The sequence below is a fragment of the Dama dama genome, chromosome 9, assembly GCF_033118175.1.
Source record: "Dama dama isolate Ldn47 chromosome 9, ASM3311817v1, whole genome shotgun sequence".
NCBI lineage: Eukaryota > Metazoa > Chordata > Mammalia > Artiodactyla > Cervidae > Dama > Dama dama.
In genome coordinates this window covers 11892786-11963249 of record NC_083689.1, presented here as the reverse complement: position 1 = coordinate 11963249, position 70464 = coordinate 11892786, and the positions used below count along the sequence as shown (strand labels likewise).

General features: G+C 45.2%; 3 protein-coding genes across 10 annotated transcripts; 2 read left to right on the top strand and 1 right to left on the bottom strand.

The window, feature by feature from the left end:
- The first annotated feature begins 5488 nt into the window (after window positions 1-5488).
- LOC133061791 (cytochrome P450 4F11-like) lies at window positions 5489-19951 on the top strand. Of its 6 annotated transcripts, none has more exons than XM_061149982.1 (13): window positions 5489-5602; window positions 5958-6185; window positions 8030-8174; window positions 11204-11257; window positions 11352-11479; window positions 13229-13350; window positions 14151-14421; window positions 15387-15453; window positions 15625-15754; window positions 18306-18439; window positions 18535-18599; window positions 18789-18871; window positions 19281-19949. In XM_061149982.1, exons 2-13 carry the CDS (start codon window positions 5988-5990, stop codon window positions 19453-19455), a joined length of 1572 nt encoding a protein of 523 aa, XP_061005965.1. In that variant the 5' UTR covers window positions 5489-5602; window positions 5958-5987; the 3' UTR covers window positions 19456-19949. The 6 variants fall into 6 exon arrangements, with proteins under 6 accessions (XP_061005965.1, XP_061005967.1, XP_061005963.1 ...); XM_061149984.1 differs by having other exon boundaries at window positions 5597-5688; XM_061149980.1 differs by having other exon boundaries at window positions 5602-5733; window positions 19281-19948.
- An 11987-nt stretch (window positions 19952-31938) lies between these two features.
- Window positions 31939-34899, bottom strand: LOC133061792 (endogenous retrovirus group K member 7 Env polyprotein-like). Of its 2 annotated transcripts, none has more exons than XM_061149988.1 (2): window positions 33989-34899; window positions 31939-33800 (listed from the first exon to the last, which is right to left on the bottom strand). In XM_061149988.1, the coding sequence occupies exon 2, from the start codon at window positions 33604-33606 to the stop codon at window positions 32206-32208; it is 1401 nt and encodes a 466-aa protein (XP_061005971.1). In that variant the 5' UTR covers window positions 33607-33800; window positions 33989-34899; the 3' UTR covers window positions 31939-32205. The 2 variants fall into 2 exon arrangements, with proteins under 2 accessions (XP_061005971.1, XP_061005970.1); XM_061149987.1 differs by having other exon boundaries at window positions 31939-33575.
- Window positions 34900-43788: 8889 nt separating this feature from the next.
- LOC133061790 (prostaglandin E2 omega-hydroxylase CYP4F21-like) lies at window positions 43789-61405 on the top strand. Of its 2 annotated transcripts, XM_061149978.1 has the most exons (13): window positions 43795-43919; window positions 44282-44480; window positions 46428-46572; window positions 49331-49384; window positions 49477-49604; window positions 53436-53557; window positions 54340-54610; window positions 55464-55530; window positions 55918-56047; window positions 58485-58618; window positions 58714-58778; window positions 58959-59041; window positions 59454-61405. In XM_061149978.1, exons 1-13 carry the CDS (start codon window positions 43825-43827, stop codon window positions 59626-59628), a joined length of 1668 nt encoding a protein of 555 aa, XP_061005961.1. In that variant the 5' UTR covers window positions 43795-43824; the 3' UTR covers window positions 59629-61405. The 2 variants fall into 2 exon arrangements, with proteins under 2 accessions (XP_061005962.1, XP_061005961.1); XM_061149979.1 differs by lacking the exon at window positions 46428-46572 and having other exon boundaries at window positions 43789-43919.
- Window positions 61406-70464: the final 9059 nt, after the last annotated feature.

The following is a 70464-nucleotide window of genomic DNA, read 5'->3' as shown; positions in this document are numbered from 1 at the left end:
CCCTTCATTCTTGTTAGCATTTGCCTTACATATTGTGGTGCTCCTATGTTGGGTGCATATATATTTATAATTGTTATATCTTCTTCTTGGATTGATCCTTTGATCATTATGTAGTGTCCTTCTTTGTCTCTTTTCACAGCCTTTATTTTGAAGTCTATTTTATCTGATATAAGTACTGCAACTCCTGCTTTCTTTTGGTCTCCGTTTGCATGGAATATTTTTTTTCCAGCCCCTCACTTTCAGTCTGTATGTGTCCTTTGCTTTGAGGTGGGTCTCTTGTAGACAGCATATATAGGGGTCTTGCTTTTGTATCCATTCAGCCAGTCTTTGTCTTTTGGTTGGGGCATTCAACTTATTTACATTTAAGGTAATTATTGATAAGAATGGTCCTGTTGCCATTTGCTTTGTTGCTTTAGGTTCACGTTCATACAACCTTTCTGTGTTTCCTGTCTAGAGAAGATCCTTTAGCATTTGTTGAAGAGCTGGTTTGGTGATGCTGAATTCTCTCAGCTTTTGCTTGTCTGTAAAACTTTTAAATTCTCCTTCATATCTGAATGAGCTCCTTGCTGGGTACAGTAATCTGGGTTGTGGGTTACTCTCTTTCATCAATTTAAGTATGTCCTGCCATTCCCTTCTGGCCTGAAGAGTTTCTATTGAAAGATCAGCTGTTATCCTTACGGGAATCTCCTTGTGTGTTATTTGTTGTTTCTCCCTTGCTGCTTTTAATATTTGTTCTTTGTGTTTGATCTTTGTTAATTTGACTAATATGTGTCTTGGGGTGTTTCGCCTTGGGTTTATCCTGTTTGGGCTCTCTGTTTTTCTTGGACTTGGGTGGCTATTTCCTTCCCCATTTTTGGGAAGTTTTCAGCTATTATCTCCTTGAGTATTTTTCTCATGGTCTTTCTTTTTGTCTTCTTCTTCTGGGACCCCTATGATTTGAATGTTGGGGTGTTTGACATTGTCTCAGAGGTCCCTGAGGTTGTCCTCATTTCTTTTCATTCTTTTTTCTTTTTTTCCTCTCTGCTTCATTTATTTCCACCATTTTATCTTCTACCTCACTTATCCTTTCTTCTGCCTCCGTTATTCTACTGTGGGCTCCCTCCAGAGGTTTTTGATCTCATTTATCATATTATTCATTTTTAATTAACTCTTTTTTATTTCTTCTAGGTCCTTGTTAAACATTTCTTGCATCTTCTCAATCTTTGTCTCCAGGTTATTTATCTGTAACTCCATTTTGTTTTCAAGATTTTGGATCATTTTTATTATCATTATTCTAAATTCTTTTTCTGGTAGATTCCCTATTTCCTCCTCTTTTGTTTGGCTTGGTGGGCATTTTTCATGTTCCTTTACCTGCTGGGTATTTCTCTGCCTTTTCATCTTATTTAGATTACTGGGTTTGCGGTGGCCTTTTTGTATTCTGGTAGTCTGTGATTCCTTTTTATTGTGGAGGTTTCTCCCAGTGGGTGGGGCTGGGTGTTTGGCTTGTCGAGGTTTGCTGGTTAGAGAAGCTTGTGTCGGTGTTCTGGTGCGTGGAGCTGGATTTCTTCTCTCTGGAGTGCAATGGAGTGTCCAGTAGTGAGTTTTGCGATGGGTTTGATGTGACTTTGGGCAGCCTATATATTGATGCTCAGGGCTATGTTCCTGTGTTGCTGGAGAATTTTCGTAGTATGTCTTGCTCTGGAACTTATTGGCTCTTGGGTGGTGCTTGGTTTCAGTGTAGCTATGGAGGCTTTTGGGTGATCTCTTATTAATTAATGTTCCCTGTAGTCAGGAGTTCTCTGGTGTTCTCAGGTTTTGGGCTTAAGCCTCTTGCCTCTGGATTTCAGTCTTATTCTTTCAGTAGCCTCAAGACTTCTCCAACTAAACAGCACTGATGATAAAACTTCTAGGTTAATGGTGAAAAGATTCTCCACAGTGAGGGACACCCAGAGAGGTTCACAGAGTTACATGAAGAAGAGGAGAGGGAAGAAGGGGATAGAGGTGAGCAGGAGGAGAAAAAGGGCGATTTAAGAGAGGAGAGACAGCTCTAGGCAGTACTCTGTTCCCTAAGTGTTCTCTGCAGCCCAGAACACCCACAGAGATTCACAGAATTGGATTGAGAAGAGAAGGGGGAGGGAGGAAATAGAGGTGATCTGGGGGAGAAAAAGGAGAATCAAAAGGGGGAGAGAGTGATCAAGCCAGTAATCACACTCCTGAGTAAAAATGGGTACTGAAGGTTGGATTCTTAAATGTCCAAAATTGATATCAAATACTGAAAAACAAAGATTAAAAATCTAGAGTAGAGGTTAGACTTTTAAAAATACAATAGTAAAAAACCACAAAAACATAAAAAACTAAGAAATATATATGGAGTTTGCTTTAAAAATAGGGTCCTTTTTTTTTTTTTGCTAGGTTATAGTGGGTTATAAAAATGAAAATTAAGGAGTAAAAGAAAAAGTAAAAAAAGAAAGAGAAAAAATTTTTTAATTAAAAATAAAAAAATAGTAGTAAAAATATATCTAGGAATTTCTCTGGAGCTGTTGCGGGCAGTGTGGATTCGGTTCAGTTTCAGATAGTTCCTTGTTCGAGGTTACAGTTCTCGCTATCTATAGGCCTCTTCCAGTGTAGTCGGTGTTAGCTACAGGGATTTTAATCTGTTGCACCGGTCACTTCTGAAGTGGTTCCCTTTGTTTCTTTGGCTTCTGTTTGCAGGTCTCTTCAGTGTCTAATTTCCACCCTGACACATGCGGGCGGAGGTGGTCTCTTGTTTAGGTTCCCTTGTTCAGTCGTGCTGTGGGCAGGGAGGGGCACTACAGACAAATGTCACTGGCGTGTGTGGGGAGCACTCGCTGTGTTCAGGCCACACTGGGTTTGCCCCCGTTCAGGGCGGGTGTGTGTGCATCCCCCATCTACACTGCTCAGGCTCCAGGCTGCTCTCCAGGGAGCAGGCCCTGTGTTGCGTGGACTTCCCAGGCCTAAGCTGCTCAGATTCAGGTTTTCAGGTATTCCACAAAAGCACAGACTTGGTTGCACCTGCGTTTTGTGCCTTCCCTGGTCGGAGCAGCTCAGGCAGCCAGGAGTTGATGAGTGCACTCTCCCCGGGTGCAGGGCGGCTTCTCCCCTCCGCGGTCCCCACCTCAGTTTCCGTGCACGCCCGTCGGGTGTGCCTTGTGTCCCTTCTGGGAAGCTGATTTCTGGCTGCGACCCTCCCGGCGGATGTCGACCATCCAGAATCTCAGGAAGTATTTGGTTAGAAGCTGGAGGCGTGTTTGCAGTTTGGTAGGGGGTGCTGTCTCTGGGGCCACGTTTGCCCCTTTCCCCTCCCCCCTGCCTCCTGCCTCCAGTGGGGGATGGGCTGGTCCACTGCCAGCTAGCTCTTCTCTGGTATTTGCTCAGTCCTTCGTTCTGGGAACCGGCGGGTAGTGCCTAAGTTTAGGGCTTTTCCCAACTTAATTCTCTCTCTCTTGCTATCCCACAGTTTAAGTTGCTATCTCACGTTAGCTCCCTCCAATTGCCCTCAGGGCATTCAGGCCCGGTCCTCACCCCAAGCACTGCCGCCCACTCCTCTCCGTTCCACCCCCACTTGCTGGTGGCAGATGCGAGCGTCTGGGGTACTTTTCTGCTGAGAGTTGCTTTTAGGCATGTAATCTGTGGGCTTTATTTATTTTTCCTCCCAGTTAGGTTACTCTCTGAGATTTGAAAACTTCCCCCAGACCCACCAGTGAGAGGGTTTCCTGGTGTTTGGAAACTTCCTCTATTAAGACTCCCTTCCCAGGACGGGTCTCCATCCCTAACTCTATTGTCTCTCTTTTTGTCTTTTATCTTTTGTCCTACCTCCTTTCGAAGACAATGGGCTGCTTTTCTGGGTGTCTGATGTCCTCTGCTAGCGATCCGAAGTTGTTTTGTGGAGTTTGCTCAGCGTTCAAATGTTCTTTCGATGAATTTGTAGGGGAGAAAGTTGTCTCCCCATCCTTTTCCTCTTCCATCTTAGTTCCCTCTCCTGATGTGCAGATTCTTCTGGATTTTTTCAGTGCATATACAAACATGTTCCCCCCCACACACAAATTCACAAGGTGTATTTATAGATAGAACCTTTATTCACATACCATTTTGAAACATACTTTCCCCTGCTGTTTCTGCCTGTGTCTAATGGGATGCTTGCAACTCTCTGTGAGGTATTATCAGGTCCATTTTAGATGTGAAGAGTGAGGTTCAAATGGTTGATGTTCTGTGCCCAAGCTGGTGACTCACAGTGACTGCCCCCACTTGTCTGACACAGGCTTGCCTTCTGCCTGACTCTGGGTTGGGGTGGAAGGACCTGTGAAGATGGGACAGGAGGCAAGTGGGTCCTCTTTTTCCAACACTGGCTGAGGAATATTCCATAAGTCAAGCTTGTGTGATTTGGCAGCTGAGATACTTCTTGTTTGATGAAAGCCCTTTGACAATGACCCAGAACTTTCCTATTGATGAACAGAATGTCCCCACCTGTGGCTTCCTGCCACCTGTCCTGGCTGCTTTCCACTTGTACTGAAACCACACACTTCGTCTCAGGACTTAGTGAAGCTCAGTTTCTTTTATCTTGGTGCAGAAGAATTCCATGAGAGGCAAAGTAAAAGAAAAAGAGTGAATTTATTAGCATAGGATGCTTGTGAGAGATACAAGTGGGCAGGCAGAAGGGCCTTAGAAGTGAGTAGCTTTTAGTTTTACAAATGAAAGAAAAGTGGAGAAGATCCCCTTCTTACTCATTTTTTGAGTAAATGTCAAGTTTTCATCATTAGTTCCTCCTACAAGTCTTGTGGGGGAGTTTTTGACTCTATATGGCCCAACCGGGAGTGTCATGGTGCTCTGTAAAAGAGCAGAAGGCTGGCAACGTAAAAAGAGCAGAAGAACTTGAACTCCTGCCAGGCTGTGTGCCCCGGAGACCAGAGGCTTCATAGTTCTGAGCTTCCTGATTTTGTGCCTAGTATGTTAGTCGCTCAGTCGTGTCTGACTCTTTGTGACCCCATGGACTGTAGCCCACCAAGGCTCCTCTGTCCATGGAATTCTCCAAGCAAGAATACTGGAGTGGGTTGCCATTCCCTTTTCCAGGAGATCATCCTGATACAGGGCTTGAACCCAGGTCTCCCACATTGTGGGCAGATTCTTTACCATCTGAGCCACCAGGGAAGCCCACCTATGGATCATGTCCTTCTGGCCCACAAACAGTCCAGGAGATGTTTCCCCTGCTTACCTGGCACCTGAACATTTATGCTCCTTCCTGCTCTACCCTGAGCTTGGAAGGGCAGGGGCAGCTGTAAACTTGAGATTCAGAGTCACCCTTTCCCACCCCCCAACTTGTTATCATGGCAGGTACTGAGTCCTGCAGATCCAATTTTCACACCATGGTACTCTGAGCTGATTTGCAGACCTCTCTCAGTAACACTCTAGCCCCTCTTACTCCAGAGTCTATTTGGGCAGCTGCCAGGTGTGGGATAGGGGAGATAAAGAGGCTGTGGGGATTGGCTGACTGGGCTTCCAAGCCCAGCCTCCCCTAGATCAGAGGTCAGGCCAGGGAGAGAGACCTTCTAGGAGGAGGGGACAGGAAATCGTGTGATAGCAAGCCACTCCTGACAGAAAGTGCTAGGTTGGGAGACAAGAGCTGGGCAGGGGGTGGGTGGGGGTGGTGCCATAGCTAGGGGTGGGGAAGGCTGCCCTAGGCCGTGGTCCCAGGTAATAAAGTGGCCTGGGAAATGAATAGATACCAGTGGGTAATCTGTGCGTATGTCTTTCTGTCTCTCTCTCTTTGTCTCTCTGTCTTTCTCTCTGTCTCTCCTCTGAATTTCTCTGGTTCTCCCTCTCCCAGCGCCTGTCTGCCTGTCTCTGAGCCCTTCTTGCCCATCCCTAGCACTCCCCATCCCTGCCCCTCACTCCCTTGCTCCTCTCCCTCTATCTGTCTCTGCCTCACAGCTCACCATCGCTGCCTCTTCCTTCATCCTCAGGATTCACCCTCCACCCCATCTGACCACAGGATGCTGGAGCTGAGCCTGTCCTGGCTGGGACTTGGACCAGTGGCAGCCTCCCCGTGGCTGCTGCTGCTGCTGGTCGGGGCCTCCTGGCTCCTGGCCCGCATCCTGGCCTGGACCTACACCTTCTATAACAACTGTCGCCGCCTCCAATGTTTCCCGCAGCCCCCGAAACGCAACTGGCTCTTGGGTCACATGGGCCAGGTGAGTGTGAGCAGCAGGACAGGTCTGGGGGACCAGGGTGAATGGACTTCCTGAGGGTCATGAATAGGCCTCAGGGTTTGGGCTGGGGTCTAGGACAGCAGAGAAGCCAGGGAGCCCCATCTTCCCTCTCACTCATTCCTCTGCTCTGCCATTGAGACTGTCCCCACATTCTGTCTTTCCAGACCTAGCCTGCTTTGGGGTCTCTTTCCTGCCTGCCTTGCACACTTATGCACCTCTGAGGCCAGGCTGCACAGAACCTGGTCCCTTGGCCTCTCCAGTCTCCATGGTGACCTTGAGACCTCCTCAAATGTGCTCTGCAGGGTCTGCTCTGCATGTGGCCACTTTCCTGTGTCTTTTCATTCTGGGTTACAGCTTCCTCCCAGGAAACAGCTATCACCTCCCCATCCCCACCTATGGCGTAGAGTTACCCACCCCCTCCCCTTTCAGGGACCCCTTCCTCTTCTCTTACTCCCCCACTAACCAAGAGGTCCCACTGGTCCCCTCACCCCATCTGGATAAAGTTGGACAATCATTTCCTCTTTCAGAAGCCTTTTTAGCCCTTCCCTTCCTCCACGCCTGCCCACCTTGTGCCCCAGACCTTGAACTTTCATTGGCCCTTCTCATGATAATTGAACAGTGAATTGTCCAGTTACTTATTAACCATCTCCCAGTTTGATGATAGTTCTGGTGAGCAGATGCTACAGTGCCAAGTGCAGGGCTGGCATATACTGTAAGCATGCAAAACAAATTCTTAAGGACCTAGGTAATGAACTTTCCATCACCTCCCTCGGTCAAAGTCAAAATGAATGGGTATCCAGCACCTTCTGCCTAGCAGTCCAGCTAAGAGGTGAACGCAACTTTTCTTTCCTGCCTGGGATGAGAACTACAACTTGGGGGAGGACTTACTGCAATTTTACTGTTCATTATGGCAACATTCAGAAGGGAAATAGATTCTAAAGCCTGCAGGGAAGATTTCCTGAGATTCTGGGTCTTGAAATGGTCTCGGCAAAGCCTGGGGGAAGTAGGAATGTTACAAAGTCACCGCGGTTCTGCCGTCCCCTCTAGCGGCTTGGTGGTGGGGTCTGGTCTTGGTCACTCTTCCTTTCTCTAGCCCCTCTTGCTGTGTGACCTCAGATAAGTGACTCTTACTCTCTGGACCAATCTCAAGTGCAGTGACTTATGTTCACTTGCCAAGAGCTTCTGGGGGTATTTGTCAGACTTGAATGGGGTACCCGGATGGGGAAGACTCTGAGGGTTTCACCAGGAGACAGCCCTCCCTTCTTCCCTCTTTGGGGAAAATGGCCTCTGTTCCTGCTGTGTAAATGGTATGCCCATAGGTTAGACAGGATGCAGAGCCCGGCCAGCAGAGATTAGAGCCGCTCTCCTGATGGATAAGCAGAGTTCATGTAAGGACAGCCCTTGCCGTAGATCAGGACTGGAAGGCCCTAGGTCTGCAGACCCTTCAGCATGCAAGGGACTGGAGGCTATGTAGATGGAACAGAATATGAAATGGAGAACAAACCCAGGGAGGAGTCCTGAGGCCACCCTGCTATCCACAAACCTCCCCAGTGGGCATCTCCTTCTGTGGCCACCCCGTGGGGCTGAAATCACTCCCAGGACAAGAAAAACTTGCTTTCTCAAGCCAAGGTCAGCCTCCCTGTGGGCAGAGAGCCTGTCTTTTTCCTGTGCTCTGGGGTATATCCTTGGGACTTGGAGATGCTCCAGGACTCTCTCTCCCTCAGAGGGAAGGAGGAAGCAGAAGTTCCCTCCCTCTGTGCAGAATCCCGCACACTGTCCACTGCGGTGGCTTCTTTGGAGAGTGATGGCACTTACCTTGGTTGCAGTATCCGTCCACGGAGAAGGGCATGCAGGACTTCACCCAGCTGGTAGCCAACTATCCCCAGGGATTTAGGATCTGCCTTGGCCCTGCCATTCCCATCATCATTTTCTGCCACCCTGACATGATCTGGACTGTTGCCAATGCCTCAGGTACCCATGCAGAGCTTGTGCTGGTGGGTGCCGTGACACCCCTCTGGGCTTCCAGCTCCTCCCCGCCAAGCTTCCATGTGGCCCCTACCGACCCCACTCCACCTCCCCTCCTCTCTCTCAGCTGTCTTTCTCTTTCCTTCAAATATTCACCAATACCGTTCTCACTGCCTCTTCCCTCCTCCCAAGGCTGTCTCTACCCCACCCTGGTGTTCTGGGTGAAGGACACCCTTAGTCTTGAGGTCACATATCCGGTGTGGTAGGTCAGGACCTGGCCAGAGGAAGATGTTGGGCTGTGACAACCCAGAGAAGCAAGGCTGTCTGCTGGGGCATGCTGGAAGGCTTCCCGGAGAAGGAGTTTCTGGAACTGGGTCTGGAGTGATGAGCAGAAATTTTTTCAAGCAGAGAATAGAGGGATGTAGTAGGCATCCATGGCTTCCCAGACCCCTTTCCAGGTCTGGCCCCATCCCATCCATCCCCTGTCTGAGAGCAACAAAGGCTTCTAGCTGGTGTAGGATCTGGGTTGCTATTTCCATGACGTCTACCTCTCTGAAGTGTCGGTTTCTTTGATCCAATCCTGGGGCTTGACCACTTCCAGTCCAGTGACCTCCTTCTCCAGTCCCCAGGAATCTTCCTGAGGAGACTCTGCCACACCCTGGCTCCCTTCCTTTGTCCTCTGCCCCTCCCACCCTGAGACAGTCCAGGCAAACAAGGGGAACAGGCAGCATGTTGCAGAAGCCTTGGCGCTGACACCAGAATGCTGGGTGAACCTGGGAAGTTCCCTGGCTGTCTCTGGCTGCTGAAGTTATCTTTCATTGTTAGCAGTGGAAACAAAACCACCCTATCATGCACTTTGCCAAGAAATTAATGGACTTTGAAGTCATCCTCCTTGAGGGTGTATTCAGGCCTAGCTGGGCTCCAGATATTAAATAATGTCATCAGACATCTGTCTTCATCATTTAGTTCCGAGTTCATCTGTGATGGCTTCCCTCTCATCCTTCTTAAGATGAAGCCCAGAAGCTCAATCCCCACAGAAAAGTCAGCCCATTCACAACATTTGTAGGAAAATGATAGGATTTCCTTTAATTTCCCTTGCCAGATTCATAGGACAAATTCCTGCATCTGCAAGCCTCTGAGTGCCTAGTCTTGGAGGCAAAGGGTCCTCTGAGTTATTGTTTTGGCGTTCAGAGCAGTTTAATGGCTAAGAACTCAAGCTCTGTGTTTGGACAGACTTGGACTTCCACCTCAGGCTTACTGTCTGTGAGAATGTCAGCAAATTACTTTATTATGTAGAACCAGAGTTTCTTCATCTGGAATATGGGGATGGAAGAGAAGTTGCATGAAAATGGTGTTTGGGGTCCAAACAGGGAAGTCCCCATTCTATCATGTATCCTTGCATGCGTGCTGAGTCACTTCAGTCGTGTCCAACTCTGTGTGACCCCATGGACTGTAGCCCACCAGGCTGCTCTGTCTGTGGGATTCTCCAGGCAAGAGTACTGGAGTGGGGTGCCATGCCCTCCTCCAGGGGATCTTCCTGACCCAGGGATCGAACCCCTATCTCTTACATCTCCTGCATTGGCAGGCAGGTTCTTTACCATTAGCACCACCTGGGAAGCCTATTTTGTACCCAAGAGATCCCAGTTCATAAACGGTGCGGAAGGGACCCTGGAAAGAGACTGAGAACAGAGGAAAAGCTGCTAGAGGTGATCCATGGGTGCAGGTGTCAATCACTGCTTGCCACTCCTTGCCTCTGGCAGCCTAGAAGAGTGTGAATTGGGTCCTATTTTTTCCTCTCCAGATTCAGAGCTCAGAGGAAGGTCTCCTGTACACACAGGGCTTGACCAGCACCTATGGGGATGTGTACTGCTAGTGGGTTGGCTCCTGGAATGCCATCATCCACATCTTCCACCCCACCTCCATCAAACCTGTGCTCTTTGCTCCAGGTAGACGCCTCCCTGGCCACAGCTCGCTGGTTGCCATGGCCAGAGTGTTGCTTTCAGCTGTGTGGGTGACCAGGGTGCAGGCAGAGGGGGGCATGGCAGAGATACCAATGCCTCCCTCTCACCTGGACCCCTCATTGGCCCAGCCTCCAGACATGCCTACTCATGCCTAGGGCATGTCTGTGTGATGTGGGCTGCATGGCCACGTCTGGTCAGGTTTGTTTCTACCTGAACTCTGGTTACAGCTGGCATATGTTAACCTGGTGACACCTGATATATGCTTACACCTGAGCTCAGAGATTCATGTCTGAGGCTCAGCTGTGGCCAAAGATATCTGAGGCATGTTAGGGCCTGACTGGTTCTTCTCTGAGATTGTCTGATTCTCCTCCTGGTCATGTTTGGGCCACATTTGGGGTCTGTCTGAGGCCTGGGGTTCAGGGTCCCTCTGAGACATGCCTGAGACCTTATGTGAGTCTCGTCTGATGCAGGTTTTAGGGTACGCTTGGGTCACCTGGATCAGGTCTGGTTCAGGTCATCAGTGTGTTAAGTCCTGTCTGGAGCCTGCCTGGGGCACACTGAGGTCAGGTCAGATGGTCTTCAGGTCCACGGCAGAGCTGTTGTGTCATATCAGGCTGTGTCATTCATGTTGGGGCCATGTCAGGACATATTAACACATGGGGCCATGTCAGATGTCTCAGGGGAGGTCAGTGCTGGGGCAGATGTGGTGTCCTTGGTCCCCATAATGATGTTTTGTAGAGTGCTGGGCTATGCTTGTGTCTTCATAACATGTTGGACCATGTAGGAGCCATGTAAAGGAATGTTGGGGCATGTTGTATCATGTTGGAGTGTGTCTAATCACACAGAGTTGTGTCTATGGACTCTGCTTTGCTCTTCTCTGTACTGCAGCTTGGTCTGGTCCCTGCCTCCCGTCACCTCTCCACCTAGCTTCTGGCTTCCTATGCTCTGGATCCCATTCCTGCTATGCAGGGCTCAGAGCGGAATGCTGGGATTCCTGGCCGGGATCCTCTATCCGACACAAAAGACCCTCCCCTCTCCCTCTTCCTGGCCCCTGATGGTTCTTATTTATGGCAGCTGTCGCTGCACCCAAGGATGTGATCTTCTATGACTTCCTGAAGCCCTGGCTGGGTGAGTAACTGTTTGCAAAGGGGGTTGGGGATGACACTGGGGACCCAGGGGAAAGTTCTGCCCTTTGCTCACTCCCTGTGGCTGTCTCTGCTAGGGGATGGGCTCCTGCTGAGTGCTGGTGACAAGTGGAGCAGGCACCGTCGCATGCTGACACCCGCCTTCCACTTCAACATTCTGAAACCCTATATGAAGATTTTCACCAAAAGCACAGACATCATGCATGTGAGTCTCTTGAACCCAGGGTCCCAGCTGGAGTCTTGGGGACTCAGAGACATCGTTTTGGAGTTCTGGCTCTTCTGGCAGCTTGAGTCCATTGTTCTTTCTTTCTGAGCCTCAGTTTCTTCAGCTTTTAAAATGAGTATGTTGTGATCCCTGCTTTGCAGGGGGTTGAGATGACATATGGAGCCATGTCTCTGGCTCATAGTAAGTTTTAGTTTCTCTGCTTCCATTAGGGAAGCCTTGAAATCTTGAGACACCTTTGGTGATAATGATGCATACTGTGTAGTGGTTATTCCTGAGTAACACTTTGAAACAATAAGAGTTTAGTATTGACAACAGGACTGTGAGTCAGTTGGCTGGTCCTTATGGAGGTGGATGGGGCCGCCCATGTATCTGTGATCAGCTGTGGGTCAGATAGGAAGCTTTGCTGAGCTGAAGTTCTGTGCTCTGTCACATTGGGGACTTGGCTGACTGCAGTTTGATCTAGGATGACCTCATCTGGGGCAAATGAACTTCGTTTCATGTGACTGTCTTCCTTTAGAAGGTATCTGAGGCTTGTTCACATGACAGAAGCAGGGTTCCATCAGATTGAGGGGAACTGCAATGTCCCTTGGGATCGAGGTTTGGGATGAGCATCTCATCATTTTCAGCATGGTCTACTGGCCAAAGCAAGTCCAGGAGCAGGTCATAAATGAAAGATGGCTAAATAGGCTCCATCTCATAATAGAAGCTTCTGAAAATTTACATTGCAAAGGCTTGGGATATAATCATAGGGAAACGAAGGATCAGAAGGCAGGCTTCTGTGAAGCACCTGGGATTTTTCATACATACAAGCTTCAGGTGAGCTTGCCTCTGTTTCATGGGTTCTGTCAGAATACATGAGATCCTGGGTCAGAGACAAAGGACAGTTTCTTACTCTTGGCGCAGCAAACAGCATGCACTTCCAGTTGGTTGTGTTGTCCCTCCATGTCACCAAATCCCACGCAGAGGACACAAGTGGACTTCGATTGGTGCATGCCCATGTAGCATGTTGTATTACTGGGGGTAGGAGTATAAGTTTAGGGACTCTATGACTTTTATAGAATTAGAAGCAAGCTTGATATTTGTCCATGGGGAGACATAACCTCACCCCTCAAGGTTGTTGCCTATAAATACAACTCTGCAAAATGGTTAAGGTAAAGAATGTAGTGGTCTTACTCTTTTTTTTTTTTTTTGCATACCCAACAGTAAAGGGCAGGGGCACTCAGGGCTCATGTAAGACTACTTCTCTCAACATAGGGGACATTTTCCTAATCAATTTATAAAAATAAACAGGAAGAAAGCTAACATTTTTTGTGCACCTGCTGCTGCTGCTGCTAAGTTGCTTCAGTCGTGTCTGACTCTGTGTGACCCCATAGATGGCACCCCACCAGGCTTCTCGTCCCTGGGATTCTCCAGGCAAGAACACTGGAGTGGTTGCCATTTCCTTCTCCATGATGTGCACCTACTTTATGTATTAATGTTACCACTGGATACAAAGATGGAGGAAGCAGAGGCAGGATTTTAAAAACCCAGATCTCCTGACTCCTGGCCATGGGGACTTCATGTCCTAACAGTAACAACTTTCGCTCTCACCCAAGCCTGGTTCTTCCTGGAGAGGGGAGCCCAGGCCCAGGATGCAGGATCTAGGGGAGTCCATTCAAGTGGTTCAGACTGAGGAGAGGCTCAGAGGAACCAGTTTTCAGCCCTCATCCTGTCCCCTTCTCTGTCCAGGCCAAGTGGCAGCGTCTGATCAAAGAGGGCCACACCCATCTGGACATGTTTGAACACATCACTCTCATGACCCTGGACAGTCTGCAGAAATGCGTCTTCAGTTACAACAGCAATTGCCAAGAGTGAGTCTTGGCCAAGGGCCTGGGAACATGAGGCATAGACCCAAAGGAGTAGATGAGGGAGGAAAGACTGCCTTGGACAATCAGAAGGGACTTCCTGGAGAAGGTGGGTCAGAGCTGGACGCTGAACAACAGGAAGGGAAAAGAAAAGGAGGCATCCTTTTAGGTAAGTAGAATTGCTTGATAAAAACTAGCAGGCTAAAATGAGCAAAGTGTGTGCAATAGTGAGGAGACACCTTGGAAATAAGTTTGGAGGAGTGGGCAGGGTTATATCTTAAGACCTTTTGAAACCAAACAAAAAGGATACGAACTTTATTCTGAGGATTCCAGAGAGCCAAGGAAGATGTTTGAGCACAGGAGGGTCATGGTCAAAGTTGAGCTTGGAAGATGTCCAAGAGATAACTCATCAGATGACTCAAGACCAACTGTGATAGGCACAACACCATTCAACTGTGTTGATGCTGGAAGTAAGGAGAGTAGGGAAGATGTTATCCCCATTGTTCAGCTGGGAGAGGATAAGGTCTGAGCCGAGTGGACAGTATGGGGAAGGAAACTGGGTGAGAGAGAAAGGAGAGAAGCCTGATGTCTAAGCTGTGCTCTGGGTGCCTAGGGCATGGAGGCAGCTCACGGAGATGGGATGTGGGTTAAGAAGAGTCTGAAGAGTCACATCTCCTGGCTCATCCCCACACTGTATCTGTGAGCCATCTGTTCTTGGAGCCTCAGTTCCTGAAGGGAGGTAGCCCCTGGCTTCTGGGCTTCAAGTGCTTTAAGTGGTGGCTTCCCTTCATGCTCTCATCCTTCAGGAAGCCCAGTGAATACATCACCGCCATCTTGGAGCTCAGCGCGCTTGTGGCAAAGCGGAACCAGCAGCTCTTCCTACACATGGACTTCCTGTACTATCTCACCCCGGATGGGCGGCGCTTCCGCAGGGCCTGCCGCCTGGTGCACGACTTCACAGATGCAGTCGTTCAGGAGCGGCGCCGCACCCTTCCCAGTGAGGGTATTGATGACTTCCTCAAGGCCAAGGCGAAGACCAAGACTTTGGACTTCATCGATGTGCTTCTGTTGACCAAGGTGTGTTCCTCTGGGATCTGAGTTTAAGACGTAGAAGGGACTTTGATCTGATCAGAGAACTTAAAGGTGCTTGAGGACGGGAAGTATGGGTCAGAGAAAAGTTTTAGAGATGATTGTGTGGAATACTGTCTGCAGGGACTGCTAACTCTGAAACTGTCAAGGGCCTGAGATTTTAGTCTACTTGCAAGCTGATAAGTTAGTCTCTGTCTGTGTGTGTTGTATGTATGCAGAATCTTGGATCAGAACAGAGCATTAATTTCAGTAGTCAGAGTAGAACTTGGCTCTGCTTCTCCATTTGCAAATTCCTTTGAGAGCACAATGATGCTTTTACCTGTACACGCAGCCATGCTAGCATCACAGCAGAATTACCTCCAGATTTTAAAATTTGGAACCCATATAGGACAGGTAATACTTCTACCCCTTCTTCCCTAATGTGAGTAGGAAAAGGTATATGGATAGGCACAGGAAGACAGAGAGGGAGAGGGAGAGAGGAGAGAAGAAAAGAGAGAGATTGTTTGGAGCTTAAATAAATCATCGTTGGTGAGAAAGCAGTCTATGATTCTATAGGTTTGATACCCATTCCCTATCTCCAGGATAAAAAGATCTTTGTATTTACTCACCAAGCCTGTGAGCAGATGTCTTCGGGGACAATGCTGAATCTCTAGCTTCCAAAACAAGTTGCTAGTTGTTCATTCTGTAACCCAGGTGGACAATAACTTTTTTTTTTCCTCTAAAATCCCTCATCATGTCAAAACATAAAAATACTAATGGATCATTGATTCCTATCACCAGGCACAACATAGGAGGCAAAGAAATAGAGACCTCTGGAATGGGCATAAGATGTCTAGGAGTTCAGGGTGGGCTTGGGTTTCTGGATGGATGATGGAGATTCAGAGGTTGGTGCAGTCTCTGTTGCTCAGGGACTATAAGCTAGTGTGATTCTGTGGATCTTGCTTTCTCTCCAGGATGAAGATGGGAAGGGATTATCAGATGAAGATATCCGGGCTGAAGCTGACACCTTCATGTTTGAGGGTGAGGGTCCCAGTGTGGGACTACTTGGAAGGCTGGGCCTCTCTATCCCAGGATATTGCCAAGGGGACCTTGGACCACTCAACCCCTCCCCATCCTCCCCATGGGAGGGTACTGTCCACCCTCTGGTGCTGTAGTAGCCCAGAGATGCAAACCTTTCTGGGTACTCCTCAGGCCATGACACCACAGCTAGTGGCCTCTCCTGGGTCCTGTACAACCTTGCAAAACACCCAGAATACCAGGAGCGCTGCCGGCAGGAGGTGCAAGAGCTCTTGAGGGACCGAGAGCCTAAAGAGATTGAATGGTGAGTGCAAGTCCTCATGGTGTGCTCCTGAACCCCTCTCATTGACTCTGCTTCCTGGCTGGGGATAAGAGAAATTTTGTGTGGATTTTGTCATTATTACTTAGTGGGAATAGTAGCAAAGCTCAGAAGCTGGATCTGTTACTCAGCATGGACAGCAGGGCAAAGTTTTCTGGCTTTGGGGACAGAAACTTGGATTTCTGAGATAACTGGTGACAATGTGGGAGGGCAGATGCTGCTACTTAGCACACATTCAGTATGTGAACTTCCTCTCTACTCTGTGACCTTTCTCTCCAAAAGTCACATGTTTTCAAACATCTTCACTCCATGAGTGTTTGCTGATCTCCTGCCCCCTATATCCTCATATTATTTAGTCCAGGATTCACATGGAACTCTTAGGGACTAAAGTCATTCACCACCTGCCCAGGAATACCTGCATCTTCCTCCATCCAGTCCCCATTCAACAAACACTGGTACACTGCCTCCCTCTTCTCAGTTCTATGACATCTCCAATTCTTCTCAGTCCCATTCTGTGTCCTGGAGACTCAGGAGGGACCAGACCCAGTCTTGCCTTCCAGGAGCTCTCAGCCTGCTGAGGATAGTCCCAGGTCAGAACACTCCCAGTGCAGATGGTCAGGGTGGCCTTTAGATTTAGAGAGGAAAGTCAAGGTTGGACAAAATGGCCTCAACTTAGATCTTCCAAGATGAGCAGTAGATATTTTGAGGTGCATTTCAAGTGCTCTATGGTCAAGAAATAGCTGGGCGAAAATGAAGAGATGGAGAGTAAGAGGGTGTAAGGGAGAAGGGGAGTGAGAGGCAGGAGGGAGGGGTTCAATTTGTACATGTGACTGACTGTGTAAGGTAGATTAATTAATTCATAATATTAACATAACACACACTACTACAGAGTATGGAATGGATAACCAATTTTGGATATTAATATAGTTTAAATATAGTCTGACATTTTAGTGTGGAGATCATATGCACATTTGTTAAATTAACCCTTGAATACTGTCGTTGTTATGGTGAATCATATATTCTACCTGGATAGAGAAACATCTATATGTTCATGTGGCATACAGACACTAACATTTCTTGCTAAATTTAAACCAGGTAGTTGATATCATCATCATCATCATCTTTTTTCATCATCTTTTCTATTATTTCTCATAGGAAAGCTAATAATGTGTGGATATAAATTTCTTGCCCAGTGAACATGGTAACACTAAATATGGAGTGTCATATCAATAGGAAAAATAAAGCCTATTTAATAAAAGCTCTTGTAACAACTGGAGAGCTAGATGGAAAAAATGAATCCAACCTCTTTCTCAAGTCTTATATGAACATAACATCGACATGAATCAAAGACATAAAATATAAAATAAATGAATCTTAAAGGCTCTAGAGGGCTTCCCAGGTGGCACAGTGGTGAAGAATCCAGCTGCCAATGCAAGAGATGCAGAAGACCTGGGTTCTATCTCTGGGTTGGGAAGATCCCCTGGAGCAGAGAATGGCAACCTGCTCTAGTATTCCTGTCTGGAGAATGCCATGGACAGAGGAACCTGGCGGGCTACAGTCCATGGGGTCACAAAGAGTCAGACACAACTGAATGACTGAGCACTCACAGGCACAAAGGCTCCAGAGGAAGCCATGTGAAATTATTTGTAGTTCCACAGAAGAGAAGGCCCTATTCTTGACACAAGTCCAGGAGCTGTACAAAAAGACACTGATATACTGTTACATGAAAAAGATACAGACCAGGGTGTACATTATACAGCACGCTATTAACACTATATAACTTTTAAAATGCAATACAGTGTCCCTGGAAGGATACATACAGTTACCTAGGGAAACAGTGAGGAGGGGAAATGAGTGTTGGGCCATAGGAGTGTGTAGTTTTCTAATTTTGAACCAGTTAACTGTACCATTTATTAAGAATTTAAGTCACCACACAAAATGAAGAGGATTAGGAAAAAAACTCAGTTCCCTTACTGGATCTTATCTTCAAAGTTTAGAGAAGTTTTCTAGTGAATTCTCTTGTTTTCTAAGTATAAAATCACTATCTACCAAAAATGACACATTTACCCCCACATTCAAATGGTATTTCTCTCCTCCCCCCCTTCTAATTGCATTAACTAGTGTCTGTAGTGCAGTAATAAGAGTAAACATTGAATCTGTTTCTTGTTTCTTACTCATCTACCTTTTTATTTTGTTCTTGCTATAAAGAAAAATATATTTTTATACAAATTTTTGAATATGTTTATGGCTGGATTTTGGGTATGTTGCTCAGAAAAGCCTCTGAAAACATCAGACTATATTTTGTCTGGTTCTCCTGTGCTACCGCTTTTCTTTCTGTCTTTTTAAAGACCATTTAATTGAGGTACGAGGGATAAAGAAAAAGCCGTATCATTTATGTATATGACTCAATGAGTTTGGAGATATTTGATCCATCTGTGATTTTGTTCTAGGCAGAGAGGATCTTATGGGGCACCAGGAGGGCTGGTGATGTGTCTCTGTGTTTGCTCCCTGGACAATTGTCGTGGGGGTTCCTTAGGGACGACCTGGCCCAGTTGCCCTTCCTGACCATGTGCATCAAGGAGAGTCTGCGGCTGCACCCCCCGGTCACCGTCATCTCCCGCCGCTACACCCAGGACACTTTGCTTCCAGATGGCCGGGTCATCCCCAAAGGTGCCCACAGTGACTAGGGGAGGAGTTTCCTGCTGAGAAAGAGGGGCCAATAAGGTAGTGAGGACCTAGTCCTGCTGCCCTCTCTTGTTCCACAGGTGTGATCTGCCTCATTGATATTTTCGGGACCCACCACAACCCAACTGTGTGGCCAGACCCTGAGGTGATGCCTCCCCCACACCATGCCTCCATCACCCATGTCCATTCCCCTTAGGAGGCCCCGGGGAGACTACAGAATTCTGATTGGCAAATCAGACATCGCCTCCTTCCCATTATACACACATCTGCCTCTCCAATGATGGATGTCCTGGGAGATCCCACATCCAGTGACCCTGTCTTGTCTTGCCCCCAGGTCTATGACCCCTTCCGCTTCGAGCCAGAAAACATCAAGGGGAGGTCACCTCTGGCTTTTATTCCCTTCTCAGCGGGTCCCAGGTGAGGGTAGTGGGCATCTGAGGTAGGGCTGGGTGGTGTGTTGGGGGTTCTGGGACTGAGATTCCAGACATGAGTCTCTGGCAGGGGAGTGGGAAAAATGAAGATGGTCAGAGTTTGGGCTCTCCTTCCCTCCCCTCCCCTCCCCTGGAAGTTATAGGAAAGTGTTTGGGGAATGACAGTGGGTCCAAGCAGGGGTCTACATTGTGCTGGGGGTCCCGTCTCCCTGCCTGCTGCTTCCTGACTGGGTCTTTGGTCAGGCTCAGATATTCAAGCCTATCTGGGCGTCCCAGGCCAGGTTCGCGTTCTCTATCACTGTGGGTGGGGGTGGGAATTGTGAGCTAGATTCTAGGAGCGATGGGGCCTGGATGAAGGTTCCCAGCACAGTCAGAGACCTCACTCCGGCCCACAGAAACTGCATTGGGCAGACATTTGCCATGACGGAGATGAAGGTGGTCCTGGCGCTCACGCTACTGCGCTTCCGCGTCCTGCCGGGTGACGAGCCTCGCCGGAAGCCAGAGCTGATCCTGCGCGCCGAGGGCGGACTTTGGCTGCGGGTGGAGCCGCTGAGCGCAGGCCAGCAATGACCCAGCAGCCCCTTCTCTCCTGGAATCATCTAGCCACCTCCCTGAAAATTCCCAGGAATAAAAACTATGTGGTCTTACTTCACTCTGTATAATGGGCTCCAGTTTCACCCATCATTTTAGAACTGATTCAAATGTATTCTTTTTAATGGCTGATTCATGTCAATGTATGGCAAAACTCATAATATTGTAAAGTAATTCGCCTCCAACTAATAAAAACAAACAAAGAAAAAAAACTATGTGGTCACTCCTGCGCCAGTGTCATCAACAGCTGGCAAGGGGCGCTTGGTACTTTTTAGGTTCAACAGGACCGGAGTGGCTGTGAACTTGGGGGATAGGAGGAACGTGTGTGGGAGGGAACGCTGATGTGGTAGCTGGCGCTCCAATCTGAGTCATGAGGGCAAGACTATTCATTAGGGAAGGTTGACCAGAGAGCTTGATGTAGCCAGGGTCAGATTCACTCCCTGCTATTGTATTACCAATCCCAGTCTGCCATTTACTAGCTGTTTTGTTTGGGGAAATCGTTTCTCTCTCAAAGCCTCATTTTATATTGCATAATAGTAGCCACGTCATTGCGCTGTTGCGGTAACTGAATAAACAAGCATGTGTAAAGTGACTGACTCAATATTTGGTAAGCATCAGTACTCAATAAGTGTTTACTTCCTCCTTTCTTTATGCATCACTTTCTCAAATTTAAAATGTTTTAAAGTCATACAAGTTATATTTAAGTTTTGAGATGCGTGGAAACCTGCTGTTGAAGAAATCTTTCAGTAGAAGAGTCAGTAAATCAAAAAAATCCCCATAGTTACATCTATTACACAGTTGCCAAGGGCTTTAATGTGAAGCTAACCTGAATTTAGGTACTGAAATAAACAACTTTTTCCCTTCACAGAGGCATGACCCAGGATTTCATTTTTGTCTCGCTGTTCTAGGGAGTGGAGGTTAAGCAAGCTCACATTAGTCAGAGAAGATGAGGTGGCAGGAGTGGGCACCTATTTCAGCACCTGGGACAGTAGCTGCCCCAGGACTAGCCCCCCTCCCTGCCCCACGACTCAGGCCGCAGGGGCTCCTGGGGCAGTCCCAGTCTCAGACTCTTTCAGGAGTCTACAAGTTGGGGGGCAGAAGACTTAATGGCTGACTAATAAGAAAGATATCCTGTAACATAAAAAGAGGAAGTATTTAATATATGCTGAGCTGAAAATCACGTGTTTTTCTTTGCCTTCAGAGTTCTTATATAAAATGTTTATCTTGTACTCTAAATTATACCTTATAGAAGAAAATATGAATAAAAAAATAAGAAGTAAAAATCATGTCCATAGCCCAAACATGTCAAAGTAATCACTGTTCATATCCTTTCACACATATTGCCATATTTTAAATGTATCCTTATGCCAGTAAAAATTTGGCTTTACATCTGAATGCATTATAATTACATCATGCAATCTCCTTTAAAAATGCTGTTTCACTGACTACCAAGCACATGAAAGGATGCTCAACATCAGTAGAGTTTATTGAAATGCAAATCAGTGCCAGAATGTGATACCATTTCACACCCACTAGGATCACAAGAATATGAAACAATGGAAAATAAAAAGTTTTGGTGAGGATGTGAGATAATTGAAATCCTTATACACTGCTGTTGGGAATGTAAAATGGTGCAGCCGCTGTGGAAAATAGTCAATAAATGGAACCTCGGATTATTATATGATCCAGCCAACTCATGCTTAGATATGTACCCAAAAGAATTGAAAACAGATACTTGTACATGATTCTTTGTCCATAATTGCCAGAGGTTGAATATTTGCGAAACAATCCAAATATCTATTAACAGATGAATGGGTAAATAAAACGAGGTATCATAATAAGGAATATTATTGGGTCATAAAAACAAATGAAGCACTGATATATACTCCAACATGAATGAAGTTTGAAAACATGCTAGATGAAGGGAGCCGGACACAAAACATCCATATTATATATTTTCATTTATATGAAATGTGCAGAATATGTAAATTCATATAGAGATGACTCAAGAGATGGAGGGTGGAGTGGGAAATAGAGAGTGACGGCTACTGGGTACGTTACTCATTTCAGATGATGAAAATATCTTGAAACCAGACAGAGGAGATTTGGTGGCTGTACAATATTGTAAATGTACTAGATGCATGGAATTGAGCCTTTCATAATGGTCAACATAGTGAATTTTATCTTATGTGAATTTTGCATGAAGAAAAAAATGCTGTTTCTTCCTAATTTTTTTCTTGTTAATCTGGGGTTTTCATATAATATATTGTAAACATCCTCCCACAACATACAATCATCATGTGGGGGGGGGTCTTTAAAAATTTTTAAGTGTTAAGTATTCAAGTCACTCTTTATTTTTGTAAATGGCATTACGTTAGGAAAAAGTTTAGTTTGTCTCACTGTGTAAGGATTCTCTTTATGCATTTTGATGGCTTGATATATCACAAGTTACAAATTGAGTTACTCTTAACCACATAACTTTGGGTGTAGAAATTTCATTTATATGCAATAGATACACATACACAAAACACTTTTCATACAGCATGTAATACCTGGTGACTCCAGACACTGTTCATTTGGTCCTAGTAACAGAGGTAACTAAGACTCATGCAGGCTCACTCCTCCAGTCCCAAAGGGCCTGTGTTTATTACCTCTTTTACTGAGAAGGAATGGGAAGTTCAGAGAGGGCACATCAGTTGCCCAAGCTCACACAGCTGGAGAATGGCAAACCCAGCTTTGATCTAGAGCCCTCTAACCCCAAGCCCCGAGCTTGCTCTTCTCCTAGGAGCTTCTACCCTGCTAAGGTCAGAGGGGATGAACAGGGGATGTTCACGTCTGCAAAGTAACTGATGTCTGTGCAAGGGGAACCTATGGCTCATGGCTGGTGCCAAAATCATCATTCTGTTATGAAATCAGGAAACAATGGCAGTTATTCATGCTTGGGACTGTGAGCCTTGGAATGTTGTTGTAACCACTTAACTCATTTCAATTTATTTGAGAAGAGACATGCCCAAATTTACTCTGCTGGTCCTGATTTGAATTCTGGAACCTGGAGTCCTTGTTTGTTTGTTTTTTTTTAACCAGGATATTGGCTTTTCATAGTTTGTATATGTTGTATCCTGCTGCATGGCAGGCAGGGCATTAAGCATGCAATAAGCATATTACTACCATAAAACTCAGCATTTTTCTTTTTAATTTTAAAAATTTTGCAAGTTAAAAATTTTATTATTTTCAAATTATATTTTATAACTTATAACCACATAGATTAGCAACTACAATGAAAAACATTTTGCAAGATTCATCTAAGGAAAGGAAACAATTGGTTGCATGTAGACTACGCCAAAGCCTTTGACTGTGTGGATCACAACAAACTGTGGAAAATTCTTTTTTTTGTTGTTCAATTTTTTAAAATATTTATTTTCTTTAATTTATTGATGATGGCTTTACAGTATTGGTTTGATTTTTGTCATACATCAACATGAATTAACCATAGGTGTACATATATCCCTCACTCTTGAATCTCCCTCACACCACCTGCCAATCTCCCTCACACCCCTCTAGGTTATTCGCAGGTATGACATAATGAATTCTTTTTAACCTTTGAAATAATATGTTGAAATATGCATTAGAAAATCTTCTAAGGTGCTTATATTTTTGAGAGATTGTGTGTGTGTGTGTTTGTGTATTTATGTTCAGTGTCTGATTCTTTGCAACCTCCTGGACTGCAGTGGCTCCTCTATCCATGGAACTCTGCAGGCAAGAATACTGGAGTGGCTTGCCATCGCCCACTCTAGGGGATCTTTCCAACCCAGGAACTGAACCCAGGTCTGTTGCATGTGTCTCCCGCATTGGCAGGCAGATTCTTCATCACTGCACTACCTGGGAAGCCCAGGTTTTTAAAGACAAAGCTAGTCTTTAGATGCTGTCAATTGCAAGGCTGAGTTGAGATGGAATCCAAAGTTTTCATTTGGTTCTGAAGGTGGATGGCTGGCACCCTGCACTTCATATAAGTCTTGTTTACCAGGAGTCAGGCAAAGAGAGGCATACTGATCAACCCCTTCCCTCCCACTTCCCCCTCCACCCCTGGCTTAGGGGAAGGGTCTAAATTCCATCTGCCATAACAACACCACAAGGCATTTGATTATCTGCTGTCAATGGCTGAACCAAAACATGTTTAACAGAAAGGTAGTTTTGACTTTTCAGATCCAAGTTCTCAAAGGTAAGTGTTTACTTTCAATAATACAACCACCCAGGTATTAGTCAGCAGCAAAGCAAACACTTAGCAACAGTTAGAACTGGACATGGAACAACAGACTGGTTCCAAATTGGGAAAGGAGTACATCAAGGCTGTATATTGTCACCCTCCTTATTTAACTTATATGCAGAGTACATCATGAGAAATGCTGGGCTGGAAGAAGCACAAGCTGGAATAAAGATTGCCAGGAGAAATATCAATGACCTGACATATGCAGATGACACCACCCTTATGGCAGAAAGGGATGAAGAACTAAAGAAACTCTTGATGAAAGTGAAAGAGGAGAGTGGAAAAGTTGGCTTAAAACTCAACAGAAAACTTAAGATCATGGCATCCGGTCCCATCACTTCATGACAAATAGATGGGGAAGCAATGGAAACAGTAAGAGACTTTATTTTGGGGGGCTCCAAAACCACTGCAGATGCTGACTTCAGCCATGAAATTAAAAGATGCTTGCTCCTTGGAAGAAAAGTTATGATCAACCTAGACAGCATATTAAAAAGCAGAGACATTACTTTGCCAACAAAGGTCCATCTAGACAAAGCTATGGTTTTTCCAGTAGTCATGTATGGATGTGAGAGTTGGACTATAAAGAAAGCTGAGCACTGAAGAATTGATGCTTTTGTATTGTGATGTTGGAGAGGACTCTTGAGAGGCCCTTGGACTGCAAGGAGATCCATCCTAAAGGAAATCAGTCCTGAATGTTCGTTGGAAGGACTGATGCTGAAACTGAAACTCCAATACTTTGGCCATCTGATGCAAAGAACTGACTCATTTGAAAAGGCCCTGATGCTGGGAAAGATTGAAGGTGGGAGGAGAAGGGGACGACAGATGGTTGGATGGCATCACCGACTCGATGGACATGAATTTGAGTAGGCTCTGGGAGTTGGTGATGGACAGGGAAGCCTAGTGTGCTGCAGTCCATGGGATCACAAAGAGTTGGACACGACTGAGCAACTGAACTGAATTGAGCTGAACTGAACTGAGGCACTTAACAGAACCATTGTTCCTTCTACTCTGCTCTCCCATTCCAGGTGTTGGGTGAAATATTTCAATTTTTTTGTGCCTACACAATCAAGGACACTGTCATGACTGGATTGCTGAGGTGTCCCATCTCTTTGGGGAATGTAATAGTTGTGTCCTGATGAGGACCTCAGATGGGCTACTTTGGTTGGGTTTAAGTAGGGGCTGTTTACACAATAAGAGCTGTGTAAGCAAGAAATACTTCTTGCTATCTGATTCTATAAGGATTAAATCATTAGCCACTGCAGTCACTATTCAGCACAGAGAACAGGATGGGGTACTCTGTACATTGGGAAAAAAGGCAAAAAATGCCTTTAGATAGTTACACACACATATATATGTATTTCAGGAAAAAAATTTTATGAGCCTGAATTTTGCATCTTGCCATACTTAGAAAAGTACTTCAATGATTAACTGAGAAATTTGTTCCCTGTGACTGGCAATAACCTTCTCCCAAGGTGTATATTGGATTGTCTGTACCCCTTAGCCAAAATCACAAGTATGCTGACCTCCCCTCTTACCTCTTTGGAGCAGTTTCTCAGAGCTATGTGAGAGGCTGTATCCTGGGCTGTAGTCTTCAGTAGGGTCTCTGAATTAAACTGAAACTCACTGCTCTTACATTGTGTGTTTTTCATTTTACTTGACAACAGGACCAAGGGGAACCATCAAGTGTAGCACTCTGGGAGCTAGCATCAGCTGAGAGCTGACACCACCCCCAGGACAGGGAGTAGCTGGTCCTGGAACACAGAGAGATGAGCTGAAACTGCAAGCATCAGTGGCCATTGGAGAGGATGGATGTCAATCCTCTAACCCACTCTGGTTGCCTGAAGATGCCTTCCACTGGCCAAATGTCATCTCCTTTCTCTCTACCCAGAGAGGCTGCAGGTAGATGGCTAAAGACTCCTGTTGTAACAGGGAAGAATAAATGTGACTTCACATCAGATCTATTCCTTTATCTCTAATCTTTGTGCTGTGTTGCCAGTGCTTAGTCATGCTGACTCTGCACCTTTGTAAAATAATGTTGCCTATAGCTTGAAATATACATGATAGCCCTTTCTCAGGACTTTGCCTCCCAGGATTGACCTTTAAAGCCATAACACTTTTCGTTCACTGTTGTTGTTCAGTTCCTTAAGTCACCTCCGACTCTTTGCAACCCCATGGACTGCAGCACACCAGGCTCCTCTGGCCTCCACTATCTCCCAGAGTTTGCTCAAATTCAGGTCCATTGAGTTGGTGATGCTATTTAACCAGCTCACCCTCTGCCTCTCCCTTCTTTTTTCACCTTCAGTCTTTCCCGGCATCAGGGTCTTTTCCACTGAGTGGGCTGTTTGTATCAGTGGCCAAAGTATTGGAGCTTCAGCTTCAGCAACAGTCCTTCCAATGAATATTTAGGGTTGATTTCTTTAACTGATTACTTTTAGGATTAACTCCTTGCAGCCCAAGGGACTCTCAAGAGTCTTCTCCAGCACCAAAATTCAAAAGCATCAATTTCTTGGAGCTCAGCTTTCTTCGTGGCCCTTCTCTCACATCCACACATGACCACTGGGAAAACCATAGCTTTGACTATGTGGACCTTTGTCGGCAAAGTGGTGTCTCTGCTTTTTAATACACTGTCTAAGTTTGTCATAGCTTTCCTTCCAAGGAGCAAGCGTCTTTTACTTTCATGGCTACAAGCACCGTTTGCGGTGATTTCAGAACCTGAGAAAAGAAAATATGTCACTGATTCCACTTTTCTCTCTTCTATTTGCCATGAAGTGATGGGACTGGATGCCATGATCTCATTTTTTTTAAAATGTGTTTTAAGGCAGCCTTTTCACCCTTCTCTTTTGCCCTTTTCATTCATATACAGATAAAATACTGCAAAAACAGAAAATACTTGTCTTCTTGCAGGTTTACATAAATATCTTGATGACAGCTGCATGGATAGCTTCAAGAATAAGGGATTATCACAGCTCCTCCAGGGTCTGGCTGGACCCAAGAAGTCTACAACAACCAACCACATCACCTCCCTTCCTAGTGTAAAAGAAGCCTGACTTCTAAGTCCAGCTTCTTTGGGTCAGTAGCTGGCCATCTTCTCGGTCTGCTAGCTTCCCAAATAAAGTTACTATTCCTTGCCCCAGCACCTTGTTCTTTGCCTGTCTTATGGTGATTAGTAGAAATTTGTACTCAGTAACACTACTGTAGTCCATTTTCCCAACCTGGGTCAGTTTCAGCTCCACATGTCGCAACAGATCGGGGTTCCCTCCCCTCCTGTGTACCTGGCCAGTGTCTCTGCCCCTTGACTAAGCAGACACCTGAATGGGGAGCAAAATTCTTCCTCTCTCCCCATAGGCACTTTCCTCTCCTTTTGAGTGATGTTCTTGGGCCTCTCTCCATTGGTTTTTGGGTGAGAAACCCCTCTTTCCTCCTCCACAGGGATGTTCTCTATTGCCCTCCTACACACACCGAGTGCCCCCACTTCTGAGTGGTTGGAGTGGTCAGAACTAGCACGACCCAATAAACCCCAACCAAGGGAAGTCAATGCCATTTACAATGGGTCATTTGGACCTTCCTGAAGTTTTCCGTGTGCCTTACCTTTTCCAAAACCAGCTCATTTCTTCTCCAGATAAGTCTGCCAAGAAGTTGGCAGCCCCAGTTTACAGATCTGGTCAGCTCAGTTTCCGTGTGCCTTCAGGGGTTGGTTAGGTTTCCTGACCTTTATTATGGTAAGTGAGATGCAACAGTTGCTTTCTGCTTGAGCGTCTGGCCAGATTTCATCATCAGTGTGGATGTCCAGAACAGCTGTATGTATGTATTAGCTGTTCAGTCATGTCTGAATCTCTGTGTAGCCTTTCAGGCTCTTCTGTCCATGGAATTCTCCCCACAAGTATACTGGGGTGTAGCCATTCCCTTCTCCAGTGGATCTTCCTGACCTATGGGTTGAACCCAGGTCTCCTGCATTGTGGGCAGATTCCTTACCACTTGAGCCATCAGGTAAGGTTAATAGCCTGCTTTTCCCATAGAATGACACAGGGTGAAACTGCCTCCCTTTCTCTGTGTAATTCAGTGTATTTGAGGAAGCAAGCAATAATGACACCTTTTTTAATAGTCTATTTGATTACCCCAACTTGTGCTGGGTCTTTACAGTCCTAGCAAGGCTTTAAGGGGCATGGGTGGTGATCTTTATTCAAGGCCCACTCCTCCGTGTCTTCACAGGCTACCTCCTCATGGAGGACTTCCCTGATTGTCCGGTCTAGAGCAGCCCCCTTGGTCACTTTCTATCACATGTCACTCTGTTAATTTCACTCATTATTGCCACTATCTGATTAGTTCTTATCCCCTGTTGGCCTCCTCCATCAGATAAGAGTGCCATAATCCAGAGACCTTGTCTATCTTGTTTATTCCATGCCCTGAGTTCTAGCAGTGTGTGTGGTATGCAGTAGGTGGTCAAGCACAGCTTTGTTGTTGTTGAACAATGAGCTACCTGGGAAAATAAATCTATCTTTTGATTTACAGAGGAGGATATGAAACTCAGAGAAGGCAACTGAACTGCCCAAGACCACACAGTCAGTGAGAGGCAGAGCTGAGATTTTGAACTCAGAGATTTTGAACTCTGCCTTCTGTTGAAGGCAGAACTTGTACTCTCCCAAGAGATGAGTGTTGACTTAAAAGCAACAAAAACAACAACAAAAGATGCACAATGTGAGAGTTGTGTGTTAAGTTTTTTTTTTTTTGGCGGGGGGGGAGGGCAAATGAGAACTGCAGCCAGGGAGAGAGCATCTCAGATAGGTCTGAGGAATTGCTCCAAAGAGGTAGTGGGGGAACGAGAATATGTGTGATTTTGGTGAAGGGAGAGTTCATGCAATCAAGCGCTTATCTTACAAAAGGTCTGCTAGTCACAAGGAGCTGATGTCACCAGGGAGGGTTTAGTGCTTTTCTAGATAAGAAGAGATACAGGGATTAGGATTATGAAATCAGCTCCTGAGAATATCTAACTATCTAAAGAGCTGTTCCACCACTTTCCCTGGAGCACAAAGTGCCTGTTCTCCACCCTGAACTCCCTTCAGGGTGTGTTGAAGGTCAGCAGCTGCGGCAGCATAGGGTTCAGTCTCCACAGAGGCAGGACATTTGCCCTTGGCAAGCCCGTTTGCCTTTGACAGGAGGAAATGAAAAGCTGAGGGCCTGAGGAGAACAGGGCAACAGAGAATGAGATAGTTAGATGGTGTCACCGACTCAGTGGGATTGAATTTTAGCACTCTGGGAGATAATGAAGGACAGGGAAGCCTGGCGTGCCGCAGTCCATGGGGCCACAAAGAGTCAGACACGGTGACTGACTGAACAGCAACAACGAGAGGAAAGGAATGGTGAGATTTCAGGCAGCAGGCAGACTGCATGCTTGTTCTGATCCTGGATGGGTGGCAGCTGGTGGTCCTGAAGCAGGGTTTTAGGTTCACAGGAATTGCATGTGGATGGCCTGGGCAACTTCCCTGGTGGCTCAGATGGTAACGAATCTGCCTTCAATGCAGGAGACCTGGGTTCACTCTCTGAGTCAGGAAGGCCCCCTGGAGGAGGGAATGAATGGCTTCCCATGCCAGTATTCTTGCCTGGAGAATCCCAGGGACAGAGGAGTCTGGCAGGCTACAGTTATGGGGTCAGAAAGAGTCAAACACAAGTGAGCGACTAACACGCATGCAGCCTGGGCAAAACCCCCCACTGGGAATTCTAGCTTCTACACCATCAACGCTTAGGGACTAAGAAGGAAGATGCCCTGTTGTCTCTTGCCCCATTTGAAAAATGAATTTCTCTAAGGCAAGCCTGTAAAACACAGGTACAAAGTTTATTATCAGAGACACAGAATAACATGTGGAAAATCACACAGGGAAAGTTTATTTAGGTTAGAAGCAAGGCAGAAGTACACACGCAGAGAGAAATGGTGTGGGTGTCTCCCCCAAGGAGGAGGAGCATGGAAAAGCGGCAGTTAAAATATATATATGAGCTCCCCTGGTGGCTCAGATGGTAAAGAATCTGCCTGCAATGCAGGAGACCTGGGTTTGCTCCCTGAGTTGGGAAGATCCCCTGGAGGAGGGAATGGCATCCAATGCCAGTAGGGCAGTTCTTCCAGGTCTTTCTTTACCTTTGGTCCTTTATCTCATTTCTTTGTTTACACCTGACCTTCCCTGTGGTTTTATCACTCCGTGTCAGACTCTTTGCAGGTTGCAAACCCCATGGACTGTAGCCCACAAGGCTTCTCTGTCCATGGGATTCTCCATGGGATTCTCCAGGAGTGGATGGCCATTCCCTTCTCCAGAGGATCTTCCCGACCCAGGGATTGAACCCTGGTCTCCTGCATTGTAGGCAGATTCTTTACCATTTGAGCTACAGGGAAGTCCTTCCTACAGGGAAGACCTTCCCTAGTACCCTCCTCAATATGCGTGCACATCTTTTCGCCAAAATGGATACCAGTGCAGAGGCCTGGGGGAGGTTCAACAATACCTATTATGGGGTGGCAACCTCTCCTTTATTGACCCTGTGCATGTGCAGTGGGGGAGACTTCCTTGACCTCAGGAGTAATAGATTTGCTCATCTTATCTCTTTGTTCTAGCAGAGCTCCTTCCTGCCATTAACTCTGTCCTTGGAGTGCTAGGGGAAACAAAGTTGCAATTTACTCTGCTTGACAAATTCCAGTTGCTCTGCCCAGGGCCCATCTATTTCCCGCCTCAGCTCTAGAGAGATGCCAGGCCAATTCCTGGGAGATGTGTCTTCGTGGCAAGACAAAGTAGGAACTGCTCACCCATTTTATGTGCCAGCTGTCTCTTCTCAGGTGGCTTGGTGGTAAAGAATCTGCCTGCTGATGCAGGGTTTTGTCACTGGCTTGGGAAGATCTCCTGGAGAAGGAAATGACATCTCACTGCAGTATTCTTGCCTGGAAAAATCCCATGGACAGAGGAACCTGGTAGACTACAGTACATAGGGTCCCAAGAAGTCAGACATAACTTAGTGACTAGACAACAACAATGTGCTCATCGTTCCAAACTCTTATCTCTTAAAAATTGTGTCTTAGTGATAGAAATTATAGCAGCTCAGTGTGGGTGATAAATGCATTAGAGCAGGGGTCCCCAACCCTTTTGGCACCAGGGACCAGTTTTACAAAAGGCAAATCTCCACTGACAGGGTGGTGCGAGGGATGGGTTCAGGATGATTCATTCGCGTGATGTTTATTGTATACTTTATATGTCTATTATTATTATTACATTGTGGAATATAATGAAATAATTAGACAACTTACCATAATACAGAATCAGTGAGAACTCTGAGCTTGTTTTCCTGCAAGTAGATGGTCCCATCTAGGGGTGATGGGACAGCCATGAAAGTGAAAGTGAAAGTCGCTCAGTTGTGTCCGACTCTTTGTGACCCCATGGACACATACGGTCCATGGAATTCTCCAGGCCAGAAAACTGGAGTGGGTAGTCTTTTCCTTCTCCAGGGGATCTTCCCAACCCAGGGAATGAACTCAGGTCTCCCACATTGCAGGTGGATTCTTTACCAGCTGAGCCACAAGGGAAGCCTGGGATAGCCATGAGGAGTGACTAAATAAAGATGAAGCATTGCTGGCTTGCTCTCTCACCGCTCACATCCTACTGTGTGGCCCAGTTCCTAACAGGCCAGGGACCAGTACTTGTCCATGGCTGGGGGGATTGAGACTACAATTCTACTTCCTCCAATTCCACCACAGTGTGTGGATTCCTCTGTTTTTCCCCCAATGCATGCACAAAGTGTGCACACATACACATATGTTCCATGTTTATGAATGGAACCTTTACTCACATACCATTTTTGAAACATATTTTCCCCTATTCTCCTTGTTTATGTTTAATACGATGTTTGCAACCCTCTGTGAGATTCGATCAGCCTATTTAACACATATGAAGAAAGTGGTTCAGAGGGGTGACACCAACTGACCAGAATAGCTGATCTGATACAGGCTTGCCCACTGAACGGTTCTGGATGAGGACGGAAGAACCCCTGCCGGGCCAGCCGGAAGATTTCAGCGAGCAACACTACGCGTTCCTTTAGGTTAAGAAATAAAGAGACAGAACAGATGGGGTCGAGAGGATCACTGCAGTCAATGATGATTCTTTATTTCTCAGGGTTACATATATACTAAACCAAGAAGAGAGGCATCCCAGAGAAAATTCTTCCCCATGTACATCATCTTTAAGATAACAATCACCAGAGCTCTCTCATGGCGCCAAAGGCATCCTACTTATCTTAAGGGCAGTCGTGCAAAGCCATCTATCTGCACCTTGTGTGCATTCAAGGCTCACTAATGGTCTGTTAGGAGTTAACTCGGATAGTAAATTCCAGAGGGGTGGCGGGACAGAGAGCTATGTCTGCGAACAGACCCTTGATAATCAATCAAGGCAGCTCCCAGAGTCAGCTCTTTCAAGCCGCTCCCCGCAGCTCCCCCTCTTTTATTTAGTAAAATGGCACGCCTGATTCTTTTGGCGTAAGTAATTACTGTGTAGGACAGCCTTGATGTCCCACAGCTCTTTGACAAATTTCTTTATGATACAAGGAGTAATGCACACAAAAAGCGCTAATACCAGAAGCATGGCCACGACCCCTGAAAAAAGATGCCAAAGTGAGGTTATCGAGGGAAAATTGGAAAACAAACTGTTAACAAACTCTTCAGCATTTTCTGCCAAGTCCATACTAGCCCGAGGAGCATTTTCTGTATCAAGAATTTCCTGATGAAGTTGTAATAGATCTAAGGAAATGTTTTCATTATGCCAAATACCATCTAAATGTAATTTTATCTTATTCCAAGGGGTCTCAGTATTATTATAAATTTTTGGAGTTACACAAATCCAACGATAATTAGCATGACATCTAATTTTTGTTCTTAGCTTTAACCCTTGCACTTCTTCTCCCAAAAATCTTACTGCATCATAAAGCGCATTTAGTCTATCCTCTAATTTTCTATCTATATCTTCTTGAATCCCTAAAGCTTTGGAAGTATTTTTTGCTAAATCATCTACAATGCTAGCAGTTTGCACAGATTGAGCTAAAGATACAGAAGCAGTAACAGCAGAAGCAATTAAAGTTATAAGCGTTACTACTCCTAGAATTATTAATCCTATCCCCCTTCGTGGCCTAGCAAGGGCTGTGCGCACTCTTTCCCATAGTTCAAGCCCAGACTCTTCATACCACGGCTCAGTAAGATTTACAGGCAACATAACAAAAGGTGGTTGTTTAACTATCAAGACTCCAGAATTATTTCTTATTCCTCGAATGCAATTGGATAGGGGACAATTAAAACAATGAATATAATATTGACTATTATTCTTAGTAAGATTTACAGAACCAGCAATAATCATAAATGAATAAGGTACACAAGCCCGAGGATATCTCCAGGTTGCATTCCAAAAAAATCCACCTTTAACCTTTTCTCCAGTCTGCATGAAGGATCCGCTTGTTTCAAAAGCGGCCAGCAACTTCCAGACCTCAGTTTGATAAACAAGGGTGCCGCCAAGATTCCAAATTCTCGCTGCAAACTGTCTGTTACTTTCCTTTCCGGGGTTTCTCTCTGAGTCTGGCGACCAGTCCCACAGTGAGTGTGTGCTGTTAGGAATAGAATACACCGTAGCAGTCTCATTCCGGCAGAGTTTCCATGGCACCGCTATATGTTTCCCTTTATGCCCCAGGCCACAGAATGGGATATCCTGGGGTCCCGTTCCGTTGCGTCGCTGTGCATGCCCTGTGAGCTTGGTCACACCAGGAATATCCACACTCCAGCCAGTGCTGTAATCAGAATATCCAACATCTGTAACAGTGAGACAACCTGAAACATTATGATTTCGGAAAAAGCACATTGGTAATTGTGAAGAGGATCCCGTATAAGAAATACTGGCATTCTGTGGAAAAATATGCTTATCAGAAACCCCCCCCCCAAAAGTATTGTGTCATTCACATACACAGGAACAGAACTCATTTCCCATCCAACAGGCTGTAAAAGAGGGGGATCAGGAACATACGCCCAGAAGATACTGGCTTCCATGGAACTTATCTGGTTTAAAAGAAGTAATAATGAAATTAATATACTAGTAGGAGAGGCAGGGGAAGGGTTGGAAGCATTCTCACACGCCATCTGTAACAGTGCCTGTATCTGCTGAGCTGTCGGCAGCGGGACTGTCTCCTGGATTGTGAGCTGTCTCATTTGCTCCACCAGTGATCTCCTCTGCCGTGAGTACCAACCTTTCCGGGAGCCAGCGCGGCGCTTCGGCATTCTGCGGGAAAACACAAACATGACCTCTCCCCCATATTAGAACTGGGTCCGGCCCATGCCATCTGCCTTCTAGCGGGTCTTTCCACCTGACTAATGGCCGTGCCTTTTTATTATCATAGTGCCAAAAACGTTGAGCTGCTGATTTTCCATTTTTATCGAGGCTCAGAAAATTTAAAACAAACAAAACATGTCTAAGAAGATTGTTAGGCGTAATAGCATACAAACTCCCCCTTTTTAATTTTTTCAGTTGGTGCTGAAGGGTTTGATGTGCCCGCTCAACAATTTCTTGGCCCTGTGGGTTATATGGGATTCCAGTCTTGTGTATGATGCGCAGCTGGGCACAGAAGGTTTGAAAATTGCGGCCAACATATCCAGGGCCATTGTCTGTTTTGATGCATTTAGGTAGGCCCATAGCAGAAAAACTCCGTAAGCAATGCTGAATACAATGCTTACTAGCCTCTCCAGATTGAAGTGTGGCCATGATAAAACCAGAGAAAGTATCAATAGTAACATGCACATATTTCAATTTTCTAAAATCAGAAATATGTGTAACATCCATTTGCCACAAATCGTTGGGGAGTAAACCCCGAGGATTGACTCCATATGTTGGGAGCACAAAAAATTGTGGACAAGTAGGACAAGCTTTTACAATTTGACGAGTGGCTTCCCGAGAAATTCCAAATTGCAGCCGTAATGAATTGCTATTCTGATGGTGTACTGCATGAGAGGCCTGTGTTGCAGAGGTAAGGGTTAAGGAAGAATAACATACCATACGGGTGACTTCATCAGCCAGAGCATTCCCAGCCGCTAAAGGCCCAGGAAGGGCAGTGTGAGCACGTATGTGCCCAAAAAAGCAAGGATGAGTTCGGGCTCGAATGAGATTCTGAATTTTCAAAAACAAGGTTTGAATAGAGGCCTTAGCAGCTCCAATGAGGGGTACTGTTTCAATGACTGAGAGAGCTCTGACAACATAATGACTGTCAGAGTATAAATTAAAACTTTGAGGAACGCGTTGCAGAGCCTGGAGTACTGCAAAAAGCTCTACTTCCTGAGCTGATGAATATGAGGTTTGACAATAATAAGATTCATTTTTGATTACCAAGCTGGCTACGCCATTGGAAGATCCATCAGTAAAGACAGTTGTCCCCTTTCTCAAAGGGCATTGCTGCACGACTTTTGGAAAAATAAACTGATGCAGCTGTGCAAATTGTAACAATTTATTAGCAGGGTAATGTTGTTTAATCTCCCCTGCATACTGTGCAAGCGCAATTGCCCAATCATCAGAAAATTGAGAGAGCCATAGTTGCTGTTCAGTTGAAAAAGGAATACAAATAAAGTGGGGATCTCTTCCCAAATAAGTCACAGATTCCTGTCTTCCTTTTGCTATTACTTTGTCTACAAGAACATGGTAAGGACTTAACACCCATAGGGGAGAGACTGATAGATAAATCCACCTTAAAGGATTATCTTGAAACAACACACTGGTAGGTGAATGTTCTGAGGCAAGAATATAAAGTCCCCAAGGCCTTTCATAGTCACAGTAACTGGAGTGCTGCTGTGATAAAGCAGTTTCTACTTTCTGAAGAGCTCGCTCTCCAGCTTCTGTGAGGCTGCGTGGGGAGGTAGGATTCTTATCCCCCTTTAAGATATCAAAAAGAGGCTTCAATTCGTATGTAGCAAGATGTAGGTAGGGTCTAATCCAATTAATGTCCCCGAGCAACTTTTGAAAATCATTAAGTGTTTTCAGATTATCCCTTTGTAATACAATGGGCTGAACTCCAAATGTTTCTCTTTCTAAACGAAAGCCAAGATAGGAATAAGGAGGAAAGGTTTACACCTTTTCTTTGGATATTATTAGCCCTACTGCTTTTAAGGCAGGTTCCATGAAGGCATAAACTGCTAACAAATACTCTTTATCAATATGCGCTAGCAGTATATCATCCCTGTAATGCAGAATATAAGCATCGGAGTATTTTGCCCGAGTTTCCTGTAATGCTGCTGCAACAAACTTCTGGCACAAGGTGGGGCTATTGGTCATACCCTGTGGCAAAACTTTCCAATGATACCTGCGCATTGGTTGGGAAAAATTAATAGATGGAACACTAAAAGCAAATCGAGGGCAATCTTGAGGTGCTAAAGGAATAGTATAAAAGCAGTCTTTTAAATCTAGAATTATTATGTGGGCATCCCTCGGAATAGCCATGGGAGAAGGCAATCCTGGTTGTAATGCTCCCATGACTTCCATAGTTTCATTAACCTTTTGCAAATCCTGTAAAAGCCTCCATTTCCCAGATTTTTTCTTAATAACAAAAATGGGCGAATTCCAAGGTGAATTAGACTGTTCAATATGTCCCAGTTCTAACTGTTCCTGCACCAGTTGTTGGGCAGCGTCAATTTTCTCTTTGGAAAGGGGCCACTGATCAACCCACACAGGCTCCCCAGACTTCCAAGTAATAGGATCTGTGTGAATTACAGGAGGATCAGAGGTCCCTTCTAAAAATACCCAAGTCCACTTCTTTTTGGTAACCTTTTTGTCTGAACAGGCGCAGCAGTTCCCTGATTATTTCTTTTAAGTCCCGAGGTGGGAAGAAGCCCTTGATCTAAAAGCTGATTGCTAACCTGATCACTGGGGCTGTATATATATACTCCCATATGAGTCATAACATCTCGTCCCCACAAATTTACAGGGAGGTTTGGGAGGACATAAGGTCTAATGTCTCCTTCGTGACCCTCATGGTCAGTCCAATGTAACAGCTCTGTACTTTGTTCAGGGTTATTAGTTTGACCAATTCCTTGCAATGTTGATATAGCTATCTGTTTAGGCCATTCTCGGGGCCAGTGTCTCTCAGCAGTAACAGAAACATCAGCTCCTGTGTCCAGAATGCCTGTAAAGAACTTTTCATTTATTCTTAACGTGAACTCAGGACGATTATTAGTTATTGCCTGGACCCAGTAGGCGTCAGAGGATCCAAAGGCACCTTCCCCTCTCCTGGAAGCCAATGCTTTTCCTGTTTGCACTGCAGGGACCAATATCAATTGAGCTATACGCTGTCCGCTAGCTATGGTGGTAATGCATCGCGGGGAATGGGCCATAATTTTGATTTCTCCTGTATAATCAGCATCAATTACTCCAGGAGCTATGAGCAGTCCTTTTATGGTAGAGCTACTGCATCCGAGTAAAAGTCCAACGGTTCCATCAGGCAAAGGGCCGTATACCCCAGTGGGCAGAGCCTGCATTCCCATTTCGGGAGTCAGTACTGTGTAGGAGGAGGAACAGAGGTCCAAGCCTGCACTCCCTGAGGTGGCTCTGAACAAGTCTGTAACTCGCCTTCTACCATCTGATTTCCCTGCATTGCCCCATAACATTGTTTCGGGGCCAGGGGCTGGCCCCTCACCCACTTTCCCGACGGTGAGGGAAGTGGGTTGCCCTGGACATCAATTTTAGATTTACAATCTTTTGCCCAATGTCTTTCTTTTTTACACCTAGGGCATAAATTAGGAGTTTTAATATTCCCTGAATTGGCTCGTTGGGGGCAAAAGGCAGCACGATGTCCGGGCTGGCCACAAACAAAACAGCCAGCATTTTTTCTACTAGGTAATCTTCGTTTATTTTTTATTTGCTGTTGATATAATACTTTTTTTTATATTTTTACCTTGTAAAGCTGCAGCCAGGGTAATACCCTGCATATAGGAAGGTCTGATATCAGCACATATACGAATGTAATCTGATAGACCCCCCTTTTTCTGTACGGTCTAAGCGCAGCCTGACAGGCAGAATTTGCCTTTTCATAGGCTAATTGTTTAGTAAGCACTATTCCAGCCTGCTCATCAGCTATAATCTTACCTACTGCTTCAAGAAGATGAGCCACAAAATCTTGATATGGTTCATCAGGCCCCTGACGAATTTTTGAAAGATCCGCAGTCTTATTACTAGAACAAGGGAGCTTTTTCCAAGCCTGTCGGGCAGCATTAGAAATTTGAGCATATGCTCCAGGCAAATAGTTCAATTGAGCATTGGTATTCTGGTAGGCCCCTTCCCCTACCAACATTTCATATGTAGTATTGATCCCTTGTCACTGGTTTAGTTCAGCTATATGGCCACATTGTTCTGTAAATTTTGATTTCCATAATAAATAGTCCCCTCCTGATAAGCAAGCTCTTGCAATTTGTTTCCAATCACTAGGTGGCAAATTTTGACCTCCTAGACTCTCTATCATGGTCTGGGTAAAAGGAGCCGTAGGTCCATATTGAGCACAGGCAATTTTTAATTCCTTTAGTTGTTTGAAAGGTAAAGCTTCATAATACCTTTGGTTTTCATGCTCGAATACTAGGAAAGTAGCGGAGAATCCCTGAACAGTTTCTCCAGCTCTTTGGGCCTGTTGCATAGCCTTTTGCAAGGGGGACAAACTGTGTGATTCACGAGTTATATTCAACAAATTTTCAGGTTTGGAAATAGGTGGAGGATCTAATCCAGCAATAGTTGAGGGTGCATAAGCAGGAGGTGCAGTAGAGATTGCACCAGCGCCTTCATCCCTACCTTCCCTTTTTATTTCTTCTTTTATTGTTATTAATAATTTCTGCATGAGTGCCTCCAGACCCTTTGTCGGAGGGGCAGCTGCTGCCTGCACATTCGAATTGTCAGTTACAAGTAATTCCCAATGATCATCCTTATGGTAAGCAGCTGCCTGTTCCTCTAAACTTTCCTCATCCTCTGGAGTCAGCGTTCCCTCATTTTCCTTCAAAGGTTTTGCAGATTCTAATTCAAAGGTTGTGGGTCCTTTCCCTTTAGGAGTAGCATAAACTTTAGGAGTAGCATAAATTGGTTCTTCAGGTGGGAGCATGTGTTTTAATTTACTCCCTTCCTCATGTTCAAAATCAAGGCAGTCTCTTATTAAAGACCATAGTGAAAACGTTTCCACAGGAACCTTATTAGGTCCGTGGAGAGTATAATATGTTTGAATCTGTTTCCCTATCTTTTTCCATATCTCTAAACTCATAGTCCCTTCCTTTGGAAACCAGGGACATACTTCCTCAACAAAACTAAGAAAAGTCTGCAATTTTGTTTTAGTAACCTGCATTCCCCGATCCTTTAACATTATCTGTAACATATGTACAAACAACTGACGACTATTATCTTGTCCCATGGTTTATACTCTCGACAATATTCCTTCCTGCCCCTCAATATACAAATATACACACTCTTACTTACCTTAATAGTTTCAACGGGCAGCGGCCGCAAGGAACTTTCGTTGAGCTCCACGCTGCTGGGCGCCACTTGCCGGGCCAGCCGGAAGATTTCAGCGAGCAACACTACGCATTCCTTTAGGCTAAGAAATAAAGAGACAGAACAGATGGGGTCGAGAGGATCGCTGCAGTCAACGATGATTCTTTATTTCTCAGGGTTACATATATACTAAACCAAGAAGAGAGGCATACCAAAGAAAATTCTTCCCCATGTACATCATCTTTAAGATAACAATCACCAGAGCTCTCTCATGGCGCCAAAGGCATCCTACTTATCTTAAGGGCAGTCGTGCAAAGCCATCTATCTGCACCTTGTGTGCATTCAAGGCTCACTAATGGTCTGTTAGGAGTTAACTCGGATAGTAAATTCCAGAGGGGTGGCGGGACAGAGAGCTATGTCTGCGAACAGACCCTTGATAATCAATCAAGGCAGCTCCCAGAGTCAGCTCTTTCAAGCCGCTCCCCGCAAACCCCTGGAGAGGACACAGTGGGTGAAGTGTTTTCAACACAGGCTGGGGGACATTTCATAAGCCAGGCTTCTGTGATTTGGCAGCTGAGATGTTTTCTATTTGATGAAAAACCGCTGGAGATGCTCCAGCCTCCTCAGGTTCTGCACAGAATTTCTTCTCCTGAGTCTGCTTGCCTCCTGTGCTGCCTCCCCTTCCCCTTCTACCACCTGATCCAGGAGTCAGGGGGGCCAGGCCAGTAGACCCTGTCCTTGTGATGGCTGCAGAGACCTGCTGTGGCTTGAGTATTTGGTCCTGGCCGCAGAAAGTTAGACACCTGCTTACAGCTTCGATACGGGGCTAGAATTTGCTCTGCATGTTGCCCTTAATAAGGATCAATTTATTGTTGTTCCATAGCTAAATCATGTCTGACTCCTTGCAGTCCCATGGATTGCAGCATTCCAGGCTCCTCTGTCCTCCACTACCTCCCGGAGTTTGCTCAAATTCATGTCCATTGAGTCAGTAATGCCATCTAACCATCTCATCCTGTGCAGCCCCCTTCTCCTTTGTCTTCAGTCTTTCCCAGCATCAGGGTCTTTTCCAACAAGTTGGCTTATTGCATCAGGTGGCCAAAGTATTAGAGCTTCAGCAACAATTCTTCCAATGACTACTCAAAATTGATTTCCTTTAGGATAGACTGGTTTGATCGCCTGGCTGTCCAAGGGAATCTCAAGAGTCTTCTCCAGCACCATAGTTCAAAAGCATCAATTTTTCAGTGCTCAGCCTTCTTTATGGTCCAATTCTTACATCTGTAAATGGCTACTGGAAAAACCATAGCTTTGACTCTACAAACCTTTGTCAGTAAAGTGGTATCTCTACTTTTTAATATGCTATCAAAGCTTATAGATAATTTTAATTTTAATTTCATGGCTGCAGTCACTGTTCGCAGTGATTTTGGAGGCCAAGAAAATAAAATCTGTCATTGCTTCTACCTTTTCTCCATCTATTTGCCATGAAGTAATGGGACCAGATGGTCAATCACGTGATATCAAAATTAACACAAATGTCAAAGGACAACACCCACTTGCCCTTTTGTGCAGCCTGGATGTTCCACCCAATGTCTGTTCTTGGAGGCTGCTGCTCCTCATTCAGTTCTCTGCCCACCCTCACCCTTGGACTAAGGTAGGATGTTCTCCGGGCACATCACTCACCACTCTCTGACACATCCTTGTTGATTCATTCGATCATTGCCATCTCCTCACAAGATGTCAGCTCTTTGACAGCAGGGAAGATGTTTGCAGTGCTCACTGATGCATCCCCGTGCCTGAAATAGTGACCAGCACATAACAATCATGGTTGTATGAACAGCTCTGAAGGTATAGATTTTTCTCTTTATATTATAACTGTAAATTAGAATTAGCAGGATGGAGGAAGGCACTGTGCTCCCTGTATCCTTTTCAGAATCCAGACTCAGGAGTCTTATGGCAACACTTCCTAACACGTGAAACAGTGTACACAGTTCCCCTGGATATCTACTTAGATGCAGTTCTGAGTCTGTATTTCCACATGGGGGTTTCTGTATTTACTTGCAAACTCTCAGGTGATACGGTGGGATGGCAGTTGGAGGACCACACTTTGGGCAGCCTAGCCTTAGAACTGTCCAATGCAAACCTTTCTCTCTTTCCCAGTTTTGTAATGAACATTATTATGTGTCAGGCTTTGCTGTCCCCTGTACTGTCCTATTTACCTAATTTGCTGGGGGGCTGGAGCAAGTTGCTTCACCTCTCTGAACCTCCAGTTCCTCTTCTGTAAAACTGGGCTCATGAACTTGATCTTCCAAGGCTGTTGGAAGATTACATCAATAACAATGACAACAAGCAGTGACTTGCATTTACTGACCCCTTCCTCTGTCTTATGTGTTCTACAAGCATTGTCTCTTTTAGTGATCCCTCCCATTTTCCTTGAGAGGTGATGCTAATGAAACGCCCGTTTACATACAGGGAAGAAGGAGAGCTTCATGGTTCAGGCTACCCAGCGTGAGGCCTGGGTCGCAGCCTGTTTCCATCACATGTATGACTCTGGGTGAGTCACTCACATAGTTTGCACTCTCCGCTTCCTCAACTCTAAAATGAAGGCACAGAAAAAAGTTCATACACGAGAAGGCTTCAGACAGCTTCAGTGGCCCCTGCTGGCAAATGCTGGGTGGTGGTTGCCATTCCTGCTCTAGGCTTCCAGCTTATTCATTGCCCACAGTTGGTCTGCAGTGAGTTGAACCCCTCTAGGCACTGGGGCTCCTTCTAAGTGTATGATGTCATTGCATGGTTTATCATATTCTGACCTTGCTACTTTAACCCTGATGTGAATGGACCTGCCAGGAGGCAAAGTCTACCCCTGTGGAGGGGAAGGTCATTCTTGGGGGAGGATGCACCCCACACCCCTGAGAACATTACGACCCTCCACCTGAATCTCCCAGCTGGTGTTGAGGGGAAGGACGTTTGGAGCCTTCCTAGCATTCCACCAGTTTCAGGACAGTCCTTCCCCCCACTCTTCTGCTGAGTTTCTTTGCCATGCACTCCATCCGTCAAGTTGTCTGTCATCTGAGACCACACCACAGGACAGTTCTGGACAGGATCAAGGAAGGACCAAGAGGGGAACAGCAGATCCACTGGGTGGTTCATCCTGGATGTGGGAAGATGATTCAAGTGATGATACGAGGACCTCAAGATATCTCCCCACTGTGGTGACCATATTGGCTGAGAACCCACCATTATCAATGCCCCCAGATTAGTAGGGTGTCATCCCTTATGAATGGGAGTGGAACAATATAGCAGAAGAGAAAGGCTTAGGCTTGGTGGTATGACAGGCCTGGCTTCTTTCCAGCTCTGCAACTTAGGTTAGAGCTTAACCTCTATGAACCTCAGTTTACTCTTTTGTTAAATAGGTATCTTCCTTTCTGCCATCACTTTGGCCCCTCTGCCTGACCCCAGGGTGCTGGCCCAGAGCCCTGAGGGGCTGTAAGAACATCCCGCACACAGTGGGGTTACAGTATGTAGAGCACTGGACACACAGTAGGCATACTATACACCGAGTCCTCAGCACACATAGCTGTGTTTTACATAGATTGTCAACACACAGTAGGTGTTCTTTACATACCACGCCTAACACATAGTAGGTGTGCCTTGTGTAGGGACTCAGCACTTAGTCAGCATGCCTTGTGGAGAATCTTAAGTACACCCTAGGCATGTGGAACACCTGGCATCTAGTAGGCAGGACTTACGCAGAGTCCTTGGCACACAGTAGGTGCACTTTCAGTAGCCCATCCAGAACATAGCAGGCACGCTTTATGCAGAGCTCCTGACACACTGCAGGCATGCTTTCTGAGGGACCCAGCACACGGCACGCACTCATACACGGTTGTCGCACAGAGTTGTCTCCCTTATGCAAACCTTATTTCAGGGTCTCATCCAACAGCCCATTTCCCAGATAGGAAGGCTGAGGCCAGAGAGGGTCTGCAAAGCCCACAGTGTGAATGAGGGCGGGTCAGAACTCCACTCCCAGCTCTGCCTCTTCTGCGTGCATACTGCGCTCTCCAGGTTCCTTGCAGCCTTACCCTTCATGTCTCAAGATGCTCTCTTCCGACTGAGTCCTTTAATCCCTTGTAATTCTCAGCTGGGTGTGTTTCTCTGCTCCTGGTCCCAGCAGTCATGTCTCAACCCGGGCCCTGGGCTGCTGAGAGGCAGGACTTGAATTCTTGCCAGGCTGTGTGCTACCAGGAGGTCAGAGTTCAGGTCTCCGAACCCCCTGATTCCGTGCCAAGAAATGTTACATGACGCCCTCCTGGCCCAGGCATGGAGAGGAGCCCTGGAAATGACTTCAGACAAGGCTGAGCTAGGCGCTGCTTGTGTGATACCTGAATGTTCATGCTTTTCTCTGGTACACGGTGCTTAGAGCAGCAGGTGTGGCTGCCCCACAGTTTGCCCATTTGGGATGTGATGAGTCCTGAGCATCCAGTGTACAAACTGTGACCCTGAACTTGTTCACGGGCCTCACCCTTTATTTGGACAACCTCCAGGTAGGGAGGAGGCAAGCAGGCGGCAAGGATTGGCTGGCTTAGTATGGACCCTGGCAGTTTTTTCCTGAGTCAGGGTCAGATCAAGCCTTCCGAGGGGGAGGAGGGGAGTTGTGCAGGACAAGCCGCTCTTGGCAAAAGGTAACAGGCTGGGGGTCAGGGGGCTGGGGGGCCTGGCCTGGGGTGGGAAAGGCCACTGTTCTAGGCAGGTTGGCTCCAGGGAACGAGCTGGTCTGCGAGATGAGTGGATGTCAGTAGGTAACTAACACACAAACATTCTGTGTGTCTTTCTGTCTGTCTCTGTCTCGGATTCTCCCTCTCACCCTGACTTTCCCTCTTTGAGCCCCTGTCTGCCCATATCTGAGCCTGTCTTGCCCCATCCCCAGCACTCACCCTGCCCCTCACTCCCTTGCTCCTCTCCATTTATCTCTGCCTCACAGCTCACCATCATTGCCTCTTCTATTACCCTCAGGAGCTCACCCTTCACCCCGTTTGCCCCACAGGATGCTGGAGCTGAGCCTATCCAGGCTGGGACTCGAGCCGGTGGCAGCCTCCCCATGGCTGCTGCTGCTGCTGGTCGGGGCCTCCTGGCTCCTGGCCCGCGTCCTGGCCTGGACCTACACCTTCTACAACAACTCTCGCCGCCTCCGATGTTTCCTGCAGCCCCCAAAACTGAACTGGTTCTTGGCTCACATGGACCTGGTGAGTGTGGGCAGCAGGATGGGTCTGTGGGATCAGGGTGGATGGGCTTCCTGAGGGTCAGGAATGGGGCTCAGGTTTGGGGGTGGGTTCTAGGACAGAAGAGAAGCCAGGGACGCCAGGAGCCCCCTCTTCCTCACTCACTCATTCTTCTGCTCTGCCCTCGAGACCTTCCCCACATCCTGTCCTTCCAGCCCTAGTCTGTTTTGGGGCCCATTTCCTGCCTGACTTTCACACATTAGTGCACCTCTGAGGCCGGGCTGCACAGAGCCTGGTCTCCTGGCCTCTCCAGTCTCCATGGTGACCTTGAGACCTCCTCAAGGGTGCTGTCCAGGGTCTGCTCTGCTTGTGGTCCATTTCCTGTGTCTTTTCATTCTGGGTTACAGCTGTCCCACAGGAACTGGCTATCACCTGCCCACCCCCACCTATAGGACCACAGCTCCCCATACCCTCTCTGTCTCAGGATCCCGTCCTTTAATCTCACCTTCCTTCCTCCCAAGATATCCCATTGGGCTCAAAGCCCAACCTGGATAAAGTTCACTTCCTCTTTAAGAAGCCCTCTTAGACCTCCCCATCCTCCATGCTTGCCAGCTTTGTGCCCCAGACTTTGATCTTTGAATTGGTTCTGCTTATGATTAATTAAACAGTCAATTGTCCAATTACATATTAATCACCTTCCAATTTGATGCTAGTTCTGGGGAGCTGGCACTACAGTGTCTCCTCCAGGGCTGGCATCATGGAGCCAGTATTAAGCATGCAAAATAAATGTTTGGTTATCTAGGTGATGAACTTGCCATCACCTTCTCTGTCAAGGTCAAAGGAATGAGTACCCAGCTCTTCCCATCTAACAGCCCGGCTGAGAGATGAGAACATTTTTTCTTTCCTGTCTGGGATGAGAACTACAACTTGAGGGAGGACTTTCTGCAATTTTACTGTTTATTATGGCAAAGTTCAGAAGCCCAGAACAGGGGGCACTCCAAAGCTTTCTGTGCAGATTTCCTGAGAGTCTGGGTCTAGAAATGGTCTCTGCAAGCCCTGGAGGTAACAGGAATGTTATAAAATTACTGTAGTTCTGCCCTTCCCTCCAAGGGCTTGGCTGTGTGGTCTGGTCTTGATCACTTTTCCTTCCTGCAGCCCCTCTTGCTGTGTGACCTTGGCTGAGTCACTCTCTCTCTCTGAACCAGTCTCACCAAGTGCACTGAACCCTCACCTGAGATCCTTGGGGAGAGGGGAACAAAGCCCGAAAGTAAAAGTGACTTACATTCACCTGCCTAGAGCACCTGGAGCACCTGGGGGTATTTGTCAAGCTTGAATGGAGCATCCTGATGGAGGTGACGCTTCTCCAGGAGCATCATCTTCTTCCCGTTGCGTTGCATGTGGTGTCAGTTTCTTCCTCTATAAGTGGCACAATTGAACGTCATATCCCTAGGTTGCAGGGGAATAGACAGACAGGACGCACTCTGCACAGAGCCTAGCCAGTAGAGGAGGTTTGTAGGTCTGAGTTGCTTTCCTGATTAATGTCTGTCCCTTGGCATCTGCCAGGGCTGGAAGGTCCCAGGTCTGCAGACCCTTTACCATGCAAGGAACTGGAGGCCACGTGGACCATCCAGATTATGAAAGGATGTGGGACCCAAACCTAGGGAGAAGTCCTGAGGCCACCCTGCACCCACAAACCTCCCCCATAGGGATCTCCTGTAGGCACTCCTGGGACTGAGACCACTTCCAGGACATGAAAAATCTGACTTCTCAAGCCAAGGTCAGCCTCCCTAAGGGTAGAGAGCCTGTCTTTTCCCTGTGTCCTGGGGTACATCCTGGGGACTTGGAGGTACTCCAGGTCCCTTCTGCCCCCAGAGAAGGAGGAAGCAGAGATTCTCTCCATCATACAGAATCTGACACACAGTCCACTGCAGTGGCTCCATCTGGGAAGTGATGGCCCTTCCTTGCTTGCAGGTGCCCTCCACGGAGCAGGGCCTGATCAACTTCACTCAGATGGCGGCCAACTACCCCCATGGATATTTGATCTGGTTTGGCCCCATTATCCCCATGGTCGTCTTCTGCCACCCTGACATGCTCCGGAGCATCACCAACGCCTCAGGTATCCAGGCAGAGCTTGTGGTGGTGGGTGCCATGACATATCTGAGGGATTCCAGCTCCTCCTTGCCAACATTTGAAGTGGCCCCTGCAGGACCCTGGCCCCTCCTTCCCTCTTCTCGCTCAGCCATTTCCTCCTTTCTTTCATATATTCATCAACCCCCATTTCACTGTCTTCTTCTTCCTCACACTGTTATCTATACCCCACTCTGGTGCCCTGCTAAAAGATGTCCCCAGTCTCAGGACTCAGATCTGGAACAGGATATCCCTGACCTGGTGTGGTTGGTCAGGAATTGGCCGGAGGGAAGATGGGCTGTGGAAACCCAAGAAGAAGCAAGGTCCTCTGTCGGGGCGTGTTGGAAGGCTTTCTGGAAGAGGAGGTGCTGGAACTGGATTTGGAACAAGGAACAGATATATTTGAAAGCAGAGGGTAAAGCGATGCAGTGGGCATCCATAGCATCCCAGGCCCCCTGGCAGATCTGCCCTCAGTCTCACTCATCCCCAGATCCCCAGCGATGATCTGGCTGGAGATCTGGCGCATGATCTGGGCTGCTATTTTTGTGACATCTACCTCTCCAAAGGGTCGGCTTCTTGACTGTATGCTGTGACTCAGCCACTTCTAATTCAGGGCCTTCCTTTTCCAGTGCCCAGGAATCTCCCTGAGGAGATGCTACCCCATCCCACCCTGGCTCCCTCACTTTGTCCTCTGCCCCTCCCATCCACAGACAGACCAGGCAAGCAGGGAAATGGACAGCTTCTGACAGAGACCTGGTTTCTGACACCAGATTACTGAGTGACTCTGGGAAGGGCCCTAGCTCTCTCTGGCCTGCTGAAGTCTCTTTCAGCTGTTAGTGGAGGAAACTCAACCCTGTATGATCTATTCAAAGAAAGAGTATCAACTGACTGTAAACTCCAAGGAAGATGTCTTCAGGACAGCTGGATCTGGGTCTTAAAATGTCATCAGAAATCTGTTTTCATCATTTAGTTCTGTGTTCATCTGTGATGGTTTCCCTCTGATCCTGGTAAGATTGAATCCCCCAAGCTCAACCCCCATGGAAAAGTGAATTCATTAAAAACAGTTTTAGAAAAAGTTGAAGGTTTCCTTTAATTTGCCTGGCTTGGGTCATAGGACCAATTCCCGTGTTCCTGAGACTCTGATTGCATGTCTTGGCAGGCACAGGGTTATCTGAGCTATTGTTTTAGGGTTCAGAGCAGTTCAGTGGTTAAGAATTCAGACCCTGGATTCAGGCACACCTGGCCTCATGTGTCAGGCATAGTATCTGTGAAACTGTGGGCAAGTCATTTCTTTATTCAGAGCCTCAGTTTCCTTATCTGGAAAGAGATTGAACATGGTGTCTGGGATCCACACAGGGCAAGACCCTTCCTATCCCTGCACCTGAATGGACATCCAACTGTCCTTTATGGAGGGTGTGGGGAAGGAGCCTGAGAAAGTGTGAGGACAGAGGAGCAGCTGCTGAAATTGACTCATGGCTTCAGGTATGGCTCTCTGCCCTACAAGTGCTCCCCTCTGGCAGCCTAGAAGAGTGCGAATTAGGTCCTATCTGTTCCTCTCCAGATTCAGAGCTGGGAGGAAGGTCTCCTGTACACCCAGGGCCTGGCCAGCACCTATGGGGATGCGTGCTGCTGGTGGGTGGGGCCCTGGCACGCGATCATCCGCACCTTCCACTCCACCCGCATCAAGCCTGTGCTCTTTGCTCCAGGTAGATCCTTGGCCACAGCTTATCCCCTGTCATGATCTGTGTTGCCTCTATTTGGGCAGCTGACCATGATGCAGACAGTGGGGGTGTGTGGCCAGGGTACCACTGTTTCTCACTGCAGACTCCCACCTGCCTGACCTCCGGTCATGTCTGTGCAGTGTCTTCTGTGTGGCCACATCTGGTCACATTTATGTGACCACATGTATCCACATGGATTCTGGTTACAACTGGTGTATGTTACACCTGGTGACACCTGATATATTTTATACCTGAGCTCAGAGATGTTCTCAGTCATGTCTGGAGCTCAGCTGTGGCCAAGGATATTTGATGCATCTAGGAGTCTCTCTGGTTCTTATCTGAAATGTCATTAGAGATTGTCTGGCTCTCCTGTTGATCACTCCTGGGCCACATGTGGAGTTTGCCTCAGGTCTGGGGCTCAGGGTCGCTTTGAGAAATGCCTGCGAGCTTCTGTGAATCCTGCCTGTTTTGGGTCTTAAGGTATGCCTGGATCACACTTGGTTCATGTCTGTGAGATCAGTGTATTCAAGCCCTGTCTGGAGCCTGCCTGGGGCACCCTGGGATCAGGTCAGATGGTCTTCAGGTGCACGGCAGATCTGTTGCATCACGTCAGGTTGTGTCCCGCCTGTTGGGGCCATGTCAGATGTCTCAGGAGAGGTCCTAGTGCTGGGGCAAGTGTGGTGCCCTTGGTCCCTGTAAAGGTGTTTTGTAGAGGGCTGGGTTTTGCTTCCATGTCAGAATGTGTTGGACTCTGTAGGCCATGTCAAGGAATGTTGGGGCATGTCGTGTCATTCTGAGCTGTGTCTAAGCACCGTGAGTGTGTCTATGGGCTCTGCCTTTGCTCTGTTCTGTGCAGCGGCCTGGTCTGATCCCTTCTCCCCTCCCAGCTTCCTGTGCTCTTGGTCCCATTTTGCTGTGTTGGGGTTGGAAGGGGAATGCAGATTCCTGGCTGGAAGCCTCGACCCCCCATCAAAAGTCCCTCTCCTCTGCATCTACCTGACCCCTGATTGTCTTTACTCATTTCAGCTGCCATTGCACCCAAGGACATGCAGTTCTATGGCACTCTAAAACCCTGGCTTGGTGAGTAACTATGAGTGAAGGGGATTGGGGATGACCGTGGAGATCCAGGGGAAGGTCTTCCTTTGCCCACTCCCTGTGGCTGTCTCTGCTAGGGGATGGGCTCCTGCTGAGTGCTGGTGACAAGTGGAACAGTCACCGTCGCATGCTGACACCTGCCTTCCACTTCAACATCCTGAAGCCCTATATGAAGATTTTCACCAAGAGCGCAGAGATCATGCACGTGAGTCTCTTGAACCCAGGGTCCCAGCTGGAGTCTTGAGGATAATGGGGACTCAGGAACGTCTTGTCTGGAATTCTGGATCTTCCAGTTGACTTTGAGGCCATTGTTCTTCCTCCTGAACCTTAGTTTCCTTGGCTGATAAGTACGCCTAATGTGAGCCTAGCTTTGCAAAGTGGTCAATATAATGTAATGGAGCCATGTTCCTGACATGTAGTAGGTGCTCAGAATGTGTTAGCTTCTCTTTTTCTTCACAGAAGCCTTGGAATCTTGAGACATATTTTAGGAAAATAATGAATGTTGTATAGTAGTTATGCTGCAGTAACAAATCACTTAAAAACAATAACATGAAAGTGAAAGTCACTCAGTTGTGTCTTTGTGACTCCATGCAGTCCATGGAGTTCTCCAGACTTGAATACTGGAGTAGGTAGCCTTTCCCTTCTCCAGGGGGTCTTCCCAACCCAGGGATTGAACCCAGGTCTCCCACATTGCAGGCAGATTCTTCACCAGCTGAGCCACCAGGGAAGCCCAAGAATACTGGAGTGGGTAGCCTATCCCTTCTCAGCTGATCTCGGATTATTTCACCCAGGTCAAATGGACTTCCTTTTATGTGATTCTCTCCCTAAAAGACATTTCAGTTTTGTTCACTGGCAGAAGCAATGTTCCAACAGACTGAGAAGAAACTGCAATGCCCTTTTATTTTTATTTTACTTTTTAATTGGAGTTTAATTGCTTTACAATGTCATGTCAGCTTCTGCCATACAACAATGCTAATCAGTCATATATAGCAGCTTCCCCCAGCTATCCATTTTATACATAAGAGTATATATATACATCAATGCTGCTTTCTCAATTTGTTCCACCCCTTCTTCTCCCTGCTGTGTTCAAGAGTCCGTTCTCTATATCTGAATCTCCATTCCTGCCCTGCAATTAGGTTTATCGGTGCCATTTTTCTAGATTCCATGAAAAGTGAAAGTGATAGTCTCTCAGTTGTGTCCAATTCTTTATGACCCTATGGACTGTAGCCCATAGGCTCCTCTGTCCATGTACCTCTCGAGGCAATACTGGAGTGGGTTGCCATTCCCTTCTCTGGGAGTCTCACTGACCCAGGGATTGAACCTGGGTCTCCTTTCATTGCAGGTGGATTCTTTAATGTTTGAGTCACTAGGGAAGCAAATTCCAAATATAACAAACTATTTTTTTTTCTCTTGGCCAATATAAGACTTACTTCACTCAGTGTAACAGGCTCTAGATTCATCCACCTCAGTACAGCTGACTCACATTTGTTCCTCTTGATGACTAGGTACACTGTGCCTATGTGTACGCCACATACTTCTTAATCCATTTATTTGTCAATGGGCATCTAGGTTGTTTTCATATCCTGGCTATTGTAAACAGTGCAGCAACAAACATTAGGGTATATGTGACTTTTTGAACTATGATTTTCTCAAGATATTTGCTTAGTATTCCTGGTTTTTAAAGAAATCTCCGTACTGCGCTCCACAGTGGCTATATTAATCTATAGTCACACCAGTAGTGCAAGAGGTTTCTTTTCTCCACATCCTCTCCAGCATTTATTGTTTGAACATTTTTGATGATGGACATTCTAACTGGTGTGAGGTGGTACCTCATTTTAGTTTTGATTTGCATTTCTCTAACAATGAGCAATGCTGAGCACCTTTTTCATGTGTTTATTGGCCACCTGTATGTCTTCAGAGAAATTTCTCTTGAGGTCCTCTGCCCATTTTTTGATTGTGTTTTTTGTTTTTCTGATATTGAGCTGCATGGGCTGCTTGTATATTTTGGAGATAAATCCTTTGTCAGTTTCTTTATTTGCAATTATTTTCTGCCATTCTGAGGGTTGTGTTTTTACATCATACCAGATGGACCTAATTGATATCTATAGGACAACCCTTCCAAAAGCAACAGAATACATTTTTTCCCCCCTCAAGTGCACATGTGATCCAGGATAGATCACATCTTGGGTCACAAATCAAGCCTTAGTAAATTTAAGAAAATTGAAATTGTATCAAGTATTTTTTCTGACCCCTATGCTATGTGGTTGGATATCAATTATAGGAAAAAACTGCAAAAAACACAAACACAATAAAAAAAAAAAACCTAGAAACCAATGACATTGAAAACATGACAACTCATAATCTATGGGATGCAGCAAAAACAGTTCTAAGAACTGCTTTTCAAGCCTATCTCAAAAAACAAGAAAAATATCAAATAAACAACCTAATATTACACCCAAAGCGAATAGAAAGGAAGAACAACAAACCCCCAAAGTTAGTGGGAAGAAAGAAATCATAGAGATTGGAGCTGAAATAAAAAAGAAATGAAGAAAAAAGTACCAAAGAGCAACAAAACTAAAGGTGATTCTTTGAGAAGATAAATAAAATTGATAAATCATTAGCCGGACTTCTCAAGATAGAAGAGGGAAGACTCAAATTGATAAAATTAGAATTGAAAAAGAAGTTACAACAGACAATGCAGAAATGCAATGCCTTTTGGGGTCTTGGTTTGGGGTAGCCTGAAAGTGAAAGTCACTCAGTTGTGCCCGACTCTTTGCAACCCCATAGACTATACAGTCCATGGAATTCTCTAGGCAAGCATACTGGAGTGGGTAGCCTTTTTCTTCTCCAGGGGATCTTCCCTACCCAGGGATTGAACCCAGGTGTCTTACATTGCAGCTGGATTCTTTACCAGCTGAGCTACAAGGGAAGCCCAAGAATACTGGAGTGGGTAGCCTATCCCTTCTCCAGTGGATCTTCCCAACCAAGGAATTGAACTGGGGTCTCCTGCATTGCAGGTGGATTCTTTACCAACTGAACTATCAGGGAAGCCTATGGGGCACCCTAGTCATCATTTTTCTCAGGTTATTGGTCCAATAATAACTAGTAAACTAACTAATAAAAGCAGGTCCAAGGCTAACTCAGAATCAAAGAATGGTGAAATAAGCTCCATGCCCTATTATAATCTACTGAAAAAATCACATTGCAAAGGGTGATTCCATATATATATATGGAATTGAAGAACTAAAGTAAAGGACTTTGTGAAGTGCTTGGGATTTTTCTATATTTGCAAATGGACAAGTGAGCTTGTTACTGTTTCCTGGATTCTGCCATTAGACAGGAGAGTCCTGAGTCACAGACAGAGGGCAGTTTATTCCTCTTGGCTCAATAAATGGCATGTGCTTCCTGCTGGTTTGTATTCTCCCTCCAAGTAATCAAAGTCCATGAGGATGACACAGGTGGGCTTCAACTGGTGCCTGCTCATGTAGTATGTTGTATTACAGTGTGGGGGGCGAAGTACTAGGTTTAGGGGCTCTATGACTTTTAGAACTAGAAGCAAGCCTGATATTTTCCCAGGAAGACACATTACCTCACTCCTCAAGGTTGCTTACTACACACACAACTCTGAGAAATGGCCCAGGTAAAGAACATCTGGGTCTTCCAATTTGTTTTTTAGTATACCAAGCAAGAATATGCAGGGATACTCAGGGCCCATGGAGAACTAACTTTCTCAACATAGGGGGCAGTTTCCTAATCATCTTTTAACAATGAAGATGATGAAAGCAAAATTTATTGATCATGGGATTCATGTCATAAATTGATCAAGAATATATAAAGAGCAGGAGGCTGAGTCAGGATTTAAATCCAGATCTCTTGACTTCCAGCAATGAGAACTTCATGTTCTACAAGTAACAGCTTGCACTTCCACTCAAGCCTGATGCTCCCTGGGGATGGTCCTGGAACCAAGAGGCAGGGTCTTAGGGGAGTCCACCCAGGTGGTTGCAAAGGGGCCCCACCTGTCTCCTTCTCTGACCAGGCCAAGTGGGAGCGCCTGGTCACAGAGGGCCACACCCATCTGGACATGTTTGAACACATCAGCCTCCTGACCCTGGACAGTCTGCAGAAATGTGTCTTCAGTTTTGACAGCAATTGCCAAGAGTGAGTTTCATTACTGGGTCTGGGAACATGAGTCATAGACCCAAGGTAGTAGATGGGGGAGGGAGGACTGACCAGGGCAATTGGAAGGGCCTTCCTGGAGGAGGTGGCTCACAGCTGGACAATCCAGGACAGGAAATGGAAAGAGAAGGAGCTATCCTTTCAGGTAGGTAGAATCCTTTGATAAAGGCCAGGAGGGTAGGATGAGAAAAGAATGTGCAACAGTGAGGAGACACCAGGAAAGTAAGGTTGGAGGACTGAGAAGGTAATATCTTAATGGAATTCTGAAGTCAGGCTAAGAAGATATGAACTTTATTTGAGGTTTCCTGGGAGCTATGGAAGGTGTTTAAGCACATGAAGGTCTTGGTTAAAGTTGAGCTTGGACGTCTGACTCAAGAGAATCCAATAGTCATGTAGACACTAGAATGCATTAACACTAGATGTAAGGAGACTAAGGAAGGGGCTGGGCCGTTGACCAGCTGGGAAATGATAAGGTCTGAGCCGAGTGGATGGTATGGGGAAGGAAAAGGGGCAGCTACTGGGTGAGAGAGAAAGGAGAGAAGCATGGTATCCAAGCTGTTCTCTGGGTGCCTGGGGCATGGGGGCAGCTCACTGACATAGGATGGGTGTTGAGAAGAGTCTGAAGAGTCACATCTTCTGGCTCATCCCCACACTGTAGTTGTAGGTCATCTGTTATTGAAGCCTCAGTTCCCGAAAGGAGGTAGACCCCTGGCTTCTGGGCTTCAGGTTTTAAGTTGTTGCCTCCTTTATGCGCTCTTCCTCAGGAAGCCCAGCGAATATATCGCCACCATCTTGGAGCTCAGTGCTCTTGTGTCAAAAAGAAACCAACAGCTCTTCCTGTACATGGACTTCCTCTACTATCTCACCCTGGATGGGCGGCACTTCCGCAAGGCCTGCCGCCTGGTGCATGACTTCACAGATGCGGTCATCCAGGAGCGGCGCCGCACTCTCCCCAAGGAGAATATTGATGACTTCCTCAAGACCAAGGCGAAGACCAAGACTTTGGACTTCATTGATGTGCTTCTGCTGACCAAGGTGGGTTCCTCTGGGATCTGAGTTCAAGAGGTAGAAGGGACTTTGATTTGATCAAATAATTTGAATGGGATGCAGAGGGTTCTGGGGAGCCATGGAAGGTGCTTGTGGAAGGGAGGGATGGGTCAGGGATGTTTTAGAGATGATCATGTGCAATGTAGCCTGTAGGGGACTGCTAAGTCTGAAACTGTGAAGGGCTGTGACTTGACTCTAATGCAAACTGATAAGTCAGTCTACCACTGAGGTAGACTCTACATGTATGTACAGAATCTATATATATATACAGAATCCTGGAGCAGAGTAGCACATTTATTTCTCATAGCCATAATAGTAGCCTGAGTAGAATTGTAGCTCTGGCTCCCCATCCCCAAATGCCTATGAGCACACCATGATGCTTTTTTTGTACATCAGCCATGCTTGGATCACAGTACAAGTACCTCTAGATTTTGACATTTGGAACTTATACAGGGCAATTGATACATCAGTCCCTTTCTCCCTATGGAGAGAGGGACTGGAAGAAAGACTATTCTGGTGCTTAAACAAATACTCTGGTGAGAAGGCAAATTCTACAGGTTGTAACCCAGGTTGCCAGAAACTTTTTGCAGAAATCCCCTGTCATGTCATCAGCATGAAAATATTTTCAAATCACTGATTCCTCTCACCAGGGACAACACAGTAGAGAAAGATGTTAAGGAGGAGGCCTATGGAATATGGCCTCTAGTGACAGGCTGAGCAAAGGATTTCTAGGGCTTCAGGTTAGGATTGGGTTCCTATATGCAGTTTTAGAGATTGTCTCACATTAGACTCAGGGGTCCTCAGAACTAATGTGATTCTGGGGATCTTGCTTTCTCTGCAGGATGAAGATGGGAAGGGATTGTCAGATGAAGATATCCGGGCTGAAGCTGACACCTTCATGTTTGAGGGTGAGGGTCCCAGTTTGGGGCTACAGAAAGGGAGGGAACTTGCTGAATTGACCCTGGACTACCCCATCCCTCCCCATCCTCCCCATGGGCCTTAATGCAAGGGAGCTGTCCATGCTCTAGTACCAAAGTAACCCAGAGACCCAAGCGGTTCTGGATGCCCCTCAGGCCATGATGCCACAGCCAGTGGCCTCTCCTGAGTCCTACACAACCTTACAAAACACTCAGAATACAAGGAGAGGGCAGAGTCTCTCTATCCCAGGGACTTGGTGTGTGGACCCTGGGCTACCTCATCCCTACTAATTCCCCCATGGTCCATACTGTGAGGGTTCTGTTCACCTTTGGTACTGAAGTAGCCCAGATATCCAAGTCTTTCTGGATGCTACTCAGGCCATGACACCACAGCCAGTGGTCTCTCCTGGATCCTGTACAACCTTGCAAAGCACCCAGAATACCAGGAGCGCTGCCGGCAAGAGGTGCAAGACCTTCTGAGGGACCGTGAGTCTAAAGAGATTGAATGGTGAGTTCAAGATCTCATGGCCTTTTTCTGAACCCCTCTCCTTGGCTCTGCTCCCTTGTTGGGGAAGAGAGAAAATCTTTTTGTTGATTCTTTCACTTAGTGGGAATAGGAACAGAGCTCAGAGGCAAGATCTAGTACTCAGCATGGATAGCAGGGCAAGCTGGCTCTTGGGACAAAAATCTGGATTCTGAGATAATTTGCAACAATGTATGAGGACAGATGATGACACTTGGCACATATTCAGGAAGTGAACTTCCCCTCCACTTCCTTAATTTTCTCTCTGAAATCACATGTTTTCAAACATCTTCACTCTGTGTTTCCTCATCTCCTTCCCCCTCTAGTTCCTCATATTATTTAGTCCTCTGGATCATTGAGGGAATAAAGTATTCAACTCTTGTCCAGGGACACCTGTATCTTTCTTCACCCAGTCCCCATTTAGTAAACACTGCCACTCTGCCTCCCTATCCCCAGCTCTATACCATCTCCAATTCTTTCCAGCTTCTTTGTTGTCCTGGAGATTCAGAAAGGTCCCAGACACCCCCCAGTCTTTGCCTTCCAGGAGCTCCCAGCCTGGTGGAGGCATAGTTTCAAGTCAGGACACTTCCAGTGTACATGGGCAGGCCTGGAGTTTAGGCTAAGAGGGACAAAGTTGAGGGTGGAAGGTCTCACCTGAGACCCTGAACATTGGTGAGTAGATATTCGGGTGCATTTGAGATACAATTAGGTCAGGAAGACATCAGGGAATAAATTAAGAACTAGAAGGAAGGGAGAAGAGAGAGAGGAATGAAGGAGGGAGAGAGGCGGTTGTTGTGAATATATAATTGACCTGTGGGAAGCATATTACTTCGTAATATTAATACACAGTATCCCAGAGCGTGAAGTGGATATCCATTTTTGGGTATCCAAGTAATCTCCAGGCTTTTAATGGACCCTAAAATTTTAGCATAGAAATCATACTCACATGTTGTTAAATTAACCCTTGGATACCCTTGTTGCTATGGTGAACCATATAGTCTATCTGGATTGAAAAATATTTATAAGTTTATTTGGATAATACACATTCACATTTCTTGATAAGTTGAATTCAGATACTTTATATCATGGAGATGGGAATGGCAACCCACTCCAGTATTCTTGCCCAGAGAATCCCATGGACAGAGGAGGCTGGCGGGCTACAGTCCATGGAGCCTCAGAGTCGGACATGACTGAGATACCAACACACACACACTGTGTATCATCACAGTCATCTTTTCTTTTATTATCTCTTCTGATGCTATTTCTAATAGAAAAACTAACAATTTATGGATAAAGCTTTCTTGTCCATAGCAAACAACAGCAAATGCTAAATATTTAGTGTCTTATCATTAGGAAAAATAAAGGTTGTTTAATAAAAGCTCTGGGTCAACTGGGGGTGTATATGGAGAAAAGTTAATTCATCCTGCTTCTTGGGCCTTATAAGAAAATAACATCCATATGAATCAAAGATTTAAATGAAAAATAAAGAAGTCTTAAAGTCTATAGGATAAACCATGAAAAGTTATTTTCTAGTTCCAGAATGTGCAAGGCCCTGTTTTTGACACAAATTCCAAGAGATGTATAAGACATTGGTATACGTTACCTGAAATGAACAGCAGTGTGTATGGTATTCAGTATGTTGCTATATTTTTTTTAATGCAAAAAGGTACCTCTGGAAGGATACATAAAAAATAATCACTAGGAAAACTGAGAAGGGGAAGTGAGTGCTGTTGGACTATATGGGGTTTGTCTAAAGTTTTCCAGTTTTGAGTTAGTTAATTGTATCAGATATGAAGAATTTAAATCACCACACAGAAAGGGGGGGGGGGAATTTTAAAAAAAGCATTCAGCATCCCCTTACTGGATCTTGTCTTCAATGTTTATAAAAGTTTTCCAGTGAATTCTCTTGTTTTCTAAATATAAAATCACTCTCTGCAAAAAATGACACATTTACCCCACATTTCAAATGGCATTACTCTCTTCCCCTGCCGCCCCTCCCGCCATAAGTGTATTAGCTAGCATCTCTCGTCCTGTAGTTACATAACAGTAAACATCGAATCTGTTTCTTACTTATTTGTCTTCTGATTTTGTGGTCTTGCCATAAAAATATTTTATATTTACAAAATTGTAGAAGTTTCTATGGTTGACTTTTAGGTGAGTTGTTCAGAAAAATCTAAAAATATCTGGCTAAGTTTCTTCTAGTACTTTTTTGATCCTGCATTTCTTCCTTCTTTCTTTCTTAAAGCTCATACTGAGTCATGATGGTCAAAGAAAGAGCTGTCTATATTTATGTATATGACTTAATCAATTTGGAGATATTTTATCCATCTGTGATTTTGTTTTAGGAAGAAGGATCTTAAGGAACAGTTGAGGAGTGTCTTTGCTTTTGTTCCCTGGATAATTGTCATGGGGTTTCCCGTAGGGATGACCTGGCCCAGTTGCCCTTCCTGACCATGTGCATCAAAGAGAGTCTGCGGTTGCACCCCCCAGTCACCAGCATCTCCCGCCGCTGTACCCAGGACATTGTGCTCCCAGATGGCCGGGTCATCCCCAAAGGTGCCCACAATGACTACAGGAGGAGGTTCCTGGTCAGAAAGAGGGGCCAATAAGGCAGGGAGACCTAGTCCTGACTGGTCCTTCCTGTTCCACAGGTGTTTCTTGCCTCATTGATATTTTCGGGACCCACCACAACCCATCTGTGTGGCCAGACCCTGAGGTGATGCCTCCCCCACACCCTACCTCCATCATCTTTGTCCATTTCCCTTTGGGGACCCAAGGAGGGCACAGGGTTCTGGCAAATCAGACATCACTCTGTCCATTATACACATATCTGCCTCTCCAAGGATGGATGTCCTGGGAGATACCACCCAGTAACCCTGTCTTGTCTTGCCCCCAGGTCTATGACCCCTTCCGCTTCAACCCAGAAAACATCAAAGGGAGGCCACCTTTGGCTTTTATTCCCTTCTCAGCGGGTCCCAGGTGAAGGCATTGGGCATTTGAGGTGGGAATGCGGTGGTGGGGGTGGCAGCATCTGGGACTGAGATTCCAGGCATGACTGTCAGGCAGGGAGGTGGGAAAAATGAAGATGGTCAGAGTTCTGGCTTTCCTTCCCTCCCCTGCCCTGGAGGTGACAGATAAACGTTTGGGGAATGGAGGTGGGCCCAAGGAGGGGCCTGCAGTGTGCTGAGAGCCCTTTCCCTCCTGCGTTTGCGTTCAGAACTGGAATCTGGACCAGGCCCAGGGGATATGCAAACCCATGTCCGGGGTCCCAGGAATTGTTAGGCTTCTCGGTCTCTGCAGATGGGGTTGGGGGTTGGGGGCCAGATTTCCGGCTTGGTGAGGCTGGGATGAAGGTCCAGGGAGTCGTCAGAGCCACCACTCCTGCCTGCAGGAACTGCATTGGGCAGACATTCGCCATGACTGAGATGAAAGTGATCTTGGCGCTCACCTTGCTGCGCTTCCGCATTCTGCCGGACAAGGAGCCCTGCCGGAAGCCAGAGCTGATCCTGCGCACCGAGGGCGGACTCTGGCTGCAGGTGGAGCCACTGAGCGCAGGCCAGCAATGACCCAGCACCTTCTCTCCTGGGATCCTCCCTGACCCTAGACACCTCACGTGGCAGATTGGAAATTAAACTTCGTGGTCACCTCTGCCCTAGGCTCGTCAAGAGATAGCAAGGAGCACATGGGGTCTGCTAGGTTCCAGGCAGGTGGGGATTGCTGTAAACTTGGTGGCCTTTAGAGGGGCGGCTCAGGGGGGAACTTGGATCCCAAGTGTAAGACTACTCTTTAGTCTTACAAGACTTACAAGTCCAACTGCTTGATGCAGAGAGGGTCAGATGACCTTGGATTTGCTCCCTGCCATGGTAATGTAAAGGTCACCGTCCCAGTCTGCCATTGACTAGTTGTTTGGCTTAAGAAAATTGTTTACCTCTCAGTTCCTTTATTACACATTGTAGCCACTTTACTGGGCTGTTGGGGAGACTGAATAAACAAGCATATGCAAAATGACTGACTCAGTATGTAGTAAGCATTAGTAATCGATAAGGGTTCATTTCCTCACTTCTTTCTGCATTGCTTTCTTAAATTTAAAATGTTTTAAAGTCATCATAGGTATATTTAAATTTAGGGACATGTGGAAGCCTGCTGCTTCAGAGGACTATCATTAGAAGATTCAGCAACTTCAAAATTCCCATATTTACATCTATTGCAGTTTCAAAGGGCCTTGCTGTGATGCTGACCTGAAGTTGGGAACTGAAAAAATTTTTTTTTCCTATCACAGAGTCATGACCCAGGACTTCATTTTCATCTGGATGTTTTAGGGAGTGGAGGCCAAGTGGGTGGAAGTGAATGGGGCAGGAGTGGGGTCACTTCCTTCAGCACTTGGGACAGCAGCTGCCCCAGGACTAGCCCCACTCAGGTTGCAGGGAGTCCTGGGATAGAGTCTTAGTCTCAGAGACACTTTCAGGAGCCAGAGGACTTAATGGTTGCAAAATAAGAAAGAAATCCTACATCATAAAATGAGTAAATATTTAATATATTCTAAGCTGGAATCAGGATTGCCAGGAGAAATATCAATAACCTCAGATATGCAGATGACATCACCCTTCTGGCAGAAAGCAAAGAACTAAAGAGCCTCTTGATGAAAGTGAAAGAGGAGAGTGAAAAGATTGACTTAAAACTCAACATTCAGAAAACTAAGATCATGGCATCTTGTCCCATCACTTCATGGCAAACAGATGGGGAAACAGTGGAAACAGTGGCTGACTTTACTTTTTGGGGGCTCCAAAATCACTGCAGATGGTGACTGTAGCCATGAAATTAAAAGACACTTACTCCTTGGAAGGAAAGTCATGACCAACCTAGACAGCATATTAAAAAGCAGAGACATTACTTTTTCAAAAAAAAAGTCCATCTGTCAGAGCTATGGTTTTTCCGGTAGTCATGTATGGATGTGAGAGCTGGACTATAAAGAAAGCTGAGCGCTGAAGAATTGATGCTTTTGAACTGTGGTGTTGGAGAAGACAAGTCCAAGTCCCTTGGACTGCAGGGAGATCCAACCATTCCATCCTAAAGGAAATCAGTCCTGACTGTTCATTGGAAGGACTGATGTTGAAGCTGAAGCTCCAGTTCTTTGGCCACCTGATGCAAAGAACTGACTCATTTGAAAAGACCCTGATGCTGGGAAAGATTGAAGGCAGGAGGAGAAGGAGACAACAGAGGATGAGATGGTTGGATGGCATCACCGACTCAATGGAGATGAGTTTGAGTAGACTCTGGGAGTTGATGATGGACAGAGAGGCCTGGTGTACTGCAGTCCATGGGGTCGAAAAAAGTTGGACACGACTGAGCAACTGAACTGAAGCTGAAAATCACAGTTGTTTTTCTTTGCTTTCAGAGTTTGTTATTGAAGACGTTCATCTTTTACCCTAAATGATACCTTGTCATAGAAGAAAATGCAAATAAAAAGAAAAAGAAATAAAAGTAATATTCTTAACCCAAGCATGTTAAAGTAATCACTATTCATATTCTCTCACACATACTGCCAAGTTTTCATTATATTAATATTTGAAATTCTTATACCAGTAAAAATTTGACTTTTCATCTGAATGTGTTACATTTACATCACGTAATCTCTTTTTAAAAGAGTGTTATTTTACTGACTACCAAGCACATTGAAGCTGAAGCTCCAATACTTTGGCCACCTGATGCAAACAACTGACTCATTTGAAAAGATCCTGATGCTGGGGAAGATTGAATGTGGGAGGAGAAGGGGATGACAGATGGTTGGATAACATCACCAACTCAATGGACATGAGTTTGAGTAAACTCCAGGAGTTGGTGATGGACAGGGAAGCCTGGCGTGCTGCGATTCATGGGGTCACAAACAGTCGGACACGACTGAGTGACTGAACTGAACTAAACCAAGCACATGAAAGATGCTCTATGCCATTAGTAATTAGCCATTAGGGAAATGCAAGTCAATGCCACCATGTGATACTGCTTCACACTCACCAGGATGGCAAGAATGTAAAACAAAGGAAAATAGCAAGTGTTGGTGAAGATGCAGGATAGTTTGAATAATCGTTGTATAATCCTGTTGTATAATAGTTGTGTAATCCTCATACATTGCTGTTGGAAATATAAAATAGTGCAGCCAATGTAGAAAATAATCTGATATTTTTCAGTAAAAAACCCTAGAATTATTATATGATTCAGCCATTCCATGCCTAGGTATCTATCCAAAAGAATTGGAAACAGGTACTTGTATGTATATCTTTGTAGAGGCACTATCCACAATTGCCAGAAGTTGGATATTTGGGAAACAATCCAGGTATCCAATAACAGATGAATGGATAAATAAAATGAGATATGTCCATAATAAAGAATATTATTGGGTCCTAAAAAGGAATGAAGCACTGATACATGCTGCAACATGAATGAACTTTGAAAGCATCATGCTAAGTGAAAGGAGAAAGACACAAAAGGTCATATATTGTATGATTTCATTTATATGAAATGTCCAAAATAGGCAAATCCATAGAGATAGATCCAGTAGCTGGAGGGTGGAGGAGGAAATAGACAGTGACTGCTAATGGTACAGATCTCCTTTCAAGTGATGAAAATATCTTGAAACCAGAGGAGAGGTGGTGGTTTCACAATACTGTGAATGTACTAGATGCATGAAGTTGAACATGAACACTTCATAATGGTCAAATGGTGAATTTTATCTTATGTGAATTTTGCCTCAAGAAAAAAAATTATTCTTTTATCATACATTTTTTCCCTTGTTCATCTGTTTTTTGTATAATAATATATGTTGTGAACACCCTTCCACAGCATACAATCAACGTCTTAGGGATCTTTAAATTCTTTTGTGTCAAGTATTCAAGTCACTTTACTTTTGTGAATGGCATTATGCTAGGAAATAATTTAGTTTGGCTCACTTTGTAAGAATTCTTTTTATGCACTTTGATAGCTTGAGATATTACAACCAATTTCAAACTGAGTTACTCTTAATCACATTCTCTGGGTGTAGAAAATTCATTTCTGTAGCAATAGATACCTTCCCCTTGGTATATTTTAAATTCTTAGAGATGGGAGTACCAGACCATCTTACCTGTCTCCCGAGAAACCTGTATGTTAGTGAAGAAGCAACATAACCATTGCTTCTAACAAACCTTTTACGGAACAACTGACTGGTTCAGGATTTAGAAAGGAGTACGACAAGGCTGTTTATTGTCACCCTGTTTATTTAACTTATATGTAGAGCACATCATGAGAAATGCTGGGCTAGATGAGTTACAAGCTGGAATCAACATTGCCAGGAGAAATAGCAACAGCCTCAGATATGAGGATGATACCACTCTAATGGCAGAAAGCGAAGAGGAACTAAAGAACCTCTTGATGAAGGTGAAAGAGGAGAGTGAAAAATCTGGCCTAAAACTAAATATTAAAAAAGCTGAGATCATGGCATCCAGCCCCATCACTTCCTGGCAAATAGATGGGGAAAATGTGGAAGCAGTGACAGATTTCCTCTTCTTGGGTTCTTAAATCCCTGTGGATGGTGACTGCAGGCATGATATTGCAAGACGATTGCTTCTTGGCAGGAAAGCTATGACAAACCTAGACAGCATGTTGAGTTGAAAAACAAAGACATTACTCTGCTGACAAAGGTATGTGTAATCAAGGCTATGGTCTTTCCAGTAGTCATGTACAGTTGTGAGAATTGGACGATAAAGAAGGCAAAGTGTGAAAGAATTGATGTTTTCCAACTGTGCTGCTGGAGAAGACTCTTGAGAGTCTCTCAGACAGCAAGGAGGTCAAACTAGTCAATCCTAAAGGAAATAGCCCTAAATATTCATTGAAAGGACTCATGCTGAAGCTGAAGCTCCAATACTTTGACTACCTGATGCAAAGAGCTGATTCATTGGAAAAGACACTGATGCTGGGGTAGATTGAAGGAGAAGAGAGCAACAGAGAATGAGATGACTGGATGGCATCACTGATGCAATGGACATGAACTTTGGCAAACTCAGGGAGATGATGAGGGACATGGAAATCTGGCATGCTTGTAGTCCATGGGGTTGTGAAGAATTGGACACGACTTGGTGACTGAACAACAACAAACAATAGATACACATGCATTCATGTAAAATGTGGATGTAGTTAGACTCTTTTTATACAACACATAAGGCTTGGTGACTCCACAGGCACTGATGCTTTTGGTCCTATTAACAGAGGTAGACCCCTGGAAGCAAGAAGATGATGACACTTCAGCTCCCCAAGGTAAAGACCAATTTCATCCTCACACCAGTCTTATGGATTGGGAAGATTAACTCACTTGCTCAAGGTCACTCAGTTGATGAGTGGTTGGAGTGGGGGTAAATTTGATCAGCTTGTCTTCAGAAGTCATGCCTTGTCTTCCAAGGGAGTGATTTTTCAAGATCTGTCTCAGCTCCAGCTGCATTAGATCACCTGGAGAATCCCTGCAGGCTTACTAGATGAGAATCTTTGATGAGTGATGCCTAAATCTTTAAATGTAATATTTTGACATGAAATACATCCACTCATGTTAAAAAAAAAAGTACAGGGAAGAAATTGGTTCTCCATATATCCTTGGTTTTCCCAGTTTTTTCATCTTTTATTTTATTTTTTATTTTTTCATTTATTTTTATTAGTTGGGGGCTAATAACAATATTGTAGTGGTTTTTGCCATACATTGACATGAATCAGCCATGGATTTACATGTATTCCCCATCCTGAACTCCCCTCACACCTCCCTCCCCATCCCATCCTTCTGCATCATCCCAGTGCACAAGCCCTGAGCACTTGTCTCATGCATCCAACCTGGGCTGGTGATCTGTTTCACACTTGATAATATACATGTTTTGATGCTATTCTCTCAGATCATCCCACCTTCGCCTTCTCCCATAGAGTCCAAAGGTCTGTTCTATACATCTGCGTCTCTTTTTCTGTCTTGCATATAGGATTATCATTACCATCTTTCTAAATTCCATATATAGGCATTAGTATACTGTATTGGTGTTTATCTTTCTGGCTTACTTCATCTTTTAAAATACTTTTTATTTATCATTTCATAATATATTTATGCAAATAATATATGTGCTTAGCTACTCTCTGCTTCACCTTAAAATGGTATGTGAGCTTATAAACTACAAATAACAAAATTTTCTGTATTTGGTGTACAGTCTTGAGTTTTGACAAATGCCTAGAGTAGTGTAACCATCACTGCTGTTGGTAAACAAAAGCCTTTCACCTCACCCCCTGAGAAACACTGATCTATTCTCTATCCCTAGAGTCTGGCTTCTTTCACTTAGCAATGTATTTATGATTCACCCATGTGTCATGTATCAATGCTTTGTTTCTTTTTATTGCAAGGTAACATTCCATAGTAAGGATGGGCCCTGTTTTCTTCACCAGTTGGAGGACATGTGTATTGTTTTCAGTTTTCAGCTGTTATAAATAAAGCTACTATGAACATTTTCATACAAGTGTTCATTGGACTTGGAGTGGGATACTAGGTCTTAACATATGTGCATGTGTAACATTAGAAGAAACAATGAAACTGTTTCCAAAGTGTGCCATTTAAAGTTTTTAAATAAATAAAAATTCTCAGGACTTCCCTGGGTTAAGTCCTGTGGTTAAGTGGTCAAGACTCCATGTTCTAATGCAGGGGATGTGGGCTCGATCTCAGATTGGGTAGATAAGATCCCACATGCCTTGCAGCCAAAAAACCAAAACATTAAAAGTAAAAGAAAAAATTGTAAGAAATTCAGTAAAGTCTTTAAAGATAAATAATATCCCCAGCTTTATTCAGATATGATTAACACATAATACTGCATCAGTTTGAGGTGTACAACATAGTTGACTTGATACACTCATAACTTAGGCAACCATGATCACTATAGTATTAGGTTACCACCTCTACCCCATCTCATAGTTGCCTTTTCTTTTTCTATGGTGAGAACATTTAAGATCTGCTCTCTAGGCAGCATTCAAGTGTGTGATACAGTACTGTTAGCTCTAATCACCATACTGTATATTAGATCCTCAACTTGTTAACTTTATAACTACTATTTGACCAACATCTCCCGTTTCTCCCATTGCTATATCTCATGATAACCACCACTCTATTCTTTTCCTTTTGAGTTTGTCATTTTTTGGATTCCACATATAAGTGATATCATACAGTAGAGTTTTCATCAATGTCTGTGTAGGGCATTGGTTCTAGGACTCCCTACAGACACCAAAATCTTGAGCTGCTCAAATCCCTCATTGAAAATGGTGTCCTATTTTCATGTAACCTATTCATCTTCTCCTGTCTGCTTTAAATTATCTCTAGATTACTATAAAGCCTAATACAATGTAAATGCTATGTAAATAGTTGCTGGTGAGCAGCAAATTTAAGATTTGTTTCTTGTATTTTTCCATTGTGAATATTTTTTATTATGATTGGTTGAATCTGAGGATACAGAATGTGGAAACAGAGCTGCCTAGATATTTCTTTCTCTAACTTATTTCACTTAGCATAATGCCTTCAAGATCCATCCTCCTTGTCACAAATGGGCAGGTTTTCCCTCTGAATAATGCTCCACTGTATTGATACACACATCTTCTTCATCTATTGGTGGACAGTTATATTGTTTCCATATCTTAGCTATTGCAAATAATGCTGCAATAAGCATGAGAGTGTAGATCAGATTTCAATTTTGCTGGAGTGTATGTTAGTTTTAGGGCTTCCTGAGTGGTTCAGCAGTAAAGAATCTGCCTGCAATGCAGGAAACCTGGGTTCAATCCCTGGGTCAGGAAGGTCCCCTAGCAGAAGGCATGGCAACGCAGTCCAGTACTAGACTGGAGAACTCCGTGGACAGAGGAGCCTGGCAGGCTGCAGTCCATCGGGTCACACAGAATTGGACACAACCGACACAACTAAGCAGAGTCTGCAGCACGGTAGTTTTAGAATTTGAGGACTTTCCACACTGTTTTCCATGGATGTCCATATCATTCAAAATTTCTGTCTTTGGGTGCAGGGGCAGTCCTAAGATGGCAGAGGAATAGGACAGGGAGACCACTTTCTCCCCCATAAATTCATTGAAAGAACATTTGAGTGCTGAGCAAATTCCACAAAACAACTTCTGAATGCTGGCAGAGGACATCAGGCACTCAGGAAAGTAGCCCATTGTCTTTGAAAGGAGATGGAGAAGTCTTGGGGCTTGTAAGGCTGTAAGAACAAGACTGAAAACCAGAGGCAGGAGGCTTAAGTCCAAAACCTGAGAACACCAGAAAACTCCTGACTCCAGGGAGCATTAACCGATAAGAGATTATCAAAAGCCTCCATACCTATGCTGAAACCAAGCACCACCCAAGTGCCAGCAAGTTTCAGAGCAAGACATACCATACAAATTCTCCAGCAAAGCAGGAACATAGCCCTGAGCTTCACTATACAGGCTGCCCAAAGTCACACCAAACACATTAACATGTCAAAACTCACTGCTGGACACTTCATTGCACTCCAGAGAGAAGAAATCCAGCTCCACCCACCAGAACACTGACACAAGCTTCCCTAACCAGGAAACTTTGATGAGCCACCCATCCAACCCCACCCACGGTGAGGAACCTCCACAATAAAGAGAAACCACAAATGCCAGAATACAGAAAGGCCACTACAAACACAGCAACATAAACAATATGAAAAGGCAAAGAAATACCCAGCAGGGAAAGGAACAGGATAAATGCCCACCAAACCAAACAAAAGAGGAAGAGATAGGGAATCTACCTGATAAGAATTCTGAATAATGACAGTAAAAATGATCCAAAATCTTGAAAACAAAATGGAGTTACAGATAAATAGCCTGGAGACAAGGATCAAGAAGATGCAAGAAAGGTTTAACAAGGACCTAGAAGAAATAAAAAAGAGTCAATATATAATGCATAATGCAATAACTGAGATCAAAAACACTCTGGAGGAAACCCACAGTAGAATAATGGAGGCAGAAGATAGGATAAGTGAGGTAGAAGATAGAATGGTGGAAATAAATGAAGCAGAGAGGAAAAAAGAATGAAAACAAATGAGGACAACCTCAAAGAACTCTGGGACAATGTTAAACGCCCCAACATTTGAATCATAGGGGTCCCAGAAGAAGAAGACAAAAAGAAAGACCATGAGAAAATACTTGAGGAGATAATAGTTGAAAATTTCCCTAAAATGCAGAAGGAAATAGTCACCCAAGTCCAAGAAACCCAGAGAGTCCCAAACAGGATAAACCCAAGGCAAAACACCCCAAGACACATGTTAATTAAGTTAACAAAGATAAAACACAAAGAACAAATACTAAAAGCAGCAGGGGGAAAAAACCAAATAACACACAAGGGGATTCCCATAAGGATAACAGCTGATCTTTTAATAGAAACTCTTCAGTCCAGAAGGGTTTGACAGAACAGACTTAAAGTGATGAAAGAGAAAAACCTACAACCCAGATTACTGTACCCAGCAAGGATCTCATTCAAATATGAAGGAGAATTCAAAAGCTTTACAGGCAAGCAAAAGCTGAGAGAATTCAGCACCACCAAACCAGTTCTTCAACAAATGCTAAAGGATCTTCTCTAGATAGGAAATGCAGAAAGGGTATATAAACCCTAATCCAAAACAATAAAGTAAATAGCAACGGGATCATACTTATCAGTAATTACCTTAAATGTAAATGGGTTGAATGCCCCAACCAAAAGACAAAGACTGGCTGAATGGATACAAAAACAAGACCCCTATATATGTTGTCTACAATAGACCCACCTCAAAACAGGAGACACATACAGGCTGAAAGTGAAGGGCTGGAAAAAGATATTCCACACAGACACCAAAAAAAGCAGGAGTAGCAATACTCACATCAGATAAAATAGACTTTAAAATAAAGGCTGTGAAAAGAGACAAAGAAAGACACTACATAATGATCAAAGGATCAATCCAAGAAGAAGATATAACAATCATAAATATATATGCACCCAACATAGGAGCACCACAATATGTAAGACAAATGTTAAAAAGTATGAAAGGGGAAATTAACAGGAAGACAATAATAGTGGGAGACTTTAATACCCCACTCACACTTATGGACAGATCAACTCAACAGAAAATTATCAAGGAAACACAAACTTTAAATGATACAATAGACCAGTTAGACCTAATTGATATCTATAGGACATTTCACCCCAAAACAATAATTTCACCTTTTTCTCAAGTGCACACAGAACCTTCTACAGGATAGATCACATCCTGGCCCATAAAACTAGCCTTGGTAAATTAAAAAAATTGAACTCATTCCAAGCATCTTTTCTGACCACAATGCAGTAAGATTAGATGTCAATTACATGAAAAAAAAAAAAAACTATCAACATGTATATTATCAAGTGTGAAACAGATCGCTAGTCCAGGTTGGATGCATGAGACAAGTGCTCGGGGCTGGTGCACTGGGATGACCCAGAGGGATGGGATGGGGAGGAAGGTGGGAGGGGGGTTCAGGATAGGGAACATATGTAAATCCATGGCTGATTCATGTCAATGTATGGCAAAAACCTCTACAATACTATAAAGTAATTAGCCTCCAACTAATAAAAATAAATGAAAAAAATAAAAGAAGTGGCAAAAGGTAAAAATAAAATAAAAAATAAATAAAAACTCAAACATATGCAGGCTGAACAATATGCTGCTGAATAACCAACAAATCTTAAAAAATTGACTTCAGAATCCACAAATTGTAATCCTATTTTGGATAAATTACAGATAATTCCATATACATGGAGGAGAACAAATATTTCTGCAAAAGATCCCAGGGTATCTAAAAGTAATCCATAAAATATTAGGAAGTAAGCCTTTAATGAGTTTCATTGTAAAAAAATCCCTTGGAGGAAAACAGAATTGTGAAAACTTGAAAAAAAAAAAAAAACAACAACAGCAATTCTAGTTCACTTACCATGGTTGCCCCTGTAGTTAAGGAGAATGCCCAAGGTATGTAGTAATAAGAAATAATCATTACTTTTAATGTCAAATCATGCATATTTCTCAAGTCCCCAGTGCCTGGACAATTCTACAGGAAGCAGAGATATAAAGATGACACAAATTTATTTAAATGGATTCAGCATCCTCTAATGTCTTGGAAAATCAAGTCAAAATAAAAGAAAATGGTATGTTGAATTTGAAACCCAAAGTGTTAGGTACTAAGAGGAATCTTCTGATCTTCAGAACTTAGTCTATGACTAATAGAACAAGAGACACACATATTTCTGTTACCTAATAAGCTTTTCTTAGTCTTCTCTTCACCCCACTCCAGTACTCTTGCCTGGAAAATCCCATGGATGGAGGAGCCTGGTAGGCTGCAGTCCATGGG

Coding starts and splice junctions, on each gene's coding strand:
- LOC133061791 (XM_061149982.1), top strand. CDS start 5,988: ATGCTGGAGCTGAGCCTGTCCTGGCTGGGACTTGGACCAGTGGCAGCC. Junction 8,175..11,203: donor GACTGTTGCCAATGCCTCAG/GTACCCATGCAG, acceptor TATTTATGGCAG/CTGTCGCTGCACCCAAGGAT. Junction 11,480..13,228: donor AAAGCACAGACATCATGCAT/GTGAGTCTCTTG, acceptor TTCTCTGTCCAG/GCCAAGTGGCAGCGTCTGAT.
- LOC133061792 (XM_061149987.1), bottom strand. CDS start 34,040: ATGTTTGTGTTTTCCCGCAGAATGCCGAAGCGCCGCGCTGGCTCCCGG. Junction 33,576..33,988: donor CCGCGCTGGCTCCCGGAAAG/GTTGGTACTCAC, acceptor ATAATGTTTCAG/GTTGTCTCACTGTTACAGAT.
- LOC133061790 (XM_061149978.1), top strand. CDS start 43,825: ATGGACCCTGGCAGTTTTTTCCTGAGTCAGGGTCAGATCAAGCCTTCC. Junction 44,481..46,427: donor TCTTGGCTCACATGGACCTG/GTGAGTGTGGGC, acceptor CCTTGCTTGCAG/GTGCCCTCCACGGAGCAGGG. Junction 54,611..55,463: donor ATGTGCTTCTGCTGACCAAG/GTGGGTTCCTCT, acceptor CTTTCTCTGCAG/GATGAAGATGGGAAGGGATT.